At 39.9% G+C, this 60,000-nt stretch overlaps 1 protein-coding gene across 1 annotated transcript; it reads left to right on the top strand.

The window, feature by feature from the left end:
- Nucleotides 1–21,945: 21,945 nt before the first annotated feature.
- On the top strand, nt 21,946–43,868 carry LOC145397958 (stomatin-like protein 1). Its single transcript, XM_080270938.1, has 9 exons — nt 21,946–21,995; nt 24,496–24,711; nt 28,014–28,297; nt 29,020–29,180; nt 29,501–29,599; nt 30,908–31,122; nt 33,893–33,952; nt 39,980–40,129; nt 43,606–43,868. Exons 2-9 carry the CDS (start codon nt 24,498–24,500, stop codon nt 43,830–43,832), a joined length of 1,410 nt encoding a protein of 469 aa, XP_080127064.1. The 5' UTR covers nt 21,946–21,995; nt 24,496–24,497; the 3' UTR covers nt 43,833–43,868.
- Nucleotides 43,869–60,000: the final 16,132 nt, after the last annotated feature.

Here is a 60,000-nt window from a genome sequence, read left to right as displayed (position 1 = left end):
AAGAAGATATTTATGGGTAGTTCGGAAAATCAGTCGCTCAGGAAGAGGCATTAGGGGGCAGAAAAAAATATATATTAGTGGGTAGTTCAGAAAATAAATCGCTAAGGAAGAGGTGCTAGGGTGATGGAATCCAGTTCTGTTTCTTCAGTAGCTGATGAAGGGGAAGAAACTGGTACAGCTGGGGAGTCAGTGTCGTTGAGGGGGGAGGGAAGGAGGTGGGGAGGGGAGAGGGAAGAAGGTAGGAAGGGGAGGGAAGGAGGTGTAAGATGGGGTGGCAGTGAGGGTGTTGTGGTGAGCGGTAAGGATGTAGGGGGAGGAAGGGGAGAGCGAGGGGGAGACTAATGTTGGGTGGTGGGGAGTGTGCTGTGGTAAGTGATAGGGGTGTAAGAATGGGGGGAAAGGGAGAAGGAAGGGGGAGAAAGGGAGGGGGAAGGCGTAAGATGGGACGATAGCGGGGATGGTACGGTGGTGAGGGATAGGAATGCAGGGAGTGGATGTGGAAGGAAGGGAGATAAGATTGATAAGGAAGGTGTTAGATCAGATAGGGGGGGTGATAGGAGGGTGTTGTGGTGGGGGATTGGAATGTACGGATGGGAGGAGGGAAGGAGGGAAATGATGCTTTGAATGCGAAGAAGAGGATCTGTGTGGAGGGGTGTGGGGGTTGGGAACTACATGGGGTGAGGGGAGGGTGTTGTGGTCCCTGGTGAAGTAGGGAGGAGAGGAAGGAGGGGCGGATGAGGAAGGGAGCTTATGTGGGGAGAGGAGGGAGTGTGTGGAGGAATAGATGGAGATAAAGAGGGAGGGAAGAGGGATGAGGGATGGAAAGATGTGAGCGAAAACAATGAATGAGGTGGTTATGGAGGTCGAGAGGTGATGAGAGAGATAAGATGAGAGAAGGAAGAGATTTATGCAGCTTAGGGAAGAGGCGGAGGTGAAGGATGAGTACGAGAGAAGAGATTGAGGACGGAGGGAAGAAAGGAGGGGAGAGAGGGAAGGTGGGAAGGGACATGAGGGGTGTAGGGGGAGGGGTGCAAGAGTAGAGGTTGAGGAGGGGATGGAAGTCCAAGAGGGGGAGGGAAGGGGGAGGGGGAGGGGGAAGAAAGAAAGGGGAACGAGTGGGGTGAGGGAGATTTAAGATTGTTAGTAGGGGGGAGGAGGGGGAGATGTTGGGGTGCGGGATGCGAGAGAAGAGGTTAAAGAGGGGAGAGGAAGCAAGGATGAGGAGGGAGAAGAAGAGAGAGGAGGGGGATGTTGGAAGGAATAAAATGGAGGTGGGTTAGGGGAAGAGGAGAGGAGGAGTATGGGTAGGGGTGTGGGGAGAGGAGGGGTATGGGTAGGGGTGTGGGGAGAGGAAGTTAGGGGTGCGGGGTGCGAGAGTAGAGGTTGAGGAGGGGGTGGGAGGTGAGGAGGGGGGAGGAGGAGGAGGAGAGCCTGTGTTGGAGGTCGTTGGCTTGAGAATTGAGGAGGTAACTGGAGACAACTTGTGCCTGGGGGGGAGAGATGGGGAGAGAGATGGGAGAGAAGAGAGAGAGAGAGAGAGAGAGAGAGAGAGAGATGGGAGAGAAGAGAGAGAGAGAGAGAGAGAGAGAAAGAGAGAGAGAGAGAGAGAGAGAGAGAGAGAGAGAGAATAGATTAAGTAATGAAAGACAGGGAAGAAGGAAGGAGCGAAAAGGAGCCAAAGAAAGTAGGATGAGAAAGAAAAATATTAGTCATCTGTCTCAAAACAAACATGAATAAAAACAAAACAAGCAATGACACAAACACAATAAAACATATATAAAGAAAGATTATGTTTAGCTTTACAGTGACTAAAATCGTCTGAAAAAGAATAACAAGAAAAATAAACCAACCATTGACGTCATCAGATTCAAGAGGTTAAATCGCCCTGAGGAACCAGAAAAAATCACCATACTGAAGAGGTTGCTATTAAAAAAAAAAAAAATGGAAATTATCTGATGTTACCTCGCCCTTTTCTCATAATGCAAAGTCAAAAAAATCATGCGTTACCTGGTCCTTTTTTTCACAGTGCAGAGTCACCCAAAAAAGAAAATGAATCATGAAAATATCCACCAATCTAAACTTTATGCTTCGTGATCGCTCCTGAGGTTATGTTAGGTCATTTTTATTTACCGATCTTTGAGGGTGTCTATGCCGATGAGCAGAAGGACTGACAAACATAAACAGGTTTTTTCTTATGTGTTAGATTATTGTTATGACTCTTCTCCGTTTTTATCCATGTTCTCCTCCTCCTCCTTTCATCTTCATCCTCCTCCTTTCATCATCATCCTTCTCCTCCTCCTCATCATCATCATCGCTGGACTGACAGGCTGATCAATTTTACCTCTGTAACTTGTTCAGCGAGAGGACTTTCTTCCCAAACTAAATTATAGATAGATAGATAGATAGATAGATATAGATACAAAGATCTCCTTAGGTCAAACTGCTTTCTGGGACTGTCTCCAACCCTTTAATCCAAGGAAGCCTCTAGTGTGCCAAGCAAAAATCTTGTAGTGTTAACCAGTTTTACAAAAAAGGAAAAAGGTTTGGTTGAAATAGAAAGCAGAATAAATACCTTGGAAGTGAAGTGGTTCAAGAGTTCATTCCGGGAGGCCTCAACATCGCCCCACAAGTGACCCAGCCACATTAGGAGCGAGTGTGGAGGGGTTCGGGGTCATACATTGGCAGGGGGGGGGGGGATCTGGTGAAGACGCTAGTGGCTCCTTCAAGGCGACGGGGTTAAGGAAATATGGAAGATTGCATTGTCCAGGGAATTACCAGCTTCGTTATACCTTTTCCTTAGTTACTTTTCCTTAGCTACTTATTTTACATGCAACAAAATCATCATGACTCCTTTGTATTACTTATGTTTTTGTAATACCAACGTACATTAATATTATTCTCCTTTCCCTTTATCTTGGCCTAAAATTGACATCCCTCCAGGCATCGCGGTTCAGAACACATTCAGTGAAGTAGTGCACAAATCCTATACTTTTTTTTTTTTTTTTTTTTTTTGAGAGAGAGAGAGAGGAAAAACAAATAATAAAAATCCATATACCAGACTACAGGTGTCCTCCAGTCATTAAAAAAAAAAAAAAAGTAAAGGTTGGACTTGAACTGCTTACGTTAAGGTATGGGGGAAACATAATAATAATAATAATAATAATAATGATGATGATGATGATGATGATGATGATGATGATGATGATGATGATGGGGATGACGATAGGAATGATGACAATGGAGATGATTAATAACAATAACAATGATAATAATAATAATAATATTAATAATAATAATAATAATAATAATCACATGCATACCATCACCACCTCAAACAAACGTGTGAGAAGCTTGCGTAATATTCAGCCAGATATTGAGAAAGAGTTGGATTGTGATTTGCGATAGACTGATGGCATTGTCCTGATAGATAGACAGAGAGATAGATGGAGAGAGAGAGAGAGAGAGAGAGTGTGTGTGTGTGTGTGTGTGTGTGTGTGTGTGTGTGTGTGTGAAGAGGGCGTTTTCATAGTCCGGCTCTTCTCTCTCTCTCTCTCCTGTACTAGCCAAGCGACCTTCACAATGTCAGCGACCTTCCACCTCGCTCCACCATCCACTCGCTCCAATCCATATCTACTCCACAAACCAGTAATTCAATCCACCATCCTCTCACATCATCATCATCATCCACACCATCTCCCTCTTCCTTCGTCCACTCGCTCCACTCATCACTTCACTTTTGCTCCACAAACCAATAATTCAATCCACCATCCACTCCCATCGTCATCATCATCATCATCCGCTTATCTTCCCCTTCCATCTTCCACCTCCCCTTACAGTTCTATCCTTCCCCGCTCCACCTGCTCCTCTTACCTTCATCCACTCGATCCACCAGCTTCCCACTCCACTATATCCGATCCACTTCTATCTGTTTTCATCTCACGGAACTGAACCACTCTCAAAAATTTTACACTAAACTATGGCAGTATGGAAATTGATAGACCTTAATTATGATGTGGCTATGAATCTCCTTGGTTACTAGTCAAATCCACCCTCCAATCTAGTCGGTGAAAAGGCTGGAGACGAACTAAATTGATCTCTTTGGTATGATTTTTTTTTTTCTCTTGGTTAAGGCAAATGTCTTGTGGGAAATAAATCGTATAGGGGTCATCGTCCTGAAGGGATTTATGTGTGTGTGTGTGTGTGTGTGTGTGTGTGTGTGTGTGTGTGTGTGTGTGTGTGCTGTGGATGGTTAGACGCACACTCCACTCTCTCTCTCTCTCTCTCTCTCTCTCTCTCTCTCTCTCTCTCCCCTGCAAGCCCTTCACCTCCCCTGCCATGTCAAACTTCCTCTCCCTTAAAACCCCTTCCCCTACCCTGCCGAGCCCTTCCCCCCTTCCCTTCCCCTCGCAAACCCTTTCTTTCCCCTGACAAGCCCTTCCTTTCACCTAAAAACCCTTCCCCTCCCCTACTAAGCCTTTTCCTTCCCCTAGAACCCCTTCTCCTCCCCTACTAAGCCCTTTCCCTCCCGTAGAACCCCTTCTTCTTCTGCCCAGTCCTTTCCTTCCCCTCCCACACTGAGTCGCCCCTCCTTGCCTGCACTGTTTACTGTACTTGCCCTGTCACGCCCAGCCCCCCATTACTTAAACAAGGACCCCCTCATCTGCCCCCTCCACTGTCCCTTCCATCTGCCCACCACGACCCCCTCCATCTGCCCACTATGACCCCCTCCATCTGCCCATCACGACCCCCTCCATCCGCCCACCACGACCCGCTCCATCGGCCCACCACGACCCCCTCCATCTGCCCACCACGACCCCCTCCATCGGCCCACCACGACCCCCTCCATCGGCCCACCACGACCCCCTTCATCTACCCACCACAACCCCCTCAATTTGCCCACCACGACCCCCTCCATCTGCCCACTGCACTGCCCCGTCCACCTCTCTTTTCTTGGAATCTAAATGCCCTCGCCTCCTCCGTCTATTCTCCTCGCATCCATTTCCATCCACCAGACTCCACCCAGTCTGCTGACCTGCCGCCTCCTCCCTCCCCCCTCTCTACCTCTATCATCCCTCTCTGCCCCTCTCTCCACCTCTCTTTTCTCCACCCTCCCATCTTTTTCCCACCACCCCCAAAACATCCCACACTCCATACTCCCTTGTCTCTCCTTCTGTTCGCCGTCTATCCACATCCATCCACTCAGCTCCACCCACCTGTTTGTCTTCCACCCAAACCTGATCCATCCTAATCCACCTCGCTCCACTCAACTCCATCCTGTCCTCCACCATAACTTCTTTTCCATATTATCTCACCCCTTTCTTGTTTTTCTTCTCAGTTTATCCACATTGCTCCACTCACTTCCACTCTGTCATCTCCCTTCCACTTTAGCCTTCCACCTCACCCTACCCCTCTCTGATCCTTCCCATGTTCCCTTCTTCTCCAATCATGTGTGGCACGTAGAAGGATTGCTGGACCTCAGGGAAAGGGTCATGTAATCTATGCCCAGAGTCAAGAAAAAATGCCAACCCAACCATTCACTCCACTCAACCTCACTCCACCCCTTCACCTTCCACCTCGCTCCACCCCTTCACCTTCCACCTTACTTCACCCCTCCACATCTTGTCTGTCGCTGTAAACTGGCTCGCTTGTGTTGGACTGCGGTGTTTGTGTGCCTGTGTGACTCGCTTATCTTGGCGTGTGTGTATGTGCTTTTACCGCCCTAATGCGTGTGTGGTGGGAGGGGTGAATGTGTGTGTGTGTGTGTGTGTGTGTGTGTGTGTGTGTGTGTGTGTGTGTGTGTGTGTGTGTGTGTGTGTGTGTGTGGAAAGTGGTGTACTTGTGTGCTGATGTTTATGCTTGATTGTCTATATGTGTGTTAGTGAATGTTTGTAGTGAGTGTGTGTGTTTGGTTTTGGCCTATGAGTTTCTGGTCTTGTGTGTGTGTGTGTGTGTGTGTGTGTGTGTGTGTGTGTGTGTGTGTGTGTGTGTGTGTGTGTGTGTGAGAGAGAGAGAGAGAGAGAGAGAGTACGAATAGGGTACAGGGCATCAAGTTATCCTCCCCCAGCTCACCCACGCAGAAGACAATAATCCTTACCAGTTGTTCTGAGAGAGGAAAAAATATATTAAATGTGAAGAAAATCCTTAATCATTAGAGAGAGAGAGAGAGAGAGAGAGAGAGAAAAGAAGACAGGCTGATTCATTCCCGATGCCCTCTCACTCCTGTTGCAAATCTATGTAGTTCTTTATTACTGTTGATTTACTCCGTTGCTGACGTCTTCCTGATGCTGAGTCCTGTTGCTGATCACTTCGCACCGTTAATTCGCACCTGTTAATAGTGTCTTCCTGTTGCGAATTTATTAGTCTTTAAATCTGGGTTCCTGTTGCTGATTACTTCCTACTGTTAATTCACTTCTGTTAATAGTTTCTCCCCGTTGCAAATTCATTACTGTTTAACCCTAACATACGAATAAATGTGTGTGTGTGTGTGTGTGTGTGTGTGTGTGTGTGTGTGTGTGTGTGTGTGTGTGTGTGTGTGTGGATGAGTAAATTGGGAGTGTGTCGTCCTGTCTTGGCTGCCTCCCTTTGATTAGGGGAAGCAGCCTAGATATATATAGATAGATAGATAGATTAACCTTAAGTTGCTCTGTACACACTTAGAGGCATATATCAAGTTAAAATCAGATTATTTCATGAGACGGAAAACAGATTGACAGCCACAAGGAGGAAAACACGTTCGATTACCTCCTCCTCGTCCTGCATCTCATCCTTCAAGAGAACATTCCTTACTATTTCTACAGAACCCACCAACACAGTCCCCAAGTCCAGGGCTCTTGGCTGTTTACATTAGGCTGGTTTAGGTCAGGTTGGGTGAGATTAGGTTGGTTTAGGTTAGGTTGGTATGCATTTGGTTGGGTTAGCTTAGATTGGGTTGGTTCAGGTTAGGTTAGGTTAGATTGGGTTGGTTTAGGTTAAGTTAGATTAGGTTTATTTATGTTAGGTTATGTAAGGTTAGGTTGAGTGGCTTGGTAGATGAATTAGTGATGTAAATTATCAGCTGTTGAAAGGGCATCAAAAGTGAGCCAGGCATATTATATGATGTGTGGTATTTGACACTTACACACACACACACACACACACACACACACACAAATAATTAACAAAGGCGTCCAAATCCACACACACACATATATCGTTAGAGGTAAAAAAATACACAAACACGCAGAGAGAGGGAGAGAGAGAGAGAGAGAGAGAGAGAGAGAGAGAGAGAGAGAAGAATGGAAATATAATCAATAAGAACGTCAGAAAATAACCCCTAATGGCCCAAAGGTGACTTATATTTTGCTATGGTTACCTCCAGGCGATTTTATTTACCTTGGAGAACCCCTACCCTCTCCAGAATCAACCCTTTCAACCCGTGGACGTCTTTCATATCGTCTAATTAGCACCAAGGTATGTTATGCACCTTAGAACACACCTTAGCTCAAGAGGTGAGGTGTAGGATCCAGTCACTCCCTCAGCCTAATATCTTCTTGTATTCTTAAGTCTGGCTATCTTTAGGCAGTCACGAAAGGCTTGTTGGGTCTGCTACGAAAGGACTGATAGATTAATTGCTTTTCCCTGTCTTTCCTTTTTGCAGGGCCGAATCCAGGTCTTTGGAAAACAGGAGGGGGTGAGGGAGCGTCATTTCTAGCATAATTACTACTTAATGGCTTTGAACAATTAAAAAAAAAATGAAACTGCCACTGTAATTTCACCTGCTTGATGATAAGAGTGCATTGTTATAGGGAAATACAAATGCACTAAAATATATATCTCACATAATTTTTTTTTGCAACATTACCCTTTTTTTATAGGTAATCATTGGTATGCCGAAAATGGGGGAGGGGCGTACTCTTTCCCACGGCCCCCCCCCCAAAGAAAAAAAAATCCGTGTCTGAGGAGAGATGGAGAGATATAGATAAAAAAAGAGAGGTGAGATGGAAAGCAAGGTAGAGAGACGGAGAGAGCAAGGTAAAGAGACGGAGAGAAGTATTGAGAAATGAGGGGTGAGATAGTAAGCAAGGCAGAGAGACGGAGAGATATAGAGAAAAGAGAGGTGAGATAGAAAGCAAGGCAGAGAGATGGAGAGATATATAGACAAAATAGGGGTGAGACAGAAAGCAAGGCAGAGAGACGGAGAGATTCATAAAAGGCAATGAGACGGAGAGACACAGACCAAAGAGGACTGCGATAGAAAGGCCAGAGAGACGGGGAGATATTTAGAGCAAAGAGGGGTGAGAGATAATACAGAGAAAAGAGGGGCGAGATAGAAAGCAAGGCAGAGAGACTAAGAGATACTTCCGCTGTTATTTTTACTGTCCGAGCCCTGAACTTTGTATCCTGTAATTGTCTGGTTTATTCAAATGTCGAAATACAGGCACAGTGAAGCTAAGTATTTCCGGAGAGGGATTTTCTTTTTCTTTCGTTTTTTTTTTTTTTACGTAATAGATGCTGACGGAAGAGATGGTTTGATTTCTCTCTCTCTCTCTCTCTCTCTCTCTCTCTCTCTCTCTCTCTCTCTCTCTCTCTCTCTCTCTCATCATCATCATCATCATCATCACCACCACCATCACCTTTAATAATTTCCTTCTAAAAACTTCACGGTACATACGCAGACCAAATCACTAAGGAAGAGGTGTTACGGAGCCTCCCAAGACCACTATAATTCGGCCCCAAGTCACCCCTCACCCAACCAGCCCTGCAAGTGAGCGAAACCTTATACACAAGTAGATGAAACATTGAAAAAAAAGAAAAGAGCAAAATCGTGAATAACCAGATAAAAAAGAATCGTCATATTCTTGTTTCTTGCATAACCTTGCCGTTCATTCACCCTGACGATGGGTATATGGGTCCGTTAAGGAAGCTCCCTAACACCTCTTCCTAGGCGATTTATTTTTTGGATATCGTTGGTTCGGATCCTTTATTCACGTTATCTGTGCTGAGTATGACGACGTTGGAAGGACTGATGTAACACAGAATAGGACAGTAAGGTGTAATAAGCAAAATAAATCGCTTGGTAAAAGGCGTTAGGGAGCCTCCTACCGACGAGAATACAGGCCCTGGAAAGACTAGGACCCGTATTCAAGGAAGCTCCCTAACACTTCTTTCTAAGAGATTAAATTTGCTTATTACACCTTGTCGTCCTCTTCCGTGTTACTTAAAGCATTCCAATATCGCCAACCTCTGCATAAATGACGTACAAAAAGGTATTAGCTAATTGTATCCAAAAATAAATCGGTAAGGAAGAGGTGTTAGGAATGCTGCATATATCTTCAACGGTTTCAAGAAAATATTACTATACTCTTTTCCCCTTAACTTGGCTCAGATTTGCGTCCTTTTGCAACTAACTTCACGTAGGTCAGCTGAGGGATGAGACAGTACTATGGCTCTACATCCTTTCCATATCACTTCTTCGTGACTAGCATCATATTTTAGTGTCAGTCTCTCTTTATCATAGCACTTCTTTGTGAGCTGCATTTTTTTAGTGTTAGTCTTTCTTTATCGTAGCACTTCTTCGTGACTAGCATCATAATTCAGCGTTAATCTCTCTTTACCATAGCACTTCTTTGTGACTGTACTTCGCCGGGCAGTGATGATGATAATGATGATGATTTAGAAATATACTGTACAGGGTAGCCAATTACGCTCCAACTCCACTTCCCCAGACCATGATGATGATGATGATGATGATGATGATTGATGATGATGATGATGATGTGTAACTCGCACCCACCCAAGCCCAACGAACCCACAGGCAGTTACACCCGCGATCGCCATGCAGTACAGTCACCCTCAGGCAAACCTTCCTTTTACAGACAGACATTTTTACAAGCGCACCTGCAAAGGAAATTACCTCCCGTTTTTATTACGCACTGAGAACAGGTTTTTCTTTTTTTATTTATTTCTATTTTTTAGCTGTTATATAACCGTTGCCTTGTGAATTCTATAGTTCTTTCACCTTAACTTGGCCCAGATTTTCGTCTAACTTCAGAATGAGACAATGCTACGACTCGACATCCTTTCCACTTCTCTTCTTCGTGACTATCATAACTTGGCCCAGAATTTCGTCCAGCTTCAGAATAAAACTGTTACAACTCTACATTCTTTCCACAGCACTTCTTCGTGACTAGCATCGCATATGAGTGTTAATTTATTGCTACAACTTAGTCAAGATGGGGAACTTGGGTCAGATATTCGTCTTTTTGCAGATTATTTCGCGTAGCTCAGTGGCAGAATGAGACAATACTGTGACTCTACATCCTTTCCACAGCATTTCTTCGTGACTAGCATCGCATATGAGTGTGGCTATTCTTACAATTCAGTATTGAAAGATGGAGAGGTGGCAGTTTTTGGTCAAGTTAAAGTACAAAATGTGTAGCATATTGTTGGCAGAGAACTCGAGTTGGGATGGACACACACACACACACACACACACACACACACACACACATACCGCCCCACACACATACCAATACCATCTTACGTAATGAGAGGGTGAGTCAGCGTGGAAGGTACCGTCATTTTAAGGTATCACAAACTAACCCTCTACGCAATGTCAATCAAGATAACTACAGAAAAAAATAATAGCTACAGCATACATGGAGTGGAGGATAGTGAGGGATAGAGGTGGAGGCAGAGAAGGATAGAGGTGGATATTTATATCGTCCATCAACAGGGCATGCAAATGGATGGTGCTCCTCATATGGCAAGAGTATGTAAACAAAAAACAGCTGATGGCGATGACACTGCCGCCCTTCGTCCAGTGACCCCACCACGAGGAAGTATAATGAAGGAGGGATGAAGGATGCACACGAAGGGATGAAGGATACTGAAGGAGGGATGAAGGATGCACACGAAGGGATGAGGGATGCTGAAGGAGAGATGAGGGATGCACACGAAGGGATGAAGAATATTGAAGGAGGGATGATGGATGCGCACGAAGGGATGAAGGATGCTGAAGGATGGAGAAGGGATACTGAAGGAGCGATGAAATAGGACTCCAGGATGATGAAGGAGAACTGAAGGAGAAATAAGAGAGAGCTGGAGTATAATGAAGGAAAGCTGAATGAGGGATGAAGAATTGTGAAAAAGGGCTGAAAGATAGTGAACGAAAGATACAGAAACAGGGGAATGAAAACAGTGACATGATTATACATTTCAGCGCACGTTCATCATCATTTTCATCATCATCATCATCATCATCACCAGCTTAAGGACAGTCCAGTGTTGACAAAGGCGTATCCCTGCTTTCTCCACTTCGACTTCTTGATTATTAGCCTGATTCTCAAATACCAACAATTTTCTTTTTTATCGTGGTATGTTTTTATCGTTTTTTTTTTTTTTACTCAAAAAATCTCTCGTAGTAAAAGGGTAAGAAATATTATTAACCCCTTCAGTCCAATTACTTTATATTTTTCTATTCAACTTTCATTTTTTACTTTAAAGAAAATCCTCGTAGTGAAGAGGCCAGTATCCTTGCTTTTGTTTGCTGCATTGACGTGTGAAATTGTATATATCTGATTTTGTTGTCAGACTTTTAGGTAGGTAGATATAGATAGATAGTTCGATAGATAGATAGATATACATAGAGAGATATAGACAAAAAGATAGATGGATTGATAGATGTAAAACAAATTCACAAACATAAGCATAATTTGTACATATAGATGAATACTGTTCTCTCTCTCTCTCTCTCTCTCTCTCTCTCTCTCTCTCTCTCTCTCACGCACACAATCACCCACCCTCCTGCCTGTTCGCATATGTGTTGCAGTTAAAGATAGCAGACAAATAAGGGAAAAGACGAAGACAAAAGAGAATATTATCTGTGTGTGTGTGTGTGTGTGTGTGTGTGTGTGTGTGAGAGAGAGAGAGAGAGAGAGAGAGAATAGAGGAAAGGGAGGTTACTGGGGAGAGCTGGATGGGAGAGATGAGGAAGGGAGAGAGGGAGTGGGGGGTCATGGAGGAGGGAGAGAGGGAGTGGGGAGGGATTCATGGAGATAGGAAGAAGGAGGGAGGGAGAAAGGCAGGATAGAAGGAAGGAGGGAGGGAAGGAATGGGGAGAGATTAGTGAAGAGAGGGACGAAGAAAGATGAGAGAGAGAGAGAGAGAGAGAGAGAGAGAGAGAGATGAAGGGAAGGGAAGGGAGGTGGATGGGTAGGGTCAGTTACCTCACAGGGCCTTATACATAATACTTAGCAAGCCCTCTGGCACTTCTTCGTGACTAGTTTGTATCTGCATATGTCTGTCTGTCTGTCTGTCTACCAGTCTCTTTGTATCTTTTTATCAATTTGTCTGTCTATCTATCTGTCCCTTTGTCTGTCTGTCTATCAAATGAGGCACAAAAAAACAACATACTCCACAAAATTTTAATACTCGTACTCTAGGTCTGTGATGGCCTGTTCTCTCTCGTTAATGTTTTTTCCTCAGTTCTGCTATTTACATCTCTCTCTCTCTCTCTCTCTCTCTCTCTCTCTCTCTCTCTCTCTCTCTCTCTCTCTCTCATAGTGTAGTGTGACGAAAGGCATAGGTCAGTGGCCTCTACCTACTCCCCATATAATCTTCTCCCTGTCTTCCTCCTTATTACCTCCCTCTCTCCCTCCCTCCCTCACCTCTTCTCTCCCTCTCTCCCTCCCTCCCTTTTCTCTCCCTCTCACCCCGATCTGTCCCTCCCTCCATCGTCATTCTCTTAATTCACTGTTCTTTCCTCCCTTAATTCCTCTTCCCTCCCTTCTTTCTCCCTTGTTACCTGTCTCCCTATCCCACCTGTTCTCTTCCTCCCTGCCTTCCTCATTTTCTCTCCAGCTTCCTATATTTCCTCCTCCCCTGCTACCTACTTACCTCCCTCCCTTTCTTCCAACTTTCTATTTTCCTCATACTACCCAGTCTTTTTATTTATATCGTCTCTCTCTCTCTCTCTCTCTCTCTCTCTCTCTCTCTCTCTCTCTCTCTCTCTCTCTCTCTCTCTCTCTCTCTCTCTCAATACTAGGATGGGGAGGGTCTGGGTATGTCATCGTTACGGAAAGGCGTTACCTTGTGATCGTCCACCCCACAGACTCAGCGGTGATCAGTGGAGCTCGAACCCACTTCAGAGCGTCCCCAAAACGTGAGGCCAATGTCAAACCAAACGAGTTAATGTGTCTCCATTACACTGGTTATCTGTCCCCCCCCCCTCTCTCTCTCTCTCTCTCTCCTTCTTCCTCCATTCCTCTAAATTTCCCTCCCCTTTTTGTTGCTAATTCTTTTGAACATTGAATCATTCCAACATTCATATCATCTTCCTTTTCTTATTCTCCTACTACTCTCCCTCTCTCCTTTGATACCTCCTTCCTCCCTCCCTCTCTTTACCTCCCTCCCTCCCTCCTCCATCACCTTCCTCCCTCCCTTCAAGCTTCTCCCATCCACCCTGCTCCTCCCTGTCCCTTTACAGGCAATTCACCTTAATGTTTAGCAGTGCCAGTCCTCCTCCTTCCCTATTTCCCATTCCCCCTTTTCTCTCCCTCCCTCTCTTATTTCTCTCCCTCCCCCCTTTCTTATTTTCCCTTCCTCCCTCTCATTTTTCTCACTCACTTCCTCTCCTGTTTCTCTCCTCTCCTTCTTTCCTTCTTTCTCTTCATTCCTTCCCTCTCAAACATTTCTCCCTCTTCCATATATAGCCTGTCCACGTAGAATCTTTCCAGTCTCTCTTCCTTTCCTCCCTCCCTCTCTGTTTATCTCCCTCTCTTTCTTGATACTCCTCCCTCCCTCTTTTACCTCCCTCCCTCCCTCTCTTCCTTGATATTCCTCCCCACTCTTTTCAACCTTCCTCCCTCTCCCTTTTATTGCCCATTCACCTGACTATTAAACTTTTCAATCTTCCTTCTTCCCTCTCACATTTTTTCTCTCCCTCTCTCACTATCTCCCTTTCTCCCTCCCTCCCTTTCTTTAACTGTCTTTCCTTTATCTTTCTCTCTTCCTGTCTCACTTTCTTTATATTCTTTCTTTCCTCCCTCTCTCACTTCCTCCGTGTTCTTTCCTTCCTCCCTCTCTCACTTCCTCTACATTCTTTAATTCCTCTCTCTCTCTCTCTCTCTCTCTCTCTCTCTCTCTCTCTCTCTCTCTCTCTCTCCTTGCCTCTTTTTATTTTCTCTCTGTCTCTCCTCCTCCTCTCTCTCTCTCTCTCTCTCTCTCTCTCTCTCTCTCTCTCTCTCTCTCTCTCTCTCTCTCTCCTTGCCTCTTTTTATTTTCTCTCTCTCTCTCCCCTCCTCTCTCTCTCTCTCTCTCTCTCTCTCTCTCTCTCTCTCTCTCTCTCTCTCTCTCTCTCTCTCTCTCTCTCTCTCTTTCTCTCTCTCTCTCTCTCTCCTTGCCTCTTTTTATTTTCCCTCTGTCTCTCCTCCTCCTCCCTCTCATTAACTTTCCTTCGTCTGTCTTGCTTCCTTCCTCTTTCATTTTATCTCTCCCTCTTTTTATATCCCCCTTTCTCCCTTTCCTTTAACATTTGTCCCTCCATCCTCCTTCCTTCCTCTCTTTCCCGCTTTCTCCCTTCATTTTTTTGTCCTCTTCTCCCTCCCTCTCTTTACCTCCTTCTTTCCCTTCCTCTTTCATCTTCTTTCTCCCTCCGTCTCATTCTCTCTCACACTCCTTCCCTCTCTATTTCTCTTCTTCCCTCTCTTATCTTCCTCTTCCTCCCTCCCTCTCCCTCTCTCCCTCCCTCTCTCTAATCCTCCCTCCCTTCCCCTCCCACTTAATGACCCCTTCACCCCCTCCACCCCACCATCTCAACATCCTTCCCTTTCTTCCCATACCATTTGTTGATTGCAAACCTGTTCTCTCTCTCACTGTACCTGACCTTCCTACTACTTTTGCTCCTTGCTTCCGTCTCTCTCTCTCTCTCTCTCTCTCTCTCTCTCTCTCTCTCTCTCTCTCTCTCTCTCTCTCTCTCTCTCTCGCACGAAAAAATCACATGGAAATAGCAAGTTTAATGCAGAAAAACAAGAAGGGGAAATCGGAGAGTGCAATATCCGCGCCCAACAATTAGTCTATAGGCAGAACATTTGTGTGTCCCCTTGTGATCTTAAACCTTCGACTGATTGCTCCGTAGAAATAATAATAATAATAATAATAATAATGATAATAATAATAATAATAATAATAATAATAATAATAACAATAATAATAAAACGATTAAGTTCAACTTTGCCTCACCTTCATCCTCCACCAAGTCTGAGCTCAATCGGATCTAAACTGCCTGAGCTGACCTTTCTCTGTGACCTTGATATCTGACTTAATAACCCTTTGCCAAGTTTGGCGAAGGGTTATTAAGTCAGATATCACACACACACACACACACACACACACACACACACACACACACACACACAGCCACTCCCGGGGGTTGGGATCCGAGCAGGAATTTTTTTTTTTTTTTGCGAGGAAGAAGGAACCAAAGGCCGCGAGCCCGCAATTATTATTCCTTCCAAGAGAAAAACAAAATACAAGAGGGAACCAAATTTAAGATCCGATCATTTTGAAGAGGCCTGGACACACTGCGTTTGTAAGACTGGAGATCATAGGAAGCAGGAGATACAGACAGAGGGAGACAGTTCCAGAGTTGATCTGTTGCATATACGTGACATTTCAGAGAATGTGACAGAATGCTATTTAAAAAAAAAAAAAAAGCAGTAGGATGAGGGGACGCCATGGCCCCCACGTTAGTAAGGGGGGAAACACTGCACCCCAACGTAAATAGTGGGGGGATGCCGCTACCCCTCTAAATTTTGCGGGGGGGATGCCTTACCCCCTCGTTCCCCCTCCTCTACACCATTGCCTACCCACCTGCTGAGCCTGGAGATGGTGGTGAGCTGCTTGGTGGGGAGTGCTCCAGTCCCGGGTGGTGTTTAGGATCATCTGGCTCTCCACCCTCACCACCTGCACCCTGCCTTCACCACGACGCTCTGCCTGAAATACGGAAGAAGGAGAAAATATGGTTGGAAGAAGGAGAGGAGGAACGAGAAGAGAGGGATAGATAAAGAGAGAGTGTGTGTGTCTGTGAGGGAAGGTAGTAACAAGATGGATCGGTAAATTGAGTGTGTGAGGGAGGGTGGTGTGGCGTGAGAGGCAGGATTGTTGCTGAGTTCATGCCGGTCAGACTTTGGGATACAGTTTGCTTCCCCTCATCCCTGTTCACCCTGCTGTAGTTTAGAATGAGTCGTTTAGGTTTTGAATGAACAGTTTAGAATGAGCAGTTCAGAATGAGTCGGTTAGAATGAGTTGTTTAGGAAGAAATGGGTGGAGTAGCGATAACTGTACCTTTAGAATGAGGTCTGTAATGGGCGGGTGGAGTTGGGAAATGTGTGTGTGTGTGTGTGTGTGTGTGTGTGTGTGTGTGTGTGTGTGTGTGTGTGTGTGTGTGTGTGTGTGTGTGTGTGTGTGTGTGTGTGTGTGTGTGTGTGTGTGTGTGTGTGTGTGTGTGTGTGTGTGTGTGTGTGTGTGTGTGTGTTTAACAGTTCAGTAATATTTTGTGATACTTGGCAGAATTTTAACTCACATGAGATGTTTTGGGACTGAAGAGAAAATCTCCATCCCTCTCCTGACGCCCCTGTTGAGAAGTCCTTTGAGGGGTCTTCTGAGGTTGTACCCTTCCTTCTGCGTCCTCACCGCCGGAAGGAGTGGCCGTAAGAGGGGGCGAAGGGCGGAGGGGTGTGCGAGGAAGTGGGGAGGGAGGACGGAGAGGAGGGGAAGGAGCGGGGTAGGGAATGCGAGAGGAGGGAGGGAGGAAAGGAGAGCGAGGAACGGAAGAAGGATGAAAATGTGATTGAAGAGAGGAGGGAGGATGGAAGGAAGGTCGTGAAGGAGGGGAAGGAGGGTGGAAGGAAGGATGAGTATGAGGAGAAGGAGGGTAGGAGGAGCGAGGAGGAGAAGGAGGACAGAAGGAGGGATGAGTAGGAGGAGAAGGTGGGTAGGAGGGGCGAGGAGGAGGGGAAGGAGGGTGAAGGGAGGAACTTGGAACTGTGGGGACGCGACGGGAAGGGAAGCAAGGGGAAGGAGGTGAAGAAGGACACTGCTCTGACGACGAGGGAAAAACGTGAGGAGGAAGAGGGGGGGTTGATGGGCGTGGTGGCCGAGAAGGAGGCGGAAAGAAAGACCTGGGGAAACTTAGGACCTCAGGATGACTTGGTGGAGTAGGAGGAGAAGTGGAGAAAATAATGTGAGGACGAGGTGGAGGAGGAGAAGGATGAAGTGGAGGTGGAATAGCAAATGTCGAGTGGTTTGGAAAGTCCTGAGTGGCGAAGAGGTCAGGGGATAAAGCTCGTTGACCTCTTGACCTAGCCTGATGTTCTGGTTGAAAGTCACTAAATGAGGGACGTGGGTCTCCAGCAGTAGGATTCACAGGGATAGTCTGATCGTGATTGTTGACTTGTTGGTGATGATTCTGGTGATGTTGGATGTGATTTTGATGATGTTGGCTGTGATTCTGGTGATGCTGGTGATGATTTTGGTGATACTGGCTGTCATTTTGGTCTCTCTGGTCGCTGCTGTGATGCTTGTCGTGGATGTTTTGGTAACTGACATCAGAATGGTTAGTATGGCCTTTCACCCAGTTGTCTGTACCTCTTGCCAAGGGATCCACAAACTGAGGAGAATTTTGATGTTGCTTGTTATTTTGCCTAATTTGCTTACCACTATGGCTTCCGTCGTTAATTGTTTGGTAATTGTCATCAGCGGGAATTCCATGGTAGTTCATCCAATTGTCTGTACTTCTTGTTAATGGATCTACAAACTGATTAGGGATACAGTCAAGGCGAGAGTCAAGATCCAGTCTACATAACCTCCCTTGATCCAGCTCCTGTGTGTGGGAAGGGACCTGCCTCAGACTAGCATTCCCCATCTCGTTCTCATTGGAAAAAATCGTCCTTGGCATCGTACAAGTCTGAAGTCCCTCTGCAGCAATGTCCCTTAAGAATTTCGCTGTTAATAGTGATTTCCCAAGGGCGTCTGCACTTCCAGGATTTCCTTGTACTCGTGCAATGCCTCCTTCAAGTGAGTCGTCCCGTAAAAGCATATCAGAGAATGAGGAAGGGTTATGTGGTTCATCTTCTCGCAAAGCCGTGGGATGTGGGCGCTGAGGGAGGGGTGGCAGTGTCTGTGAGGGGTCGGTGCGTGAAAGTTGAGGTTGGAATGGGTAGTTCTGGTTCACGCTGGCCATTGATTCCTGTGCATTATTGATTTCCCCGTTCATCTCTTCCATCCTCTGTCGCATCATCCTCTCTGCCTCTTGCCCCTGGCACCCTGTCATGCTAGTGTCACTGCCATTTTCCTCCACCATTCCCTTAAACCGTGCCACTCCACTGTCCGTTCCATTATGTCCAGCTCTTATCTGCAACAGCTCGTCATTTGCCACAGTTCTGCCACATTTTTCTCTTCCCTGCCACACCTTCCCCTCCACCACGAGCCCTCCACGTCCCTCTCCTACCTCACCCCTACCACAATCCTTTCCACCCCGTCCCTCTCTCCCGTTCCACACCTCCCTCTGTCCCACACCTCCCTCTCCACCCTGCCACATGGTCCCTCCCTCAGTGGAATACATAGAGAAGGACGAATCTCTGGCCACATCCTGATCCTGAGCAAGATCCGGGACTGTGGCATCGGTAAACAAAGAGCGAGAGGGAGGGGGGTGAAGGGCAATGAATTCTCTCTCTCCGGGATCACCCTTCACTGCACTCCAATGGTCGGGGTAGCTCATTGCATAGTCGGGATCGTACTGAAAATGCAACACAGAATTAATGCAAATTTAGAGATGAGGCTGGAAATGCAAAAGAGAAAAAATGAAAAATAGAGTAAATAACATAAGAGCTCAAACTGAAAAAGAAAAAAAGACTTCGAACAGAAAATGCAAAATAGAGTAAATGGAAAATAAGAAATCAGACTACAAAGGTAAATAAAATACCCGCACACTTTTTACAGCTTAATAAATACGGGGATGCATGATTTGCCTGTCTGTCTATCTATTGCCAGAGATCTGGATCCCGTAAGGAGTGGCCACAAACAAATCGCCTTCATGTCGCCCTGTCCTCTTTCATTTGCCTTTCCTCTCTCCAACTCACACACCCCTCTCGCATTCTCCACTCCAGCCCTCTATCTCATCCTCAGTCTCCACCTCCTCCTCTCCCCCTACTCTTCATCCACATACACTCTTCTAGTCAGTCTCATTCTCCATCCCCTCCATAGGACTGAATCAACACCGTACCTGACGCCGAGCCCGAATGCTGAGATCGGAAGTGTCACTGGAGGTCGTAGTAGGGTGGAGCTGGGAGAGGCTTGGGTGTATAGGACTTTCGCCTGTGATTGTACTGCTCGACCTGTTGGTATCCCCGTACATCTGTCTGTGTGTTTTTCTGATGAGGGAGATTACGTCGTTCCCGCATACACTGCCTGAGAAAAAAAATAAAAGTAAGAATTTGTAGGTGATGGCACAGTTACAACAACAACAAGAGTATTATCATCACCATCATCATTTTCATCATCATCATCATCATCATCATCATCATCATTAGGAGAACTAGCAACAGACTACCCAGAGAAACAGTCCATAAATTCCCTTATCTCCAGGGACAGTCTCTATGAATGTAAAAGAAAAATGATTAATAGATAGAAAAGTAGATATATAGGTAAAGATACAGACAGAGGCAGAGAGACAGAGAGTTACACAGATACAAAGACCTACCTCCTCCCTCATTCTCCCTCCTGTTCCCCCCACCCCTCCTCCTCCTCCCGCTGCCCCTCCCTCTGCTACGTGAAGACAGAAGATCGTCAGGATGAAGAAGCCCAGGGATCTCCAGTCTGTAGGAAGAGCGTCAGCCATTAGGAAGAGTGTGTCAGTCGGATAGGGGGAGAGTGTCAGCTGGATAGAGGGAGAGTGTCAGCCAGGTAGGGGAGGTCAGTTGGGTAAGGAGGTGTGTGTGTGTGTGTGTGTGTGTGTGTGTGTGTGGTGAGAGAGAGAGAGAGAGAGAGAGAGAGAGAGAATCACCCGGGTGGGGGGAGAGAGAACGTCAGTCATCCAATTCAAGAAATGAAAAGAAAAATGAAAAAGGCTGTTTTTATTATTTTATTTACGTCTTTAATTTCCACTTCACTTCTCTCTCTCTCTCTCTCTCTCTCTCTCTCTCCTTGCCTCTCCAGCCAAATACGGCATGAAAAAGTAAGAAAAATGATCAAAACAAAAAAGAATTTCGTCTCACCTGCTCCTCCTAATCCTTGCGCGGGGCCTGGTATTCTCCTTAGCTCTCTCCTCGCCCTCCTCTCCCTCCGACAAGCCTTCCTCACGATGGTCATCCGGGTCCCCATGAACTGCCGCTGTGTTGGTAAGGTCCCTAAATGCCTCGCCGCCATCATTCGACCAGCAAGCATCCTAATCAATCAATCATCAATCAATCAAATAAAGTAGAAGTATTATTATTATCATCATATGGAGAATTAGTAACACCATCGTCATCATCATCATCAACATCATCACCAACATCATCACCAGCATCATCGTCCTCATCACACTTTACCACCACCACCACCACCACCACCATCATCATCATCATCCCGATCTCTTTTCCCACTTAAGAATGGGTGAGGTAGGAGAGAGAGAGAGAGAGAGAGAGAGAGAGAGAGAGAACTACCAAACACTTCTCAATTAAATGGGCCACACACTCATTCACTCACCATTCAAGCCCCGAGAATCCTGACTCCAATAACAACGTAACAATAATAACGAAGAAGTGCTGTTCCGTTATTTTCAGTGCTCTTCTCCTGTGGCGCCTAGCTCCAGCATTTGGCGTTTGTGTACACGGGGTGGTGACTTCCATATAGAGGCCAAATTCAAACTTTTGTATTATGAAAAAGCAATTAAATATGGCTGGAGATGGCACTCGTGTTTCGTGGTTGACTGGTGAATACGCCAGAAGAGCGACTTTTATTAAGCCTAAGTAATAAATAATCCCTGAACTAATATCAAGGACGTGGAGAAAAAATAATGCACATGTCTGAATTCGATCCGTACATGTTTTCACCAACAAAAATTACATTTCTGAAATACTGTTATATTCCTCATAATCTACGTCACTAAGACAACTTTGTACTTTGTGTGGATATTTCACTTTTCTGAGAACAGTTTTTTGAATGCTAAATCTGGCACTTTCTAAGTCTAACAGGCCAAATAATAATATAACACTTACTTCCTTAAATTGTCTTCTTACACTGGAGTACCTTATCCCAAACTTAACTCCAGGTATTAATTCTTCCCCTTTGTAGCGTTCCCGTCGACTTGGCCTCTTTATGACTTCCATTTCTTGCATAGTCTACAAAAAAATATCGCGGTTTCCGAGAGACGTCTCCAACACGACGCTTCCCGCCAAAAGTGGACACGGGTTATAGTTATTTACTTGTAGATCAAAGAAGTTGCCATATTTCTCAGGTTTTCATAACTGATGATGCTTTCTTTTTTCTTTTTTTTATGGCTCATCATCACAGCATATAATTTGTAGGTCAGAAAAAAAAAAAATGCGTTTTCCATTATATTTTGTGTTATGGTCATTTTTGGAAATGCTGATTTATTATTTAGCTTGATACGGTGAGGTAGCATAAATGACTGGAAATTAGGAGATAAACATGACTGGGCTGTATAAACAGAAATAGAGACGCATAAATTTAATAGCATTTACCTGCAGTGCGTCCGATTTCTATATGCTCATCATTAATTTCTAAATATGAATTATAAGGTAAAATCTCGTAGATACCATATTTTCAGTGTTAATAAATATAGAAAATATTGAATTCTCCATATCATACTATTTTAAGGTGGGAAAGTTGTTGTATTTATTATTGTTTACTTGTATTGCATTTGTAGATGAACATGTCCGGACAAGGCGATGCAGACGACAAAATCGAAGGGTGAAGAGGGAAGCTTGACGAGAAGGTCTCCAGCAATTCCGCAGGTATTTCGTGGTGTTTTGTCTGTTTATCGTGTTGTATTATTGACAGAAGATGAATGAAGGTGTTTAGAGACAATACCAATAGATTTATACCTTGAAATTCGACTCCATGGCTGTGTTTATGGAGTTGAAGATGCTGGTGGCTTTTATCTTCTAATCTGACAGAGATGCATCAAAGGACAGACCAAGCTGGAAATGGTGTCAAGGACTAAGTGCGTTGGTAACTGAAGGAACTAGTCTGTGGTCGTCATTGATTATAACCAAAGTGTAATAATGTAGACCATGAATGTATACATCACCATAAGGTTTACCAGAGTTGTCACGGAGAGGGAAACACCCATACCTTTCCAGTAAGGTAGAAGTTGAGGTAATTCAGCATTGATATTTGTGGTGATACTGGTCTTGTTAAGGTAAGTAATATTTAGGAAACTTACAAGTCTTTATAGAAGTAAATAATCATGTTCAACCATAGATAATGTTTTATTTCCTATGAGAACAAAAAAGTTGTCATTAATCATTTAGTTGTGTGAAAACTTGTAGCTGTTTTGTTTTAGGTGATTATATTCAGCTTCCCACCCTTCCTGTTGAAATCATAGCTACATCCTCTTATTTTTGGTACTGCCGTGCTTTTAAACAGCTTAGGAGTGGCTTCTTGTTGCCTAAGAGTTAAACAAAGACCCCACTAGACTAACCCTGTGACAGTTACGGAAATCCTTTAGAATTATTACCATCATCAACTTCCACACAGTCTTATTCCACTTTGGATTTGGCCAGTCATGTGAGTGTTAACCTAATGGTTGCAAGAATGAGATATTAAAACATATAACCATACTCAAGGGGTTAAATGCAGTGGCATAGCCATGCCTCAGGAAATTAGGTCAGGGTGGGGCCCAGCCCTGTCCTGGGAGGAGGACGGAGGAGGCATTGCAGCACACTATGCACATGTTAAGTAATATGAAATTTTAGATGAGGGGACCAGTGGAGGGGCCAAGGTTCTGAAGGACACAGTTTTGAACCTATAGATGAGGAGACTTTACTCTCTTAGGCTGAATAAACTTGTGTATCTAGTCATAGAGGCCATTTGTAAGCTGGATGGAATTATCTGGTGGTAGAAAGAATGTGGTAAGGTGTGATGAGTAAGATTTCTGTCATCATTAAGGGAGTAATTCATATTTGTCAATAGTGCTTGCCCATTTGCTGTATATTATTGGGTGCAGGTCAAGGTTTCTGAAACAATGTATGGAGATTTCATTATCAGTACTAGAGGGGCGCTCATTGGAGCACATCTTTCCAGCAAGGGCAACGTGATTTCCAAACCACTCTTCATAATGAGTTAGGTTTTCTCATCAGTGATTAGGGTTTCACAAAAAGTTTTTTTCCGTATCCAGAATCTGTAATACAATCCAGGTCGATCTCAAAAATTAATTGATTGTTCCCAGGGACATGGGCTATCTACCCACCAAATTTGGTCCAAATCTCTCTTTTAGTTTTTGAGTAGTTAATCTTGCTAACAGACAAACAAACAGGGGTGAAAACTTACTCCCTTTGTCAGAGAGAATAAGCAGTAGCAGTATCAACCTGTAAATAAAGCCAGACATACTAATCCAAGGGTTAACAACGAACAGATCACCTCCTTATCATCCTATCTGTTGCTGGTGTCATTCCACATATTTCTCATTCTTATACAGTACCTCTCTACACATCCTTCTGTGTCATCCCTGGCAAGAGCTCAAAATATGACAGATACTAGACTGAAATGTCAAAGCTGTATGGTAGCTCACAATGCTGCTGTACCCTGGAAGCTTTAATCCACCCTAGTAGTGTGAGAGATCCTCGAGGAGCCTTCTCAATTAGCCTTAAATAGACTTGTTTAAGCATACCCAGTACTTCTAAATTTATGAAATTTCCTTTGGTATTAGCTATTCAAACTAGCCTACTAGATTGAATCAATACTTAAGCGTAAAGGAAGTGTGTCCTCACTGAATCAAATAACAGCTGATGTTACTGTAGATTAAGAGTTTAATGTTGTAGATGAACCGTGTTACTAGTAGCTAAATTCTTTAGATTTTCTTTTTTACCCCTTCAGAACAGTATTCAGTAGTGGTACCTCAATAATATTGTGACTGTTGCACCTACTTGATCCTCTTCCTTATCTATGTATGTATGGGTAGTGGAGGTAACAGTACATGGTAATTACCACTGCCAAGAGTTATTACTTGAATAAATTTTTATTGTTATATTTGTGTATCTTGAAAATTGTAAATATGGCAGTCTTAGTACCAGTATGGTACTCGTATGTTAGATTTATTTGATCCCTTTGGGGAGTTTTGTCCCAGGTCATAGCTGAATTACTGAATTGCATATTTTAGCCTTTATAGTTTTGTGATACTGTTTTGCAGATTGTACGGCAAAATATTTAAGTTAGTGCAATTAGCTACAGTATACTGTACTGTGGACTGTATTGCTTTTATTCCATGCCTTGTTAATTATGTTTTATTTGCAGACATGGTGTCCTTCGCGAAGTACAGCTTGGTTCCCACTGATGAACCAAAGGACACAGACCCACCCTCTTCAACTGCAGGAGCCTTTGATTACAATTCTGCATTCAGCTACAAATCAGCATTTGACTACAGTAAACCCTCTAGTCAGTACCAGTCAGCGTTCGACTATGGCTATGGTCACAGGGCACACTCAGTTTCCCTCAGTCTCGGGGAGAAGGGTTTGTAGCGGTCATTGATTCCTATATTATGTCTTTTAGATCCCTCTTAGATACGCTACAGCTTACTTGCATGGGTCTAGTGTTTGGGGGCACCAGATACCTTATCCATTCATTATATCTCGTAGTTACCAAGTTTTTGTTTAGTGTTTCTGTTATTTGTTACTATTGATATTCTCTCATTGTTGTTTAGTTTACTGTATAATATTCATCTAATGCTACTAGTACTTATTGCACGAAGATCCCTATACTGTTTCATACTAGGTTAGTAGCCATGCCAGTCAGTTATGTACTAGGTTAGATTGGGTGCCCCCACTAACTATATCCATACCTTTTCCTTCACTGCCAGCTCCTTCCTTCCGGTAGGTACTCCGAAGAATAGACACTGAGAGGTATGGCTGCCAAGGATAGTTATGTATATTTTCATGTCACAGAACATTACACCAAAACAGATACCGTAAACAGACTGTTAGATGAAGAAAGATGTGCATGAAATATGTCCTGAAGTTAGATACTGGTACTGTAGTGTTCATTGTTGGTTGAAGTGATCATGCTTCCTAGAGGCATTCTTCTTTGTCTCCATTTTGGTTGTGACTTCTTCAGTATGCTGGTGTGGTGAAGTCAAGATACTTTCAGAACAAGGTTTTGTGGCAGTCCTCACATGGTACCGCATTTTGTTACTTTGCTTATTTCTACGCTGCTGTAATTTGTTGTTTTGTAACAGTACTGGTAGTACTTTTACCTTGAATGTAAACTTTCTGTCTCACTAAAATGGAATACTGGACCAGTATTTACCATAACTTATTTGACTGTATACAATTTTAACATGTTACTGCAACTCACAACTAGATCTGAAGGAGACCCCTAAGGTTGTTTTTACTGTAGATTTACTGTTTAAGTATGTGATATACAGATACTTTTACAAATTATTGTACTAGTGTTTGAATATCTTTTGTTTAATGCATGAATCTCAATTTTAATCTTCACATAGGTGAATCTCCATAATGTTTTGGATGATTCCATACCGTTATTTATATCTAACTATTAGTTAAGTATCATTTCCTGTACTGTGCCAGTATTTTGTCATATTTTACATGAAGTACGACTTTGACTTGCTATACTTTTATAATATAGTTATATAGAATTATTAGGCTAACTGCAGCTTTTCTTTGGGAAGGCCTTTTTTTTTTTTCTATGGGAAGCAAAACTTGTAGCTAGTGAAATCATTAGTACAGTACTGTATAGCTAGGTACAATAGTAAGAAAGATAACTTAGACAGCTAAGTGTAGATTCTTTAATACTGTAGTTTCAGTTAATTTTTACCATTAGTATGGTAAATCTTTTCTGTTAGACTTCAATTTATATTTGAATTTACCTTTATTGGACTCTCATGGCCATCCAGACTGTCTGTAAATGTTGCTGTCATGAGTTCAGTTCATTGTCAAAGGAGCTAAACCACTCCACTTCATCTGGCACCCAGTGTTGTTAGTGGTTAGAATTCCCACATCAGAGTGACAGCCATGCTAGTCAGTTCCTGAGAGGTGATTGGAAATTTATTTTATTGTGTAATACCACCAAGGCTTGTAAACTGGCCACTTGCCCTTAATTGTACTCGATTAATGTTGCTGTATCTTGGGACTCTGCGCTTTGGAAGAGGGTATTATGGGGCTGATTCATACTGTTTTTTTTTTTTTTTTTAAACATACTGGAACTTTATTAGTATTTCAGAATGTCTTACCGCTTAGCCAGATATATGCTTTGAAAATGTGCACCGGTAACTCATATTTTGTTCCAGGTTTTCCTTTATCCTGCAACTACCAGATATATTGAATTGATTGTCTGTTATGCTTGAGAAATTCTGTCATATTGAAGGACCTCAAATATCATGTATTGGAACACTGAATCACCTTTATTGGATTCCTGGGTTGGTTTCATCCTTGTATAATTGGGACTTGCTACAGTGAAGCACAGTCCTTGTGTGTTGTTGAAGATGATTGTTCCATGAAACAAAACCCTAGCAGTGCTGTCAGTTTTTTTTTAATATCATTTGTGCCCTTTAATGTCAAAATTTCCTTTAAAATTTTGTTTATATTATTTTTATATGCACTTCAGTGTTTAGCCATGCATAAGTTCAGCACAAAACAAGAAGAAAGAAATCTCATTCATTAAAAGAAAAATTTTAAGGGAACACATTATGATAATTGTCTGCTAACACACAGGGAAACTTGCAATATCCGGTATGAAAAAAAAAAACTCCTTGCATGGTAGGTTAGGGTGGATGCTAACTACCAGAGGGTCAAGTGTTTTATTATACCCAAAGGCCATAGGATAACTCCTTCAATCTGATGAAATTTTTTTTTTTTCTTACTTCATCTTAGCTACATCTAAATAATTGAGTCCAGCAGAGACTGTTAAGATCAGGAAGAGCATTGAGTCGCAGAATGCTACATATTCCAATAAACGTCTTTGAACTACGGCCAACACCTGGGCCCCACAAGAAGGGATGCACAGTATAAAACTTCTTCAGTAACGTATATAGCCCCCCACTCACCCATCTTAAACAAATAAAATAAGTAAGTAAATAAATAAGTGAAATAGAAAGAAGTTTGTATCTACCCATGGTGCAAAATATTCTAAAATAACGGTGGTTGGGGTTTATTGCTCATGTAATCCCACTTAGGGATGAGTGAGACTGATCACTCTCATCTTAAATGTCAGGACCAACGTGCCTAACCCTGGGCTGCTACGCTCCTTGTGGGGCAACACTGGATTAGATGATGATGATGATGACAGTATCACAACTTTTTCAATACAACTGGTACTGCAAATTTGGGGGAATTGTCAAATCTACTGTATAGGTAACAATGGAACTGTAATATGCATTTTTTATGTAATTCACTTGGTCTAAAAGTAAAAAAGAATATCAGTAAAGGTGACATATAGCAAAGACATACTGTAATAAATGGGTGAATGCATACCTAGTCGTGACAGTCCCCAGTAGATATGGAAAAACAGAAGGAACATAGACACCTGGCCATACTGATTGTAGTGATAGGTACTTTCTGTTCCTTCCATCGACCTCAAAAAGATGTGAGAGAGAAAAATAAATGATCCTCCCCAGTCTTTCCAGTCCCCAGTGGATAATGAAAAGCAGACAAATTGGGGATGCATGGCCAACATAAGTGTGGTGATAGGTAGCGTCCATTCCCTGACATACCTCAGAAAATGAGAGAGAGAAAAATATGTATCTAGATTATTGGAGACTGAAAAATATATACCTACCCAGTCTTTACAATCTCCAATAGATAAGGAGAAGCAGAAGAAACGTGGACGCTTTGCAAACCTGAGTGTGATGGGATGTCTGGCCACCATCGTCACCTGGCTCAGCTATGGCTTCATTGTGCTCACCTTCCCCATCACCCTGTGGTTTTGCTTCAAGAGGATAGCACAGTGGGAGCGTCTAATTGTTTTCCGGCTGGGGAGGCTGCGGGGGGTACTGGGCCCTGGCATGGTGTTCATCATTCCCTGGCTTGACAACAACACACGAGTTGATATGAGAACCAAGGCCTTCTCAGTTCCACCCCAACAGGTACTTCACTTGCAGCATATGCCAACACATCTAACCTTGCTCAGTTTTTAAATAGTCTTCTTAATCTATTGTGTGCCAACTCATATAAACCCAGTGGACTGCAGGCTTAAGTTGCCCTTCCCCTGCAGTCTCTAAACTTACTCAGTTTTCCTCATCATCATATTCTACTTAACCTTTAGTTGTCAGATATATAATAAATGGATCATATATACTGTACATGCACTGTACTGGTCATTTGACTGATATCAACCTTTTCACCTTTAGTCCCGGTTATCTCTCACCCTTAAGTTGCAGATGTATACTGCTGGCACATAATTACACCCTCTGCTTCCCTCATTTACTCTCTACAGGCCCTCTTTACTCCAGAAATCAGTCTATACATAAACCATCGTATTTATAACAGTCTGTTTGCTTGCTTCGCTTTTGATTTTCCCGCAAATGTTAAGTGAATATCTGCATTAGTTATGTTAGTGAAACTTTTAATGCTACCATGCTCATGGAATTTCTTACATTGCCATGAATGTTGTAATTCACAATTGGAATATTTCGTGAATGATGAAGCACAACTGAACAGAAAAAATCATAACTGTTTATTATGCAGATGATGATGGTATGCAGAGTTGCATGACAGTTACTGCATTTAGATATTTCATGTATGTTAGTCTCATTAGATCAAAAATTAAAAGGAACATAGATTACAATACAGCAATTTCCTTTCATAGTTGATAACAGCAGATAATGGGATCATTGAAATGGGATGTGAGGTGAAGTACCGCATCAGTGATGTTCAGCGCCTTACCACATCAGTCACATCGCCAGAGCATGGCCTTCGTTCCTTTGGCAAGACCGTAATGCTAAATGTACTTACCAAAAACACTGTCAAGTAAGTATTGTAGTGAGGAACTTTAATAGACTAAGGAGTTGAAAACAGGGGATTTTATATTACTGTAGTTTAATCTTGAGTGGGTTGCTCGAAGTTTTATCTGATACTGCATATGAATTATCATGCACAAGCTGTTTTTCTAGCTCCTGAAAACCTGATGCACATTACTTTACTGGAATGCTAATTGAGTGCATCCCTATCTCCCTGTGCCTGGAGTCTTTTATTCTTCCTTGTGTGAACAGGAAGTACTAGCAGTAAAACCTTCCTTATAAACTGTTTCCCTTCAAGGTTGATTTTGCCTTTTTCTTTGTTTTCCACAGAGAAACTGAGCGAGACCGACCAATGATCGCAGCACAAATACAGAAGGAACTTAATCTCAGAGTGCTGGAATGGGGGATTGAGATTGGGGAGGTTGCTTTGTAAGTACCCTTGTTTGTGAAATGATAATATTGCTGTCAGTATCTTCAGTATATAGCTTCTATCGGGTGTATGGTGTTCAGTGGTTAAGAGCTTTCATTCTTTACATAGAACGTCTTCTGTACTGTTAAACTGGGACCAGATGTTTGTTGGGTAAGCGGTTCTGTTTGATACATGTTGGTGTGTAGTCCAGGAAGGCTTAGTATAAGAAAATCACAGTACACTTAGATAAGAATTTGTAAATATTACATGATTTCCATTATTGGAAGAAGGAGTCACATTTCAGTGTTGTAAAAAATCATGTTATTAGAACAACATATTTTTAATAGGGTACCCATAGTATATCATAAACAGAACAATATGGAATATAATATTATGATGTACTACTGGCGTATTGTTAGTCATCTTTATGTGTGTGTGCTTAACCCATAGAGTGTGAGCCACAGCTCCAGTAGTCTCTGTAGTGGAATGCAAGCTAAGACTCAGGTTGTACCCAGCCAACAGCACTACCCAGCACTGGCCTAGTTTAGCTTGTGATGCCATGGAGAGTGATAACATGTCATTATTGTCTGATAACTTCTCACCTACCCACTAAAGCTTGCGCATGCTGCTATGCCCAGAATAAGAGTGACAGTTTTACCTCCTGCACGATAAAAAAAGTTCATTAATGGTCATTTTTTGTACATCTGGGGGGAAGGGGATCCTAGGGAGGGAAAATGAGTTCTGTGTGTGTTAGTTGTACCTTAAATGCTGATTATACTTATTTCCATCATTGGGAAATTCAGAGCAGTGTTTTAATTTCGTCAGGACATCCATGAGGGAAGAAAGGATGTCTTTCCTGTTCAGAATTGTACATACAGTTAATTACACTGTTCCTTACATGCACTTTATGTAGCACAATATTTATCCATGTGGTTAATTATTTGTCTGGTATGGTATGTGGATCTCTGCCCACTACTCTGTGTTGTGGTACATCTGCTTGATTTATGTGACATACTAGTAAGGGACTTCTTTTTTCTCAGTTCAGATTGCAAAGGAGAAAGAGGCATGTGCCAGCTATCTCCACTTGGTTTAATGAGAGTGGGAAATAGGACAGTAGTGTCAATGATGATGATGATGATGGGGCACAAGCAGCTACTTAATTCATGTGACATATGAGTATGTGACTTCTTTTTCCTCAGTTAAGGTATCTCCACTTTGTTTAGTTGGCTTTGAAACTGGATAATGATGATGCTGATGATGTTGATGAGATGGAGGAGGAGGAGGAGGATGGTTAGCTGCCTACACAACTTTCATTCTCTTTGATGCAGGAGCACAGTGAATATTCTTAAGGAGGCAGAACCCAACAATCCCCTTAAACCAATTATGAACTGCTTTGGTGGGAATGGAGGTGGAGGACATGTGGTGGCCCCTCCAGGCACGGGTGCCACCATGGCGGCTGCCTCGGCCATGTTTAATATCCCTGGTATGGGAGACTTCAGCTTCCTCGGTCCCACCAACTCAAAGAAGAAGTCTGAGGCTATAGGTAAGAGATTTCTTGTTGCTGCAGTATAAAAATCTGATTATTATTTAAGCCATCTCATACAGTGTGTATCTTTAATGCTACCTATAATCATATAATTTACCATATTTTTTTTTTTCTTCAGTTTTATACATCTTAGGTACAGTATGTGTGTGCCTGTGTTTAATATTTTAGTGTGCATCAGCTCCCTTTTGTATTTGTGCCAAAGTCTCTTTTACCCTATTTCATTTCATTTGCTTATATGTTGTTTGCATATTGCATATTAGTTTCTTGTTTTACAAGCTAAGAGACTTAAGTATTGTACTGACATTAATAACTTTTTCTTTGAGTAATCATGGATGACATTCATCAATTTATTATTTTGATTATATTACCCACAAATTGGCAGTGTGGGATGGACCACTCTCTAGATATTATTGCAGTATTCTGAAACTATTTTCTAAATCAGTGTAGTTGCACATGATATGTACTTTTCAATAGTTTGATAGAGATTAAGTTTCCACAATTGTGTAGCTTTAGTTCATGAAATGATTATTATTAACATAAAGATTTGGAGAGTTAGTATACTGGTAAATAAAAAACATGAGAACTGTTTGATTTTTGTTATATGTTTGAAGTGTGAATGAGTAGCTGTATTATTTCATTTGGATTATGTATGTAAGAATATGTTTCTAATACAGGCACATTTTGATATTAGCCTTTTTTTTTTTTTTCCACTGTATGCCAAGAATACAGTCAGATTATTTAAATTATTAGCTGCAGATGTTTATGGAGTGCATCTTTTTCTATTTTCTTTTTTCATGTTCTTCATATACAGTAGTTACTTGCTTATCTTATTTCTCTTTGAATGATTTTGCATACTGATGGGTAATGTTTTAGTTTTCCTTCATAACGTATTGGCTTTGCTTGTTTCTTAGGTTAACATTGTTTTCTCGTGGTTACTGTACTTTTTGCATACAGCATTTCTTTAAGGTTTCTTTATAAGTATGTTTGATGAAGTTGGCACATAAGGAGTGAAAACAAATGACTGTTGTACACTGCACATCACAGAGCAGATAATTTTTTTTTTTTTATTTGTTATTAGCTGTTCTCCTCATGTACCTTTCCTTGACCTCCATTAAAGTTAGGGTTGCAGTAATCTTAAGTCATCCAACAGCAGAGTTGTTGATTTTGGATATCAGTTTTTGCATATATAGATATTGGTATATTTTTCATGGCATATGATTTTACATATCGATAATTAGCTTCTTTGTTGTGATCCCCCCTCCCCCTTTTTTTTTTTTTTTTTTTTTTTTTTTTTTCCCCCTAAGCAAAGATGTAGTACCAGTAGCTTCTTGACTACCATTGACCGTAAGAGGTACTACCGGGAGCATGAAATGTGAATAGTGATGACTGCAACCTCAATAACTAGCCACATAGTCAGCATTCTTTGGCAGAAAACTCAGCCACAAATAAATAGAGCAAAAGTCCAAATTATGATTCACACATTGTTACAGATCATGTTACAGTACCATACATACTGAGATTTATTTTTCCCAACAGAGTTCAGTGACTGTTAGGATGTAATTAGCATGGTCAGTTACTTGGTTTACCTTTCAGTCCATAGTAATCATCAGCCACACCATGGCCAACCTTAGTATGAGGTGTCATTTGGACTGAAATTTAATTGTGGTCTGCAACCCTATCTTTAAAGCCATCTTACATTTAGATCTCACCATGTTTGCTTATTTTTCAGCAATCGTATTTGTTAAATAATTGAAACAAAACTTTTATGTTCATATGAATATTTTACTTCATTTTAGAATTTAGGTGATATTTTGCTTATTGAGTTTTTATTTATAAAATACCGGTATGTAAATTTTTATATTAATTTCAATGCATGTGTGTTAATTGTAGTTGCATATTGAAATTATTATAGTCAGTTCCTGTTTACTTGTCAGTGCATGTACTGTAATTGATTATTGTGTTTTATGAATTTATGTTCTGTTACAGATGATGATGATGATGTGTACATGAGAAGTGTCCAGCAGTTTCTTACAGGTACACAGTGGTATTTTGAAGAACTCCTCAGAAGCTAACTTACTGTTGAATGCCATCTGAAATTTCTGGCTGTGTTGTTGGAAGATATGAGTCAAGCTTTGTTAAGACCCTGAATTATGTATAAATGACATATAATACATAGCCAGAGAGTTTTTTTTTTTTTTTTTTTTTTAATACTGAGTGTATATGAGAATTAAATTAGCCCTTATTTAAAATCAGGGAAATGATTAAATATGGAATTTTTAATCTCACTGATGACAAACTAGGCTGTTTAAACTATTTCACACAAGGAAAAGCATATAGAAGGAGATTCAAAGATTTTAGTAGCTTTCATTCCTTGATTTTCTAGACAACAACAGTTTATTGCTGATTCAGACACGTCATGTACAGTCATTCTAATTTTTTATTATTAGTTCACCATATAGTTCTGGGTGAAGTTTATATTTATGCATTTCATTAAAATTAGAGTTTTATGTAGTGATAAAATGAGTTTTAAATATTGTCAGATTATCATTAGGTTAATGACCTTTCTAAAGTGGAATTTTAATAGTGGTTTCTTTTTTAACAAATAAGCCTTTTCTTAAAGCTTTGATTTTTCAGTTTCATAGAGTTAACATAATTTGCTTCCTGAGTTAAGCCTTGCCTTATTTCTGTTTGATCCTGTGGTAAGGGTTGACTTGTGAGAGCTGGCTACCCCCACATTAATCCCTCTGTCCCTCCCCCTCCCCGACAGACCTGTTGGGGGGTTCAGCCGAGGCCACTCCCCTTCCCTCTGACCTCCAACATCCCCCAGGTACCACCACAACACTCACAACCATCACCACATACATTATCAGGTTTATCCTTAGTCCATAGCCATAAGAAACCATCAAGTCCTAGAGCAGTAAAGGATATTGAAGTAACTGATGTCACAGGGGGGCTAGTGTATTATTATTTTATTTAGTTTTTATTTTTTAATTTCTATTATCAATATTTTTTATTTTTTTTCTAGGGTTCAAAGATGCTAGCATGCTCGACCTTGGCCACCTAATGGTGGCTTTCCTTGGTGCTTGATCTCAAGTAATCTCAAGCAGCCTCCATGTTAGTCCCTTATCCCGGAGGTCACAATCTGTGACCTTGTCCTAGATCTTTGGTTTGGTAGTATAATGTCACATGAATTTTCTTTCTGTGGTTCTACAGCTAGCTTCACCTCATCCTAAGGTGGGAAAAAGGCAAAGGTTGTGATGAAATTGTGTTCCGCAACAACTGGTGTTACCTCAGACATGTTCCGATACAAAGAAGGAGGGTTTCTAGTTCCCCCTTCTTTTGCCCCCCCCCCCATAGTTGCCTTTTACAGCATGGAGGGAGTATATGGATAGTACTGTGTTCTTTTCTCCCTTTGTCTTTAGAGATAAGCCGAAGTAAAACCAAGTAGCTACTCTGCATGATTCTCAGCCATTTGGAGGGTAGTTTAGTTTATACTGTAAGTAGAGAAACCATTAATAGAGAAATCAGTACTAGTATCAGTACATGTGATGTAAGAAACTTTTTATTTAAAAAAATGGTGCCAGTAATGCTGTCAGTATGATGTTCTTAATTTTTATACTGTGATATACTAGACTCTTCCTCTGTGACATCGTATCTGTTATGTGTGAAATTTTTAAGTTACAACTCTGGGTTTTCATGAAAGTCACTACAATTTTTTTTTTTTTTTTTTTTTTTTTTTTTTTTTTTTTAAATAAAGAGTGGACATTTTACATTAAAAAAAAAAAGTTCAACCAATGCCTGCACAGCACCGTCCCACCCACATCCCAGTGGCCACCCCTTACGAGAGTAAGGTGTTTGGCACTGGATAGATAGATAGATATTTTTAAAAGCACTAAGTTTCGTATGGTTGTAATTACTCTTATGGACAAGGAATTACCTGACACTTTAATTTTTGTGTGTGTGTAAGTTTGTTGTAGTGCGTGTGTGTGTGTGTGTTTGTGTGTTGCAGGCATAATTCAACTGTACTGTACCTAAGGTTTTGAGCATACTGTACTATGTATTTTATTGTTAATTACTCATTACACAAATTTCATTTAGCATAATGCTAAATATGCTCACCAGTGACCTCACATTTGGCCTTTACATAATATTTTACGCACGATTTTCAGACGTATGCCGCATAATACACTAAACTATAGTTAATTACAGTGAATCTGAGTAAGGTACTGGCTGATAAAATTAGTGGTAATGGATACTGTGTATATTTTTGGCAACTAAAGTAGGACTGCACAGTATTTGTTAATAATGCTTATTTATCATTTTTTTGGTGTTACTGTAGACATTTTTAATCTTAGTACTGATTGATTGATTGATTTCATTTATTTATTTATTATTTATTTTAAGCAGGTAAGTCTATAGAGTTTCAAAAGATATTTGTAACTTCTTTTTCTAGCTGTGGTTTCATCCCCCTCAGTACAGTGGCATCATCTTACTGTATATTTAATTTTTGCTATCTGCAAATGAATTTATTTAGTATCAGAAAGAGCTTTTGAATAATAAAAGGTACTCATGGCCCACATTAACCCTCGTTCTACTTAGGGACTCTTACAAGGTGAATAAAATCATCCTGTGGTAACAAGAGTAAACTACAAAAGACTTCATTGTATTGAAGGGGTTAATAGGGGGATTGGTATTTATAAGAGGCTGCTGGAGAGGCTCAGTTTCACCTTCTGAAGAATATATTAGCCATCCTGATAAATATCACTACATTAGGTAGCATCCGGTAGGAACTGTCTTGTGGGTTAACAAAATGATTGTGGTGAGCACAGGAATTGGTGTGATGGACTGAAATGTTGATGAACACCAAGGCTGGGACAGGAAAGTATACCCGGTGGAAACAAGTGTTGTAGAATTTGCGATCAGAATGCAGTGAAGCTTTATTTCTTAACATGAGGCTGGTCATGTTCCCCTTAAATGTCAGGACTCAGCAGCCTGTCCCAGGCCCTGTGCTCCTGATGGAGCAAGAAAGTAGTAGAAAATGAATGAATAAATGTCAAAAGTTAAGAGGATAGGAGGTTAACAAATGAGCATGGAGGTCAAAAAATTTAGGTAGAACTATGGTGGGTGTAAGAGGTGCTATAAGAATTTACCCAGTGAAGATGGATGCTTATAGTATTAATGGTTTGAATGCAGTAAAGGTTTATATCAAAGTTTTTGCCAAGAAGAAGACACTCCTATTGCATTCACTAGCCCGTTGTCTTGCAACATATTTAAAAACTAAACAGACGGTAACGAAATTCAAGATCTAATCATATTTAGATGCCTGGATACGTGTATACAAGTACTGGCTCTTACTTAGAAATTGATATTGCATAGATACTTGTCAAATGCTGATACGTTGTTGCTACCACCTGGCAATTCCTAATGGTAGCTCATGACAACTCTCTGCATTGTAGAGGTGAGGGGAGGGATCTTGACTGGCATCTCCAGGAGCCTCCTGTAGGTAACATGTCCCCAGTCAACTCCACATTGGCTTGGAGGATTAATTTCCTGCTTCAGCTCCAACTTAATAATGATTTGTACCATGCTCTAATTGGAAGCAGAAAATACTCCAAGCATATATGGATAGGTGAAATTTGAATCTTTCCTTTCTTTTTCATGGTAAGAGTAGTTTTGGCTGCAAAAATATTTTCCTACCCGGTGCAGTATCAGCATGTTGGTCAAGTCCTTACCCATGCATCACACTGAGGATGCCTGAAGTAGAAATAAGATATTTAGTCAAACATTTTTGGGCTCAGGCATAAACTTTTATATATTTCATCTTCTTACTTCAGTATACAATACATTCTTCATTTGTATCCATTCACTTTGCTTCTGAACAGAATTTCCTCCTCATTCTTCCATCTGTCTTACCTTTATACCTTATTCTTCTGCATGACACTTCTCACATAGCTGTTCAGTTGCTTATCTGTCTCTCCAACTGTCTCCTTTTGTGTACTGGGCATTCATTTGACTTATTTTCAGTTATAATTTTCCAAGGTTGACTGCCATAGTTTGCTGGTTGGGAGACAAACTCCCCTTCATCCACTTCCATTGCCAGGCATGTCCTTCAAGGTTTCTGACACATATCTACCCAGCTTCAGTGTTTTTCTCTGTCATCATCTGCCAGTCCAACTTATTTGAAAGTGTTGATACACCATTTTTTGCATATTCAGTAAAGTTTTGCATCCAGTATCTGAGCTTTTGAGAGACAGTAACTATATAATTTTCCCCCAAGATTCCTCTCATTGTTTGTTGCACATAACACATGCTTTTTTAAATATATTAACTCTGTTACAGTTTGTTTACTTTTCAGAGGAGAGATAAGCCCCACCTACTGATGTTTAGTCCCCTTTCTGTGACATAATCATTATTCAGTCACAGGCTATGCTTCTCAACTACTTCAGCTAAATGTTTTGGGGTATATTTTACAGTTTTGTTTGTAATGCTGGTAAATTTCAATCATATATATTGCTTTTACAGTACATGAGTTGCATCATTATGTATGCCCATTGTAATAGTAGCTTAAAAAACTTATTGGAAATGCCTGCTTTAGAGTTTGAGTAAAAAGTTGTATGTTTCTCATCATGTAGGACATTTGTTGCTACGTGCTATCTCATCTTGAACAATCAAGTGGCAAGATTTTGTTCCTTATAATTTTTCAGATATTCTTTGAAAAAACTGATTTTGTAAGTTGCTAATATTGCAGAAACTTAATTAACAGAACAATAACAATGAACTTACACTTTTCTTACACAGCTGTTGCATTCTGTCCATCAGTTTAGAAGCACCTTAATCCCAGAAGGGATGACCACAAACAAATTACCTCCAGTTGAAATAATTTCTGGGAACTCCCATCCACCAGACAGTCTATCTTTGTATTGAGGAGGTTAATGGAGAGTGTTTCTAACCCATTCACTACAAGAAGTCTTTCCTAGTTGAGTGTACTTGTAAGCTAGTTGTGAGATTAAGATAGATGTCATCATATTGAAGAGGTTAACTTGTTCAGTGTAACACTTTTTGTACCTAATTTGGATACCAAACAGACTTTTTTTTCCTTCTTTCTTTTGTGTGAGACTTGTCATAATACAGAGGCTAGAAACCACTTCAATGAACCTTCTTACAACAGTGTGGTCTTTGTTTATTTATTTTTTTATTCTGGTTACCAATCAAACTGTTTTATTTATGTAAGCCTCTTTGTTTTGATGACCTCCCATGCCCTTGAACTACAAAGTTTGTCTCCACTTTATTCATCTATTTGATTCATAAATCTGAATCTTCCTTGATTCCCGTACCGCAGTGCATATTTTACTTTTTTTTTTTTTTTTTTTTTAAGTAATGATTACCTATTCCATAGTACAATCCTTATAATTGTGTACAGCATACCTTCATTTTATGACTGGGATGCATTTTTAGAAAGCAAATCATGTAATGCATTTAGCAACCTTATAGGCGAGAAAACAATCATATAACAAGAAACAGGGCATCACTGCGATCACATAAACATAAAAGTCCTAAATTCTCTTTGATCGTATAAGTAAATTATTGCACTGTACTTAGAGCAAGCATATTCGGAGGGTGCACAACTAATATCTGTACTCTAATTTTCATCCCAAACTGCTTTCAGCACTGCTTTGTAACTTACTCCAGTATTTATAAATACTGTATGGAAGTTTTCCAGTCAGTGGTCTCATTACCATAAGACATATTTGTTATTCTTTCAAGATAACGTATTTTTTTTTCACTCTCTGCAATATAGGAATTCCAGCACAGCCTTTGAAACTCCCAGGTCATCTCTCCCCTTCAGATAATACCTTTACAGATATTGTCCATGATTTTTCAAGTTACTTTCTTTGTTCTAAAAAATACACCTCATGAACTTATTTCTCTGTAATTTGGCAATGAATTGCTAATAGCTTTTATATTGTATGTCTTGTAATGGCAATTTTCTGATACTGGCACAGGATTTATGTTGCTAATCCTTTCATTAGGTTGAGATATTTTATATTTTATCATTGCTATAGACAGATGATCTAATTAAATTTAACTAAGACTTTTTTCAGTGATGATGTTAAAGTATAATACAGTATAATAATGTCTTGAGTATTTTACTCCATGTACTAAAAGAATGTTAATGTAGGTTAAAAGAGTCCCCCTAGTAGCAAAGGAATTTACCCTTGAAATTTAGGTGTTACCTAAAAGTCGAGTAAGAACATAAGGAGGTAGTCTGAAAATGTTATCAGTGTCATTGCAATTGAACCCCCTCAGTACAGTTACTTTTTTTTTTTTTTTCCTTTGATAATTTTATTCAGCTAAGGAATGACATTTAGTCAACAGGTAGATGAAGACTATTTAACTCTTTTAATCCAAGAATCTCTCACAGACTGAATATTATCAGGAGATAGCAAAGATATATTTAAAAAAGATGTATTGAAGAGGTTAAAGGTCCAAAGATGTGTCTTTTACTGCTAACCCCTCATGCCTTTTATATTCTTCCACTGATTGTGTTGGAGGGCTCATAGTGACATTGTAGTTTTGTTTGGTATGGTTTACTCATATGCTATTTATAGCTGATGTTCAATATATATTTTGCATTTTATAGTATGGTCATGTTTTTTGCTGGTTGGTTTAAACAGCATTGATTTTTTTGTGTTTTCTTTCTTTGTTCTGTATCATAGTACGGTATAATTCAGTCAAATGAAAATCTTTAGAATAAGAAATTAAGTTCTTATTCCAGTAGTCATCACTTTTTGATTTACAGTATTGTGTTGTATGTCCCCTTTAGTAATATCTTTCATGGCATACACCCGTCCAGTTACCAGCAGCCGGTCACCACAGTCAAAGCTTGGCCGGCATCTTCAAGCCCTCATCAGTGGAGCGGGCGGTGCCGATCTTTCTCATGGCATCTACCGTCTTCAGGTTGAGGGCAGAGATGGTGGCATCTTTATCATCTTTGTTGGCAATGGTGAGCATAGTTGTAGTTCATAAGCAGCATTGCCATTTTTGTTTTTGTCATCATTATGCTATCTTTGATACAATGCTCCTTCATTTGAACTCTCCATCAGGGACTAGTCATGTCCAGAATTGTGTACAGACAACTTTGACCTCACTTTTGTTTCTTCCTCTGTCACTCTTCAGTGATTTACATCTCTCCCAAAACCCTTGCTTCCATTCCAAACTACTGTACTGAAAATTTTTTTTATTACCAGATACAGTAGAATCTCCTAAATCACACATTTCTAAACAGCGAATTCATAATACATGGCAACATCATTCAACAGTTTGCAGTATCAGTTGTTTACCAACCACCTTGCCAACTGGATGCATCAGTGTATCACACATTCTAAATCCTCTTTATAGCTTTCAGAGGTATGTTTATAAAAATGCCCAGTAGCTGTGGTAATTCAGGAATAAGAAAAAGTAACCTGTGAAATACTCATTTCAATAGAAAATAAGGAATGGCTGTGCCCTAATTCTTCACTAGACAGGCGCGGCAATTCACCTAGAGACTCACGATCTCAAGTTAAGTAATTTTGCTACATATGTAACACGGATAGTTAACTGTTGAATTGTGACTGCATTACATGGGTGGAAAAAATAAAATTGGGGTATTCAAGGAAGCTGGTGGGTCGCCATTGGCAATGTTTACAAACGTTCTCTCCGACTGGCCACATTATTACCGATCACCACTCCAATTGGATGCGTCTGTATCACACAGTCTAAATCTTTGTTTATAACTTTCAGAGGAATGTTTATAACAATGCCTAGTAGCTGTGGTAATCCAGGAATAATAAAAAGTAACCTGTGAAAGACTCATTTCAATAGAAAATATAGAAACGATTCCACCTATAATAACAGACTCACGATCTCCAGTTAAGTAGTTTTGGTACATTTGTAATACAGATAATTAACCGCTGAATTTTGACTGCAAGAAGTGAGTGGAAAAAAATAAAACGGGGGTATTCAAGGAAGCTGGGAGATTGTCATCGTCAGTGTTTTAGAACGATCTCTCCAACTGGCCGCATTGTTTATCAACCACCACTCCAATGGGATGCTTCAGTGTATCATGCATTCTAGATCCTCATTAATAGCTTTCAGAGGTAAGTTTATAAAAATGCCTAGTAGCTCTGGTAATCCAAGAATAATAAGTAGCCTGTGAAAGACTCATTTCAATAGAAAATATGGAAAGGCCATGCCCGTTTGGTAAGCTCAGCGAATTAATGACTCTTATGATAACACGGAGGCAGCTGAAGGTGATAACGACACCGCCTCTGTTGCCTTCAACACTGAACTTTGAGGGGTTCCTGAGGGAGGTTGATTAGGAGGAAGCAGCACAGAGGTGGCAGCATGAGGCAGCAACACACTCATTTCGTGCTGAGAGGCTATAGTCCGCCTCAAGCCTCGGAACCCCCCACCCCCCACGTCCCTGTCATTTCGGCCATAAACCAGCTTAGCCACAGTGGCCTAAAGTGGCAGACAGCCGAATTGCCTTATGGCCAAAATATAGGTTAGATTAGGTTCGGTACGGCCTAAATGTCCTCCGCCTAACAGGATCACGGCGACAAATAAATTCAACCAAATACTGTAGACCTGAACTCCTCCCCCTCCCCCGTCCATTCAAGCAGTGTCATCAGTCAGAGTCAGGAAATAATCTTGCAGTATTGTTCATTTCCATTAAATATGCATTACTAATTTCTTTTCCATGTTGTTAGTATTTGCTGGTCACCAGTTTGATGTAGGGTTGGGAGTAGGAAGGGGGGGACAACTTTTCCAAGTGACAGACTCATAAGCAATTTTTCCCATAAGAATAGTTATTTCTATCCATCTGTCCATCATCCAATCCTACGTTGCCCCATGAGAAGCGTAGGAGCCCAGGGCTAGAGAGTTGATCCTGACATTTAAGATAAGAGTTGTATTTCTAACTTCCAAAATTCTCAGAATTGTTATAAGTGCTATTGACTTTGAAGGATTTTAACCAGTGTTCTCCCCTCTACCTCCTCTCTGGCATAGTGTGTCTCCTCGTATCCTCCCATAAGGTAAATGAAATGTGGCATTTAACTGTAATAATACTCTTTTATAATTTTTTTGGACGAATGGATGAACCATATTAATGCTTTCTAGGAGGTTAAAATTGGGGAATTTAAAAAAAAAAATTGCACCACAAGGGGGGGAAAAAGTGGACTTTGGGCAGGGGTGTGGAAGGAAGTAGGTTTCAAGAATCCCTGTAACATGAAATTTCTCTTAACACAGTAAGGGTGCGGAAGCAGTTAACCGTGTTAGACGAGGACAGACTGTATTAGAGTTTGTTCCTAACCCCTTGAGTAAAAGAAGTCTCACTTAAGCTGAGTAGTTGTTTGGCATTAACCAGAAAAAAAAATCAAGTATCATCATCATTATGTGACCTCTTTTTCCTACCCTTAGGCATTTTAAGGTAGGATTCAGAAAGCAGGAAAAGCAAAAAAAAATAGTCTGAGATCTGATCAGTGGCATACTTAGTGAAATGATCTATTCATTCATTCACTCACCATTCAAGCCTCTGGAATCCTGGCTACACCTCATGGGCATGGCTGCTTATTGAGGGGCTTAATTTCACTATTGATGAGAAAGTGTGGTGTGATATCCCCATGGTTGTACTGTATTAAATAGGCAGGTGTTAGAAAATGTCATGAAGACAAGCTGTTATTTTATACTCCTAATGTGTTTTAATATCCTCATGTTTGTTTGCATTCTGTGATTTTTGTGAAAGGTGAAAGTGAGAGTAAGGAAGAAGGGAATGAAATTGTTAATGGAGGGTGAAAGATTGTTCATTTAAAATTTCATATACCGGTACAGTATGTACAAAATATAATACTATTCTCTTTGCTTTTAAGTTTTTTTTATAGACTAGTACATACTGTTAGAGATATAAATGAATGATGATACCAGAGTGAATGTGAATCCAAGTGAAGGGTGTGTGGAAGTTGATTCATTATGTAATTTACAGGTGAATGAAGAAGCACCTGAACTCGTGGAGGATTTCAAGTGTACAGTGATAGACAAGCACAGCAAGAGTACCGGTACAGTATAAAGGAATAGAAAACAGGGAATCAAGACAACTAGTGTTTTTAGTTAGATAAACATCCTTTCATCTCCCTCCCTGTCCCCTGAGTAGATGATGGTGGGCTGTGGATGAATGGTAACTTCAACTTTCAGTCCATTAGGTTCATATCCAGATGGGCCTTGGGCCACAGCAGCAACAGCAACAATTAGTAGTAACAGAGACATTGATAGCCCAGACCCCATTCCATTTAAAAATGGGGTAGGTATAATCATGAAGTAGGAAGAAGAAAGCATAAAATTATAAAAACTATAATTCAGCGTACCCAGTGAAATTGGTCACATATCCGTTCACTGATGATGCTGTGACAGAAGAGCCACTATTCCAATCCACCGCCCTTCCAGGTGTTCGTCAGGTGGTGGAGGGAGACTTGCCGAAGGTGACCCCTGATGTGGCTGTGACCATTTCAAAGCAAGACCTGACGGCTATCCTGGAAGGGACCTTGGCACCTCTGCAAGCATACCTCTCAGGCCACCTCACTGTCCAGGGCAACGTGCAGATGCTAATGGGTCTTGAGTCACTCCGCCAGGGCAGTAAGGACAAGGACATTGATGACATCTTTATCGTTTAGCACTAGGACCACTAAATGGCTAGACTGACATGAAATACTGCCTGGTGTCCATGAACATTAAAGTGTGAAATCAGTGAAATACTTAATCACATGCATCAGGCACAGCAGGGCTCTAAAAAACACATTGCAAATTCTGAGGCTTAGAGCTGTACTAAAGGCACTTTTTTGTGTGTGTATGTGCTAAGGACATTTACAGCCCAAACTGAAAGACTTCCAGTACAATATTCACCTTACTTAATGCTTACCTGCTTGCATGGCTCACTGGACTTGTAAGTCATTGGGCTTTGCAGTTCTTTAGCAAATGGTTATGATTTATTTTTTTTTAAATTAATGTAGAAGCTCTTGTAAAGCATAATGGTTCACTGTAAATCCAGATTGTAATTTTTAAACCTTAAGAAATGGGTACAGCATAGAATTACAGAGAGAAGCCTTTGTGTTTCATGATAGCTTTACTACATTGACTGATTTCGAACTTACCTGTATTTTTTTTTTTTTTTTTTTTTTTTTCCAGTGTGCCACTGGCATTTTTGCACATATTTGCTTGAGATTCCGAAATTTGGATGTTACATTGAAAAACTTATGTCTGTTCGTGATTAGATTCTAATCAAACCGTACCTTATTTTTATCAGGGCGTGAGTAATAAGAAATGTTATGAGACTGGGAAGAAAAAAGTGTAGAGGACATGTTATATGAAATGAAAACAACAGCATAAAGCCTGGGTATGACATGCCATTTCATTACATCTGTAATTTGCTTATGGTTACATACAACCCCTCACTATATCAGAGGACTGTGCATGAATTTACAATAGTATTTTTGACTGTACAGTACAACTGGTCATTCTTTTACTGATTACAGTCATTTATTATGCATATTGTAATTTTCTATGGATCTCTGAAGTCAAACCATCCTCTAATATCATCACTGAATTTTAGAAGTTTTGTAAAACAGTCACATCATGCACTTTATAATATTTCCAGTTTCCTATCAGCTTGATAATCTTGTCTAGTGAGAGGAACACAACATTACATTTGTATGACCAAGTTGATCTCATTGTTACTGTGTAACACTTTTGATATCCATATGACTCAGGGTCATATTGTAAGTTGGTTTGGAGGTTTTGTAACACATTCTTTGCAGTTTATTCTGCACACTACACCTCAGTGTCTGCTTGCATGCTATTAATGCAAACTGTGTTGCAATTGAAATGATACATATTACACAGGAGAATGGCTAGATATAATATGCAAAATAAATTGCCAAGTAAGAGGTGCAACGAAGCCTCCTCTGCCATCTGTTTATATGGCCCTCAGTCCTGTTATGTGGAACCACCTGGCCTGTGTAACTCCATTACCATGATGATATTAGCTTAATTTATTCTTTGGGGCCACCAGAAATTTTACTGAGCTCGGTGGAAACTTTTTGTAGTGAAGTGGATAGAAACACATTAATTTATCTGCTTTAGTATAAAAAAAGTATTTCTTAAGCTGAGTAAAATTGGCTCCAGGACAAGAATAAAAGAAAAATTACATCCTCTGGCTGAAGGAGTTTTTCACAGCCTTACCCAGCCATCGAAAGAGACATTCATTTGGCTCTAATGTTGGGCACGTCGATAGATAATCTTGAAGTTCTTGTTCAGCTTTGACATAATGTATCTGCTAACTTTTATACACTTAGGAAATTAATCTTGTGGCTTCTATGCACAGTATTTCTGTAACTGTCCTAATTTATTTCCATTTAAGCATTTCATTTCTAGACATGTCAGTGTTGTTTCCTGATGCTGTAGTTTTGTGCACCTTTTATGTAGGTGTGGTAGAGTTTGCTTTGCTGCCGTGTTGCTGGTTACATCTCTTTTAATTTTGTTCTTCAGTGGTCTGTGGCAGCTGTACTTGTATATGAATCTAATTCATTCTAGTCAACACCTTGGTCAGGAGAAGCTGTGCATCATGGTGCACAATACTTTAAGTTTTTAAAATGGATGTGGTACTACAGTATCATATTTAGCTGCCAACTTACTGAAATTGTGTTAGTGTGAGGATAGAGTTGGTGCTGGAGAGGGATGCCTTCATGTGATGGCACTGATATAATCATGCCTAGTTATATATGCGTCCCTCCCCACCCCTTTAATCGAGAATGGTAGACTGTGGGAAAAGAGCTACTTCAGCCTTGAGTTCACCAAGTTAATATTCAGATGAACAGCAACAACATACAGTAGTTTTGACCTAACCCAGACCCTCATCCTAGTCATGCAGAATCTAATATGTTCAAACATTAAACCCAATTTAGTATGTGATTATAAGTCATTCATCTTAAATTGGTTTAATTATACTCAGACAAGGTTAAAACTAATAGCAGTATCAGAGTGAGTTAAAGGGAGGCTTGCTTATGTAACTGAAAATGCAGCTTGCAAGCATTCTTTGAAAGTCATGGTAAATGGTACATCTTTGGCTTTCCCAGTGGTTACTGGTATCTTGAAATGGTTTACGTACTTTCCATTTTGATAAGATTTATGGATAACTCATTCCACATCGTTTGCTTATAATTGGATTTCTATTCATACAGTAGAATGATACTTATTCTTTTGCTGCTATTGTCGGGTCATTTAATTTAATGCACAATGCATTGTCTGCCCTGGTCTTAGAGATTTTGAATGGCAATTGTAATAGTTTATGTGATTATATAGACTGATAATTAATGTTCCTTCTAAGAGTTGACAACATTGTGCTGAGTGAATATTGCTGTCTTAAGTAGTTTCAAGGCTGTGTACATTTATGTGTGAATAACAGCAGTAAATCAGTAATTTACTATTGGCAAAATACCAGTATCAACAAATAGGTATAAAGAATGAGGTGGAAGATTAATACCTTGCTGTTATGTTTTATTTGGTTTTTATTCTTTCTCTTCTTCTTTTACAGGATTCATGACAGCAATAATTATAAGTGAGGCATGGTGTAGTTTCTTCTGCATTCTGACAGGTTAATCACTTAGAAGGAACATTAATGCTAACTAGTAGTAATGTTCTTCAGACTGAGAGGATGTAGGTGTGTGCCCCAGTTTATGATGGTCATCTGTGGAACTGTTGAGAGCATAAGATGTGTTGAGCTTACATGTCACATACATTCCAAAGTACTCCACTTACTCTCAACTCTCTAAAGTTTTCATACATGCTTGCGTGTATGTGATCCATTGCAACAAGTAGAAATGTTGGGTGAGAGAGAGAGAGACAGACACAGGTTAGAGCTTGTATTATTTATTTTCTTGAATGTTTTGGGCTGCTCAGAACATGAAACGTTTGAAAAAATAAAGAATTCAAGCTCTAACCTGTCTCCCTCCCACCCAACATTTCCATGCTTGCTTGTGTTAGCCATGTTGACCGATACTAACTTCATGCATTGTGAACTATGGCACCATCTCTGTTCAGCCCCTTAATCCTGAGTTCGTTTTTGTCGGACCTCATCAGAATGGATCCCAGGTGCGTTTCACAAATAGTTGTCAGAAGTTGGAGCTTGTGTACACCTTAGCCCTCTCAGTTTGAAGAATATAATTGTCCATGTAGGTAGATGCTTAATTGTTTGAATTTATAAGAGACATTATTAGAATACTGTTTTTTGCATAAGAAATGTGACTGTAAAACAAAATATTGTTGAGGTGAGACATTAAGAGTGTTTATTAATTTTAGATTTTTATATGGTTGATTGACGAAGTATGAATGTATATTACAGAGTATATTTTTACATATCTACTAAATTAATGACTAGGAATGAGCACTATTCCTATCACCACGGATCTCAAAACCTTTATGTGATTTTTAGTTTGTAGTTAATTGTTTTGTTAAGCTCGTAGGCTTAATCAATATTTTAAGACAGACACTTGCCATGTTTACTAGTGTAGGCATTCGTGTACATATGAGACTTTTTTTTTTTAATGTGTGTGTGTATGTGACATAGTTGCTTGCATGATTATTTGAATGAGAGAGAAAATTGAGGTCGAGAAGAGGGAAGATATGTTAGAGTAATAATTATAATAATTTTGAACTATTATCCCAGGGTGGGAGGAACTAGAGCACAAATTAGTCTCTATGGGGACACAAATCGGAAGAAATAAGAAGCTGTGGGCACATTTACAGGTAATTACTTTTTAGTTATGAAATAAGGCAGAAATGGAGTGACAAGATAGTGATCGGATAAGAATGAATAGACTTAAAGATAGACAGTATGGCAAGAAGAATAAAAAAACAAGTAATCATACTGAATGAAACTTAATTTTAACACAATCCTTATTCAAAAGTTGGTTAAAATCTTTATTGCACTTATATTGTAGAAAGATAGCATAACACTTTGCCAGTATCACATAAGTTACAAGAATATTACCCATTGTCAGTTGATACTGCAGATGGTTCAGTAGTAAATGTGCTGCTGCATTTTGCAGTGAATGGCTCAACAAATGTAAAGGTAACTCAGAAATGGACTTGTTTTTTCTTCCGTGAAGTGTAAGATGAGAATGGATATGCAGTATGGTAGTCCTGTTTGTTGCTGAAGTATGAGAGGTGATCATATAATTCTGGTAATGGTTGACAAGATCAGTTTTATTGAGCATTAGATACATACTTCATTCATCCTCAAAGTTTTCCCATCATTTATTCTCACACATGTTCCAAAGATCCTATCACCGATAGAAGCATCACCGAAGCTCTTCTTTCCTGTTTGTCTTCAGGACATTCATCATTTCTGATTGGGTGTCTTCAGCCATGTCAAAACAGTATCTCTTCATCACGAGCTCCCTTTCTGGATGAATAAGGTGGATGTGGTACTAATGGAATCTTTTCTCAGACCCAAAGAACTCTGTAAAAAGCATTGCGTGACTGGATGTATTGTCATGTTTATGTAGACATTCACCATTTCCACCTCACATGGTGTTTGCATTTCATTGCCTCACACAGACTCTTCAGTATTCCAGGTAGAAGCTGTATTAGCAGTATTACATCTGGGGAGAAAAAAGTTGCAAGCACAATTTCTTCCATTTAAAAAAAGAAATGCAAATATTGCATAGCCCAAATTTCATCCCCTGTTGTGATCTTGAATAAGAATGTTGAATCCAGTGCTCATCAAGCAAACAGACTGGGGGAAGAAATGATAAGATATTCCCTTTAATCATCATTGGCTATGTGGAACAGATTTGGATTTGAAAAAGTAATAATAATAATAATGGAGGGCAGTTCACAAAGCCTTACCATTACCCTGGCTATGGTGCACTGGCATGTGGTATTGGTGTTCTGTGAGACATGGCAGCCAGAACAGTGGGTGATTTATGACAGGCAGTGGCACAAATCATCGAACTCTTATCACAAATTGTTGAGCCCATTATCATTTTTTTTTTTTTTCACCTCATGTACTCGTGTTGGATACTAAAGATATGTTGCAGTTTATATTGCAGTGCTTTAGCTATCTTTAAAATGCTTCAAAAGGCTTACCAGAGATTTACGAAGATGGATTATAAGAAATTTAAGTATTGTATAAAGGATAAGAAAGAATTACTGTATTCCAAATATTTAAAAGGTATTGTAAGTGGAAGATTTAAAAAAAAAAATGAGAGCATTGCTGAAATTAGGATTATGAGCTAAAAATAACAGTAGTGGTAAGTAATATTACTCTTGTGTAAGTATTGATAAAATTGGGATTTACTCTTCATAGATTTCCATGGGGTATTTTAAAAGTTTTCATTGAGTTTTGCAGTTCAGTACAGCATAATAGAAGCTGCAGTAGACTCAGTGTTGTAAAATTTACATGTTACCTCAAGTCTACAAAATTGCAAATGACTTTTGTGGATATCCAGTACTTTACAACATATAGAAATGAAGCAAGAATGCCTTCAGATCTAAGCATGGGATATAGCTTGATACAGTAAAACCTCGATATAACGGACTTCAATAGACTGGAATTCGCTTTTATCAGACCTGAGGGGCTACCGGACTAAATTCCTATATATCGGAAAAGGTCCGAGAAAGCCAGAAGCAGTCCGGACTGCCTGACCACTTCACTAATGTTCACCACAATAAGGTAAATAAAAGACATGTTTATCAGTGTACATTACAGTATTATTATATATATTATACCATTTGATTAATGTAGTGAAGTTATAACACAGAACAGTACCGCAGTGGTAGTCAAAACAGTTTAAAAAACGTTCATACCATCCAGACTAATGTCTGATATATCAGGAAAAGTCCAGGTTAGCAGGGGGAAGTTCGGATGTCGCTTTTATCGGAATTTCGCATTTTTTGGAATGGTATGGGCCCCAATTAGTCCGTTATAGTGAGGTCCTGCTGTATGACCTAATCAAATACAGTAGGGACACTTGCCAACCCATTTCTGAGCATTTTAGGTACATTACCAGTCTTGGCTGAAATAGGCATGGGATTTTTTTTTTTTTTTTTTTTTTTTTTTTTTTTTTTTTTAATACAATAACAAAAGAAATACTGGTAGCCGACAAACAAGTTGCTCAATCCAGGAAAAAGTAAGAAAAAGAGAGCTGAATTCAAAATTCATACATTTCAAGGTGCCTGGACACACTGTGTTTTAAAGACTAGGCAGAGGGAAATACAGACTTAGAAAGACAGTTCCAGAGTTGGCCTGTTGTGCAGTATTCCTGAAGGACTGAGAATATCGGGTACCTCCTGCATCAGAGAGCCATTATAAAGTAAACCTGTGCAAATAAGTCTTTGGGAATCATTTGTTTGTAGATATCAATGCTACTCTTCCACTTAGCAAATAGCCAGTAGTAAAATCAATCAGTCATTTCCTGTGGCACCCCATGGGATGCATAGAGCCTCGATGAACTCTCTTCACCAATATCTGTCTCTTGCTATCTTCACCAGGTCCCAACAAAACTCCTTCCCGGATTCTCTTTTCATTGTTCTCAACCTGATTTTCCTCGGCCAACCTCTGCCTCTTCTTCCTCTAACAGTCCACTCTGGCACATCCTGTATTAAACTGCCTTCCTTTCTATGTATGTGCCCCAGCCATTTCCGGCGAGACAGTCTCACATATTCATCAGCTGGTTCCACTCTCATAATATCCTTTAAACTTTCATTTGTAACTCTGTCCTGCCACTTTACCCCAAGAATCCTTCTTAGTATTTTATTCTCAAATCCTAATACTTTCTGATCTGTTGCAACTGTACTGTACCATGACTCATAACCATAAATTAAAATTGGTCTAACCATGGACTTGTAAATTTTTACTTTAGTATGTACTGAAAGCATATTATTATTCCATACAGATTTCAACATTTCAACAGCTCACCAAGCCTGTCTCACCTCTCATCAGTTTCATTGTTTAATGATCCACTGGATGATACAATCTTTCTCGGATACAAAATTTAGAATTTTCTACATTCTTTACTGCATTATTCCCAATTACACAATCAATTTGGTTCTCCATATTCATATTAATAATAATTTCAGTCTTTCCACAATTTATTACCAATCCGTTTTTCTCCTTCCTTCATCAGACAATCAAACACCCTCTGCATCTTGTAAATACAGTACTTACGCAAATCAGTACGATATCATCAACATAGTCCAAATCCATTAACCTCTTATTTTCTTTCCAGTTAATTCCTGCACCTGTTCTCCTTACAGCCATTCTCATAATGTAATCCATAACCGAAACAAACAACAAAGGTGAAAGACCTCCTCCTTGAATCATCCCTGACCTAACCAGTGGTCATAAATAAAAAAAAAAAATCTTGAATCGCAATGGTCTTCTGTACATGTTTACTGGTTAACAGACTTATTGAAAAGGATATGCCATGCTTCACAATACTGTTTATTAGCAAATTTGTGTCAGTTGCTGATTGTACAATGAACAGCTGCAGTAGTTGCTTTCCATGCCTTGGGTGCAAATTTATGAAATGAAACTCCTACGCTGTTCATTATCACTAATTAGTACGTTAAAACCTCATTAGTGTAGAGAGACTATTCACTAATTGTAAAAAGCCATTTGTCCCAGAAAGATTGCTATTTGTTGACTACTGATGTCTTAAACTGTCCATTTTATTACCATAGCTTTTGTGAGAAGTTTTAATGTTGGGGTAGGGTACAAAGAGGTAGACTGAAATAGAACTTGGATGAGGTCATTGAGTGTGATCTCAGGGATAAGGGACTAAATAGGGAAGCTGCCAGAGATCGAGCAGCATGGAGAGCTGCCATTAGGTGACCAAGGCCGACACATGCAAGCATGTTGGATCCTTCAAAAACGAAACAAAACGAATGTGTCTTGGAAATTGATACCAAGACACCCAAACCTTTCATGTATATATTGTTTTGTGCCCATTATTTCCAGGAGCTAGATGAACTATAAATTTTTCAGTAATAGGTATTATAGCATTATGCCACAGCCTGTTCTGATACTTGAAGGAAGGTGCCTTACTTGTGCATTCCACTTCAAATAAACACTGAAGCCAAATTTTTTTTGTAAAAAATTCAGCAAGGGTGAATTTTTTCGAAGTTTTTCTAGTTTCTGATTTTTCTGTATTAATGTGCAGTATGATATACGATAAATGTCTGTAGTATTAGAACTGCTCAAGTTTAACATAAGCTCTTCACTACATGAGGTCTCTTCTAAGCTGACTATAATGTCTGGCTGTAGCAAATATTAAAAAAAAAAAAAAAGTCTCTTACTGAAGGGTCTTAATAGAGTTTGTTTTTGCCCATTCGCTATAAGAGATCTTCACTCGCTGACTAAAATTATTTGATGGTAGAAAGATAGTGTAAGACATTATGGTGCTGTTGGGATTAGTTATTGTCATAACCCAGTATCCCCAAGGATATTTGGGTGGGGAGAAATAAAGCAAGGAAAATGGTAGCCTCAGGTATACAATAAGTCCTCTCTTGTATACAGTATAGCAAATTAACTGGGGGAACAGTGGATTGTTAAACGCGACATTTTATTGGATCTGATGTTTGATGATCATCTCAAATGTCAAATCCTGGTTTATCATTTAACTACCCTAATTCTTAAAATACTGTACAATAAAGTATCATTAGTTTTCATGTACTACATTGTGATTATTTTCCTCTGGGATCAGTGTGGTACTGCACATCTCAATCCAAGCTGTCACACAGTTGGTCCATTGGTTGGCCGGTCAAACACGTTAAATCTTTGGTTGCAGAGATATAACTAGGTGGCTTCACTGCCCAGTTATGCAAACGTTCCTCACCTCCCTCCCAATCCTCTGAAAGGAGGATAGTGGACTGCTTAGAAAGGGCAGCTTCAGCCTGTAATTCAGTGAGTTCACTTTCAAACGAGCCTAGGACCACAACAGCACAATACCTAACCTTTCTCAGTTTGCAAGGAGATTGTTTGCCTGGCTAAGGGTTTTTTTTTTATGCTGAAAATTGGTAAATCGAGGTTTATTATAAAGAGTGTGTGCTGTAGTCATTGCCCTTTGTATTCTGCCGGAAGCATAACACTGTGTTCCTTTCAAGTGCTCGGTAGTGGGGGTAGGGGAAGGGGAAGGGCACACCCCTATGTCAGTAAAGAAACGAAAAGTTTCCATGTTCACTGAAAGGTCTCCCATAATCTGTGAAAGAAAAATAAATCTAGAGGAGGCAGGAATAACAAAAATGCCATGATAGTGAAGAATTTACTACTGTTGCTTGAAACTGACCACTGATTAAGATTAGTGAATTAAATCAGAATGCGGCTTGACAACATACAGTATTAGATATTTTGAGTCCATCCCTTCCTGTGTTACCAAACATTTTAGTGTTTTTCAGTAATTAATTTCACTGCCTGTTAACAGTTTTGTATGCCCAGTACAGTGATCCCTTTGTTATTGAACAGAATTGGTACCATGAGTAGTGCATGATAACAAAACTGCACAATAATGAAAGCACAGAACTGATGGGATTCATCCTAATTGGTACCTGGTACCCCATTTGTAAACCCAAATTTTCCCTTAAACAATTTACACCCACTAAATACATATAGTACTTACTGTTATGGTAAGTAGTAGAAACAACATAGGCATGGTTAGGTTAATAGAAAATATTAAAAAGGGCACAGTAAGGAAGAAACATGTACCATATAGAGACCTGAGATGAGCTTGAGGTAAGGGGTTCTTATGGTAGAGGGTAGAGAGTTTGTGGTCTCCATCACCTGGGATTAACTCCTCAAGTAGGGGGTCATCTTTGAATCCCTCAAAGCCACCGGAAACCACAGATTTTGCACAACCATTGTAGGGAGAAACTAGCGATAATGCCAGGAGTGCAGATTTTCATCTAGCGGTGATAAAAACCGCTGTAATTATGTGTGTGATAGCCAAGGGACCACTGAATACATACTTTATTATACAGCACTGAGTCACTTTGCATTAATTGATATTCCATAATACTGCCTGAGGTTACTTTATTTTTCTTTTCTTTTTTTTCCATAACCAGTGTTGCTACCACTTCCAGTGTTTTTCTCCTTATATCTTTTATATATATACTGTACTGTATAAAACATAATGTAAATGTACCTCTAATAGAAAGAAGCATATAATTCCAAGTGACTTCTTTTAGCAGCTTTTTGCATTTTTATTAATTAGCCCAGTAGCTTTATTGTTGTTAACTTTCCAGTACATCTGCCCTTCCAAAATACTGTATAGTACTGTATTGCCGTACAAAGGCAGAATTTATGTTTAGGTTTGTATTACTCAAAGTATTTCGGTTATTCAATTGACCTTTGAGGATGAGTAGTCAAATATAATTCCATTTGCAAAGATGTATATACTTATATGCTGTGTTTTTCATGTTTCATAGATTTATTCATAAAATCGTAACCACAATTCAGGTGTTAAGTATCTTACTTTATGCTTATTAAAGTAATATTTTCATGTACTGTACTGTATTTCTTACTATGACATTTGCACTGGCATGAAAAGGTTATATAAATAAAACTTCTTAAGTTTGAACTACTTCTGGCAGTCCAGAGCACCATTCGGGATGAAGGTTATGTGCTGTGCACATTGATTTGAATCCCAAAGAGGACCCTGGATTTTTTTTTTTTTTTTGTGGGGGGGGGGGGAGATCATGCATACCCATCGAAGGCATAGTCTTGCCACTTACCCTTAAGTGTTTTAAGATTGCAGTAGCCAATTCACAGGCTGCTTCACCATGTATGGGATAATGTTGGACTGGATGTTACATGTTACAGTTTTGAAATAACATCAGAAATAAAAGAGCCAGTATACTACGTATTTAAGTAGTGGTTAAGAAAGTGATTTCTGGTGGCTTTGTGCCTAGCAGTGCTTTCTACTTTTATAGGTTCCAGATAACCAGAACCATAATTATCCAGGACCTCTTTTGTCTCCATCTTAATTAAACTGTAGCAGCACACGTCCCCTAACTTATTTTGTACTGTACTGTAAAGGGGGAGTATTTTTGTTGACTTAGGAGACCTGACAGCATCTTTCATAGCTGTTTTGTATGCATATTTCACCTTTATATTGGCCTGTATGCTACTGTGCTCATTTTACTCCAACTTGGCCTAAAACTGATATCTCTCCATCCAGTATGCTGAGTTGTAACAAGAAATGAGCACTAGAACATGGTGCTAGTCAGGAAGAAATGCTTTGGAAAGGAAGTAGGGCCATAGCATTTTTTTTCCACCACCAAGCTATATAAAATAATTATCAAAAGGTCCAAATCTGCACCAAGTTAAGGTGAAAGAACTTTAATATCTATCCTCCTATATGTTTGCATCAGTAACATGTAGGAAGGTAATAAAGAGTAAGGTTGTAATTACATTGCTTAGGATGAAGTGTTATGAGTTTCCTTTGCTAACAGGAACACAGCCTGTTATTATTTACTGAGAATTTGTGAATCACAGTATGCCATAAATACAACCTAATATGTGATTTTTATGTTTTGAAGAAGCATGTGTTATCAGTAACCATTGAGTGAAAGTTTATATTGTGCAGTGTTCATAGCATACAGCAGTTGCAGAAGATTACCAATGTCTGGCTAACCAGTTGATTAATGTTAAAGTTTAATAGAGTATGTATAGTGTTTATATACCTACAGCTGTTGTAGAAGATTACCATAGTCCAGCTAACTGATTAATTAATGTGAAAGTTTAATTTGTACTGTATAGTGTTTATATACGTTGAGCAGTTGCAGGAGTTTTCCAGTGTCTGGCTAAATGATTAAATAATGTAAGTTTATCAGTAATACACCTGGTGATGTAGTGGTTAGAACACACAAATGAGAGAGCTGGCCTTCCATAGGTTTGATCCCTTAGAGGTTATTGGAGGCTTTTCGATCATGTATGCCACCAAGGAAAGTAGGCTGATCATATGATCCTAAATGTACAGTGCTATGGTGGACCCCTACATCTTAAAGAAGGTAAAATGGGATTGACTTACCATTTTTATCATACTTTTAGCTGTTCAGCATAGTTTACAGTATACTGTACTAGACTTTTTCAGCATTTTTACCTAGTGTAGCCTTTAATGCTATTTGCTATTTCTGTATTATAAGTATAGTAGTTTATTACTTTTAGCCTATATATTATCTGCAAGCACTGAACTTTACAGTACCTCCATTGTACAGAGAGTATAAAGCAAGATGACATAGGAAGGGGGGGGAAAAAATGTATTGCCGTTCTAAGTTTGATCATTCAATTAGGTAATCAAATAAAGGCCTTCATGAGTATGGTAGAGAATTGTGGGTACAAGATATTGTAAATTTGATACCTTTCATGTACAAGATTGCTGTGTTGTGTTTTGTTATTGTATACAAATTAGAAATATATTTGTTGTAATTTGACTAGCTGATCATCCAACTTGATATGACTCAAACTGTGAATAGTGACAGAAGGTGCATACAGAATTCATGTCCCAAATTTTTGAACCAGTTTAAAAACAAAGGCCCATGATTGTGTTTTGATCCTTATTTGGGAAGTCATGTTTCTATGTCGACAATCAGTTTTCACCATCCAGTTAGATTTTGTAACATTGGTTTTACTGTAGGGTACTGTAATAAAGAGGCACAGTTTTAGAATACTTTAATGCATTATGTATTGATACTAATGTGATATAGTACCTTGGTATCAGTTATTGTGTACCACGGATCACTTTACTTACTGTATTTTCACATTTATTGTGATAATTATGTTTATCCTACAGTATACCAATCTGAACTTCTTAGGACTAAGCATTGTTTAAGTTTTATCGTGGGATTTTTTTTTTTTTTTTTTTTTTTTTTTTTTTAAATACCAGGAAGTACTAGTTAAGTACAGAACCTAAAGGTGATGTTATGTATTTAATAATCTTTTCACCTGCTGCTTTAATGTACAGTAAACCCTCGATATAACGAACTAATTGGGGGGGAGGGGTCGGTCGCTATATCCGAAAGTTTGCTGTGTACTAGGGGTTCAGTATTTCCGAGGGATTACCAAAATCTGTTCGCTATATAAGGGGAGTCGCTCGGTCCTCCTTGCTCAAACATGACCTAAACTAACTTTATGAAGTTTTACATGGAAAATTCAGTGGTTTGTGAAGTTGTAAGCAACATGTAAATACAATACTGTATGAAGTTGTACATATTAATGCAATACCCATAATAAGAATACAGTACAGTATAATGTAGTACTGTTACAGTACACTTACTGTGCCAGGAAGGGATGCTGTTGAAATACACTTACTGTGCCAGGAAGGGATGCTGTTGACATACACTTACTGTGCCAGGAAGGGATGCAGTTGTCACCATGGGCTGATTCGCAAACTTCCCCCGTATTTAGCGACCTTTGTTCGCAAAATCTGGGGGAAGTTCAGTTGCAAATTGGCCAATCATTATATCCGAAATTCGCTATACCGGGGTTCATTATACCGAGAGTGTACTTTAATACTGTACAATACTTGATTATGAAAATACTGTATGTATATACTGCCAGTGTAATGAATTAGAAGATATATATTTATTTTACTTAGTCCACTTATAATAAAACTAAGTTAGTGATGGAACACTCGAAACAGAAGAGACCGTTATTGAGATTGTACTGTACTGCAGTGGCTGTTTGGAATTGGAGTACCAAGTTCTGGTAGTCATTATCTTTCATGATTACGAGTGTTTGTGTTTTGTTCCGTACAGTACTGTTAAGCAGCTGAGTTGTCAAGGTATTCCACCTTACATTACCCTTTCAACTTGAGTACATCATGTTTATATTATTCATGCTGCTACCGAAGATCATATTCAGCATAGGGTTAATTTAAAAAAAAAAAAAAAATGTCCTATCCAACCCTCCAAGTTCAGAAATTCTCTCCTTATTTGAACCCAATCAAAAGGCAGCAAAAATAAAATATACTGTACATGATATCCTGTGGCAGTTGGGGCATACTTATGTATTTATTTAATTTGGTGCATACTTCTAGCACAAGAATATTATAACCATCTTTTCTACCTCCTACTTACTACTTAGTATATTGGAGTGTAACTGGTACTAACAGTTGGCTTTTTAAATTTTCAGTGTCATAATATCTCCTTACACTGTACCTCATTATATGTACTTGCATAATTTTGAGTTTCTCTCATATGCATTCATTGTTAATAGCATATGTAAAATAGTTGCTCAGACGATTTTAACCTCAATTTGTGAAAGAGCAGTTTTATGAATTAGCTGAAAACTTGAAGCTTATGTTAAAATGTATGGTATCATATGAAATCGTATGTTGAGGAAATATTAAACTGGGTTGTACGTAAAGTATTTATATGGAGCAGAATGGGATTGGATGATGGATGGATGATATAAAAAAATTCCAGTTGTAATAAAATTGACCTTTCTTGATACTGTATTATTCACATACTTTACTAAACCAACATACAGGATGAAAAAGGGTATTGTTTTAATTTTCTGGTCCGGAATGGTGATGCATGTCTGATTGCAAAATAGTATAAGTTTGATTGTTACTGATTTGTGAATGAAATAGTTGTGACCTAATGCAAATTATGTGCATCTTGGCATTTACTGTTCTGTTGCTTTATCATTTACATAACTTAGATAAGATACATTTTCATTTTGTCAGGTTATTACATGACTGAAAGGTATATGATCCAAAATTTTGTAAGATAAACAGATAAAATTCTGATGTATTTCATATGACGTTACAGCCAATGAATGCGTCATGCATTTTTTAGATGGCATTGCGTGCCGTGTCAACATGTAAGCTAATTCCTTCCAGTTTTGGATCATATAAATCATCGTTTTGTCCGTGAATCACGATTTGCACAAAGTTATACATATCAAAACGTTTATATTGTGTACAGATATGAGGATCCTTCAATAAAGATCACAATGCACAGATTATCCCGTACTTTGCTTGCCTGGCTTATCATGCAACTACATTCTATATTGTCTACTGTAGGCTAGTGTCATAAAATAGTGTTACATTTTGGATTATTCTTACATACGTGCACGCACTATGCCTATTTTACTCTAACTTGGCCTAATTTGCCATCTATCATAGTCATACAGAAGTTCAACGGAACGGATGTAGAGCCGTAGTATTGTTCTATCCTGTCATTGAGCAAAGAGAAATAAACTGCAAAAGGAAAAAAATCTGGGCCAAGTTAAAGCGAAAGGGCTATAGCTACGTTAGCTCTAGCATTTAAAGAGTATACGGTAGGCCTTTAACTGCATTTAAACCTCCCGGTACCGGAAAATAATGTTTAATTGCAAAGCAGACAATGATTGGCTGAATCAGATGTGAAGCGGACAACGATTGGTTGATGTAAACGTCAGGCGGCCAATGACAACGCTGCTTTCAAGATGACGTTATTATGTGTACTTTGATAGTGGTGAGAGGCATGACAGCATCTCTGGTAAGTTTAAACCATTATTTTTGCATCCCTCAAATTATGCAGCTTCGTTATGGTTATGTAGTGAATGTCAGCGGAATATGAGGAGGGTTTAGCAGTAAGTTGCACATCTCCGACTTGATATTTTGGTGTGGAGTGGAAAGTTGACTGGGCAATTTAACTTGGGTGTTTAAAGCTCAGGTTGTCGGTGGTTTAATGTTCTCACATGAATTTAAAGAGCTGCCGTGCGTTGGTAAACATCAAATTGGGGTAAAATTAAGCTCAGTAGCGCAGCGTAATAATTACCGTATTTATGGCTAAACTGATCGT

This window comes from Coenobita brevimanus, chromosome 5 (assembly GCF_032717465.1).
Source record: "Coenobita brevimanus isolate Jiangsu-jjx chromosome 5, ASM3271746v2, whole genome shotgun sequence".
NCBI classification, from domain to species: Eukaryota; Metazoa; Arthropoda; class Malacostraca; order Decapoda; family Coenobitidae; genus Coenobita; species Coenobita brevimanus.
The sequence above is the reverse complement of the archived record's forward strand: the minus strand, read 5'-3'. Positions and strand labels throughout refer to the sequence as shown.

Bases quoted from the DNA above. Each gene is read 5' to 3' on its own strand.
- LOC145397958 (XM_080270938.1), top strand. From the start codon at position 24,498: ATGGTGTCCTTCGCGAAGTACAGCTTGGTTCCCACTGATGAACCAAAG. The intron at 28,298-29,019 runs GTACTTCACTTG...TTCCTTTCATAG, and splicing joins TCTCAGTTCCACCCCAACAG to TTGATAACAGCAGATAATGG. The intron at 29,181-29,500 runs GTAAGTATTGTA...TGTTTTCCACAG, and splicing joins CTTACCAAAAACACTGTCAA to AGAAACTGAGCGAGACCGAC.